This window comes from Scyliorhinus torazame, chromosome 8 (genome assembly GCF_047496885.1).
Source record: "Scyliorhinus torazame isolate Kashiwa2021f chromosome 8, sScyTor2.1, whole genome shotgun sequence".
Classification (NCBI taxonomy): domain Eukaryota; kingdom Metazoa; phylum Chordata; class Chondrichthyes; order Carcharhiniformes; family Scyliorhinidae; genus Scyliorhinus; species Scyliorhinus torazame.
Window position 1 is genome coordinate 266,253,597 of NC_092714.1, and position 70,158 is coordinate 266,323,754.

General features: G+C 52.9%; 1 protein-coding gene across 1 annotated transcript; it reads right to left on the bottom strand.

The window, feature by feature from the left end:
* Nucleotides 1-2,645: 2,645 nt before the first annotated feature.
* On the bottom strand, nt 2,646-50,050 carry LOC140428617 (growth/differentiation factor 5-like). Its single transcript, XM_072515280.1, has 2 exons — nt 49,041-50,050; nt 2,646-6,464 (listed from the first exon to the last, which is right to left on the bottom strand). The coding sequence occupies exons 1-2, from the start codon at nt 49,465-49,467 to the stop codon at nt 5,593-5,595; spliced, it is 1,299 nt and encodes a 432-aa protein (XP_072371381.1). The 5' UTR covers nt 49,468-50,050; the 3' UTR covers nt 2,646-5,592.
* Between the last annotated feature and the right edge of the window lie 20,108 nt (nt 50,051-70,158).

Here is a 70,158-nt window from a genome sequence, read left to right on the forward strand (position 1 = left end):
TGAGGTCCCAGGTTCGATCCCGGCCCTGGGTCACTGTCGGTGTGGAGTTTGCACATTCTCCCCGTGTTTGCGTGGGTTTCGCCCCCACAAACCCAAAGATGTGCAGGGTAGGTGGATTGGTCACGATAAATTGCCGCTTAATTGGAAAAAATGAATTGGGTACTCTAAATTTATTTTTAAAAAAGGAATGATCCATGTAGACTCACAGCAGAAGCAATGATGGTGCATTCACATAGCGCCCTTAAGGTAGTTGACCCCAAACTGCGTAGGTGCAGATATTAGAACAGCTGCCCTATGGCATGATCAAGAAGTAGATTTTAAAGAGCGAATTAAATGAGAAGGGAGAAACGGAGAGATTTAGGGGGAATACCAGCACTCACGGTTGAAGCAGCTGAAGGCATTGACACCACTGGGGAATGATTAAAACTTCAGTTTCTCTTTTCTCTCTCCAAAGTTGAGGAAATGTGCTTTGCAAATCCAATTCCACTTGTGGTCATAAATATAAGCTAGCCACTAAAATCCTATAGGGTATTCAGGAGAATCCTCTTTACCCAGAGGTTAATATGTGGAACTCACAAACATATGGAGGAATAATATTATGTATTTAAGTGAAACTAGCTAGGTATATGGCGGTGAAAGCAATTGAAAGGCAGGGTGAGGTGCAGATGGGTGGAAGGAGGTTCATGTGAAGCATAAACTGAGACAGGCCAGTTGATCTGGATGACCTGTTGCTGGTCAGTAAACTTGATGTAATTCTGCACATTTCCGATATTTTCTGTTTTTATTTCAGAATTTCAGCCTTCAAGATTCTTTTTATCTCAAGCACATCTCATTTGTTCATTTTTTTTTCTATGGTACATGCGTTCAGGAAAATTGCAACAACGGCTAATTTACAGTAATGTTTATACACTGATAACAAGTTCCTCTTCATACACATTAAAGAGTTCACATATCTGACTTCATTCCGACATGCGGGTGATTACATCCATGGCTGTTGCTGAAAGTTATAGTGAATGCCCCCTCCCTCCCCAAGAAAATTCTGTATTAGACTCTGCCTTACAGGGCAGACTGGCATATTGAGCACATACCCATTGATGCCAATGCGATGAATGCCACCACTAAGTGTGAAGCGTACCATCGTGCATACACAAGACACAGGCTTGAGTCGTGATGTCTTCCCTGGTCCGCTCTCACCCCCACTCTCCCTCCCCATGCTGATAGCTTGGCACCAGCAGAGAGTTGGGAAGCGTACCAAGGCAGTGGCAACACATAACGGGAAGATGCTGCCCTCTGGTTGGCACGGGGAAGGAAATGATGGCCGAACACTTTTAATGCGAGGCAACCAAATGGTTTCCTATCAACCTACTGGGTTGGGAGGCACAAGATTTTCCATTGGTACCTCTGCGTTTTCTTTGCCTGCTTCAGCCTTCCTGAGCTTTTGGCGGATGAAACATCTGGACAGCTGCCACTGAGAGCTAAATGTCTGGGATCGCTCACGTGGGATCGCTCGGCACATGGGCATCAGTTACCAATGTCGTGCCCCAAATACTGATGTGTAATGCTACAGTCGGACACAATGGAATATGGATGCAAAGGAGTGGGAAGAATATTCAGCTCCTCAGGCCTGTTTCATCATTGGAAGCTTCGATTCCATTTAATCCACATTTGCTCCAAGCTCCTCGGCACACAACCTGACCAAAACTCTATTGATAACAGTCAAGAAATTATTAATTCAGCCTCAGTATCCACAGCCATTTGAGGGAGAGCGTTTATGATTTCTGTGTAAGAAACATTCAGATCCCGCTCCTAACGTAGCGCCAAGGTGAACATTCTGCTCTCGTGTTCTGGACTGTCCCAGGAAATAGACTCTTTGTATCTGCCCTATCAAACCCCTTAATCATTTTAAGTAACTCAATTAGACCGCCCGTCAGCCCTCCAAATGCAAGACAATACCAACAATAATGATACATGTCCTCTTAATTTGACCGTTTAATCCCCGATACCACTCTGGTGAATCTGCGCTGCATGCGCTCCAAGGACATTTTAACATTCCTGAGGTGTACAAAACCGAACACAGTGCTTCATCAGCTGGGGTGTGCCCAAGTCCCTGTACAACTGAAGTATCACTTCCTCGCTTTTGTGCTCTAATCCCCTCGGAAAAAAGGTCAACCTTTCGTCAGATTTGTTAAATTATTTTTTGTACTCATGTGCTGGCTTTCAGTGAGTTTTGTACATTGATATCCAAATCCCTTTGTTCATCCACAATCCCTAGTTTCTCACCATTAAGGAAGTCATAGATTATCATAGAATTTACAGTGCAAAAGGAGGCCATTCGGCCCATTGAGTCTGCACCGGCTCTTGGAAAGAGCACCCTACCCAAGGTCAACACCGCCACCCCATCCCCATAACCCAGTAACCCCACACAACACTAAGGACAATTTTGGACACTAAGGGCAATTTATCATGGCCAATCCACCTAACCTGCACAACTTTGGACTGTGGGAGGAAACCGGAGCACCCGGAGGAAACCCACGCAGACACGGGGAGGACGTGCAGACTCCGCACAGACAGTGACCCAAGCCGGGATCGAACCTGGGACCCTGGAGCTGTGAAGCAATTGTGCTATCCACAATGCTACCGTGCTGCCCAAAGTGTGCCTCAATCCTCAGCGTTCTGCCTCTTGATTCGCATACTGATCAGTACTTGGATTATTGCATTAGGGGAAGGGGAGACGAGGGACATACTTCACATTCTGACAGTCGCCTCATTGCGAATGTTTAAAATCATGCTCCTTAACCCTGTGAGAACTGGGAACATCTGAACACCATGTGCAAAAACAGAAGGAAATTACATCTTTATCTCTTGTTACCCAGAATATTATTGCCACACACTAGTGTGTGCCTTTGCACAGTCCTCAGACTTTACATAGTTTCTCATTATCACAAAAGTAATTTTGCAGATGATTTGCAAATAGGGTTTTGAAAGCCAATGACGTTTTTCAGTACTCATAAGAGGAGTGATTAAAGTTCATGAATTGACAGTTACTAGAGGGGAGATAGTTTGATTGTAGAGTCCAGTTGGTGCAGCTAATCTGTTGCCAGTTAAATCACAGCATATTGCAAAATGTTTGAAAAGGGCTTGAAGGTAAAATCGCCATCGTCCCAGGTGACCATAGGCTGCTTTCTGGCTGGTGATGATTTAACCTGAGGATCACCTCACCTCAGGTGAGGGGGCAGGATTGAAAAGGTGAGGCCTTCATGAATAACCTCAGCCGGTACAGGAATTGAACCCACGCTGCTGGCCTCGCTCCGCATCACGAATCAGCTGTCTAGCTAACCGAGCTAAACCGACCCCATTGAAGCAGAGGATGGACTGGATAATTGCATCAATCACTGTGCAATGAGCGTAGTGAAAGTTTTTGAAATAGTTGAGCCTAACATTCACTTTGGGATTGCCTGCCTGATGGTGTCACTAGGTGCAGGGATACAATACAAGGCATGGCTCTGGTAGAGCCATGCAATGGACAGATAGGTAGCAATGGCCAAGGCCAAAGCCACACCCAACAGAAAATGTACTGGAGCGTGTTTCGTATTTGTTTTGAGAGGAGAGTTCAGGCACAACAGGTGGACTAGGAACCTCCAGCTATCTACAAGGAGAATGTTTGATTGCCTCCACAGAAACTAGTGTCTAGTTGGCTATCAGAAAACTGACCAATGTGATTTGAACCCATTAGATACTGGGAGCCCTAATTGAGCGGCAAAGCAAGCAACATAAATGGCAATAAGATGTGCGGGTGCACAGCTGTGCTTCTGTGGGCCAAGGTATGGATGCATTCCAGTGAATGGTGAATCACGCCCCCATCCCACTCCACCCCCATTCAGAGATTTGGCACTGCTGGCCTGTAAGCATATTCTAATTAATATTAAATGGATATATACCTCAAATCAATTGTATTGCTCTTTCCCACTGAACCTCAACTGAAGACAGCCCGATTGAGGAGTCAAAGTGACAGACTTTTCAAGATTTTTGGGGGGCTTTTATATTTTCTCCCTTTTTATGTTTTGAATCACAATGTACATAGAGCATTGCCAAACTCAGAACTGGCTGATTTTCAGGTCTCTGCTTTTGTCACTTATCGGGTCTGATATTTACAGTGTAAATGAATGTTTTCTGAGTGAGTTTGATGATATAGTGCTCTGCAGGATTAGGAAAGTGGATGTGTGGTCTGCCTGCCTCTGTCTCGGAGTGTTTATCCCTCCCCCTTTTTCATCTTAGGAGAACATTTTAAAAAATATTTCTAACAGGACAAAGATTAGAAATCCATTTATTTGGAGTTCAAGTCTCTGGACCATGTTGGTTTAAATAAGATCGCTCGTTTCCTGACAAAAGTTTGAAAGCTACATGATTTATAATTTGACTTTAACAGGGAAGCAGCTGTTTAATGCATTGCTATTGACAAGAATTTGGCGACGGTTCTGATAGAACGAGATATTGAGCAGATCTCGGCTGCTACCTGCTGAACTTGCTCCCTCACATAACAAAAGGAAGGTGAGAATATCAGACAGCAACACTGGGATCACAGATTGGAGAGTGCAAGTACTATGTGAATGGGTTAAGGGTCAGTTTTTTCTGACAAGCCTTGTGCCCATCAACTGCATGGATTTGTGGCACAGTCGCCTTTGGGTTAGCGCTGATGGCCCTGACAATCTGGAGAAGGTTCCCTGCAACATCACATGTTGTCCCACGCCCTGATGGGTCATGAGTGAATGGTGCCATCAGATTGACCGCCAGTACAGTGGAAGATGTTAACATTGGCCTCAATTTCTCTCTACGCATTTTCTCGATGGTACAGGAGACACCAGGATGATATTCTGGATAATGCCTGTATGTAAAAAAGCAAATTACTGCAGGTGCTGGAATCTGAAACCAAAGAGAAAATGCTGGAAAATCTCAGCAGGTCTGGCAACATCTGTAGGGAGAGAAAAAAGCTAACGTGCCTGTATGTGTTGATCAAGAGATGATATTTCATGGGACTGCTCTGAAATTAATGAATCGGCTGCAACATCAGCCGTTGAATGTAGAGCAAGGATTACAGTTTGCCCCAAGTTCGCGAAGAGAATCTTTCTGAAGCCATGTCTCGGCTTAATTACCCTCCCTGACCCCCTTCAACCCACGCCCTTCCTGCCAGGATTACTCATCCCCTCGCACCGTCTCTGTTTCAGTTAAGCCTGGCAGTGATGGGTGAGTGGGTTATGGTGGAAGCGTGAGCTACCCGCAGCATGGACTGTTTGAGTCATCAGTTGGATTCTTGGCGCCAAGTCACTGCCGTGAAAGGGCATGTCATCCAGAGGAAAACACTTTGGAACCAGTTTGGTTGCTTGAGTTAATGTGGAGCCAATGCTGACTCTTACTTGGGCTTCAACAGTAATTTAGTTCCTGCACCATTGAATATTCATGTTTATTTATTACCAAAGTTCTGTGGTGCATTTTCAGCCATTGGCACCACCAGAAAGCCAACTGTACCTGCAACACTGAATATGGCACAAGTCCCATTTGTACCTATCACTGATTGCCCAGTAATTCGGTCCAATGCTACCTGCAACCACAGGACTCTACTACCATATCTTCATACTGTTTATACACCACATTATTAGCAGAGTCTATGTACAAAATACTAATGGGGCTTAGTTTTGTGGGTACACAACAACTAGGCGGAGTTGACTCTGGGTCCATGGAGTTCATCAATGTCTGGATAATGGCATGGTTTGTGGGTTCTAAGTGAGACCGAAGGGGAAAGTCACAAACCCCCTCACAGTGATAAGCCTCATAGTCCAATGGAGCAATAATCCAGTCATCCCAGCCCATCTCCTTGAAGTTCACATGGAGAGGTCTTCTAGTGCACCTTGGCTTGGCCTTCTTGCCTTTCGCTTGGCGGGATGAGTGAGGGGCTCTTCTCTTCCTCCTCTGGTTGAACAGGAATTCATAAACAGTCTTGTCATCCTGCCCAGATCTGGCTTTGACTTCGTTGAAGAACAGGTCCCGTTTTTTGGTCCTACCAGACACCAGCAGAAGAGCTTTCTCTTTGGTTTGGCGACCTGCTCTGCCGAAACCCAAGCTTCTTAAATCCACTGTCCTTCCCCTGTCCAAGGCCTCCAGTTCAAAGCAAAGTTGAGTCAACTGCTGCTCCTTTCTGGACATTTTGAAGAGCTTCCAAATGTTGAAGACTTCCCATTTGGGCGCATCCAAAACGTCAACAGAGCGAGAGTCAAGTATGATTGGTTTCTGTCTGTCGGCGGGGCACTTGGATATTCTGAGATTGTACACACTTCCTGGAAGCCTTGCCCTCCTCGGATCAACTGGCCGGGTCCGCAGGATCCGTAGTTCTGCTCCCAATAACCCTTCCTTCTCCATAGCACTGATGTTGAAAATATACTTCTGCTTCCTCACATACGTGTGGCGATCATCTGAGAAAAGAGGAAATGAATAAGATATTCGAAAGGAATTAATAACCAAGAAAAAATATCATAAAGAATAAGACATACTAAAGTAAGTAGTTATATAGGTTAGGCTAATGGGCTGGTAAACTAAAGATAAGAAAAGTGAGCTCAATTTCCACCAAGACATTTTGAGGAGTTGAATGCTTCAGTTTAAGAACACCTAGAAATTAAAAAAAACTATTAACCATCATTAAAGAAATTGGATAAATAATTGCAAAGGAAACTGGTTTGCTGGACTTTGGGGAAAGGGCCTTGTAGTGGGGCTAATGGAATAGTTTTGTCATAGAGCTGGCATTGGCTCGAGGGGCTGAATGGCATTCTTGTGTGTGCTGTATGATCCATCCGAACACCACCCATTTGTGAAGCCAAAGGAATGCATTTTAATTGTGTTCGTACCAAAATCCATGATGTAAAGGAGAGCAGATATAGAGGGCTGGATTCTCCGCTCCCCTAGCCGCGTGCTTCTTGGTGGCACGCCGTTTGCTGGTGGCGGCATTCTCTCCTCCCGTCGCTTGTCAATGGGATTTCCCATTGAAACCACCCCAGCACTGCCAGGAAACCCATGGGCGGGGGTGTCGGCTTTGGTTTTCTGTGGAAGGACCTGTCACCTCAAATGTTTGAAGGCTCATGACCTACTCCAGAAATTTGATACCTGCACTGACACTTCCATGCAGCACTTGATGGAGTGCGGCAGAATCAGAGGCACGTGCCTGAATTCTCTGGCTGTTGCGATTCAATTTTCCCGCTGGCAGGGCACTACTGCCAGCAGGATTCCCGGCCGAGTGGGGTAGTAGCTTCAATGCGAAATCCCATTGGGAAGGGTCGGGAGTGTGGAATGCTGCTGGAAGTGAACACCGCACCTCCAAGAAACACACGGCTGGGGTAGCGGAGAATCCCACCCACTCCCTTTGGAATGGGTGTGAAAGTTCCCATGCCACAATTGGGAGAGCAGGAATTTCTCTTTTGCTGCGCCAGCAGATAGTCTGTCATTATCTGATTGAGATCTTGGCGTATGCAAATTGGTTGCCGCATCTTCCTCAATGACAACAGAGGCTACATTTCAGAAGTACTTAGTTGCCGGGAAAGTGGTTTGCGACGTGTTGAGCATGTATAAGCTGCCATGGGAATGTGAGTCTTTCATTTCGAGACCTTTTAACGCTTAAGAAATAAACATCTAAAAGGCAAAAAATGACATCTATAATTCACATGAAAGCTTTTTTGGGTCTGTTCCTATCTCTGACCACCAACACTGAGGCTGCCTTATCAAGCGGCTCATGAATAAAATATGTAGGAGAGCAAAGCAAAGACAAACAGCACTGAGGAGAAACAGAGAAGGAGAAAAAAGGCAGTGAAAAGTCTCGAATAATGATTCAAGCCACTAACCCACAGAGGTCCGAACACCATATGTAGCTCCCCCAAATCAACATCTGCAAAAGGTTTTGATGCAAAGAAATGATTACACAGCCGTGTGTTTATGAGTAAACTTGACTTAAAACACAAGGGCATGGTGAATATAGATGGTTTGCACAAACACGTGGACACATGAGCACAAGAATTAGGACCAAAAGCAGATCATTCGGCCCCTCAAACCTGCTCCGCCATTCAATAAGATCATGGCTGATCTGATTGCGACCATAGCTCCACATCCCTGTCAACTCTTGACTCCCTTGTACATCAAAATCTGCCTAACTCATCCTTGAACATTTTCTATGGCTGGGCCCGCCACCTCTATGCAGGGAAGCCAATTCCACAGAGTAACCACCCGCCAGGAGAGCTACCAGGGTGCCAGCAGCACTGCCAGGCTACCAGGGACACTGCCAGGGTGCCAGGTTAGCAGTGCCAAGGTGCCCAAGTACCAGTTGCCCACACCAGGGATCGGGCCCAGAGGTGCCCCGTCCTTATGAGGTGTGTTAAGGGGAGGCTCGAGGGACCCCTTATCAGGTAAGTTGGGGTGTTGGGAGGGTCCGGAGGCTGTGGTGGGGTATCTTCACCAGACATTGTGTTGAACAAATATTGCCAAATAGCAGCCAAATGTCTTCCCTTGATGCCCATCCCCGCAGCCCATTCAAAGCTGCCACAGCCAAGCTCTCATTAGAAGCTCTGACAATGACAATATTCAAGTTGAACTGACTGTGGTGAATGTATTTCACCTAATGCATGAGCTGTCTGTACTGTCTGTATAATGATGTGACCTGGAAGTGATGATACGGACTACTTCCAGGTACTGCACTGGAACCCCGGTGGGCTCTGCCTCTGGCTCCGCCCTCACCGGGGCCATATATAGTCCGGCCACCTGTGGGTGGCACTCATTTTGTACAGCCGACTCTGGCAGGCGAGTTCATGGATATTAAAGCCTAATGTTCGCTCGTTCTCATGGTCTCACAGTGAATTGACGGTATAACACTAACCCTAAAGTATAGTCAGCAGTAGCACAGTCAGACGTCTTTGTAATAATCCTGATAACAATCCCATCACACAGGATCTAGTGTGTCCATCCAGACAGACCATCAGTGCAATTAACACACGCGACTGTGTACTCTGCCAGTAGATGTCGCTAGCAGCATAGAAATGAAATGGCACAGAAGGGGGCTGTTCGGCCCACCTTGTCCATGCCGACCCAAAAACATCCAGGTGTCCTTTCTAATCCCATCTTCCAGCTGCCGATCCCGGCACGAACTGTGCGCCGCAGGATGCACACATGGACAGTTACGCCGGTGCCAACGCGCGCATGCGCAGTGGCCTCCTTCAACGCGCTGGCTCCAACGCAACATGGCGCAGGACTACAGGGGCCGGCGCGGAGGTAAGGAGGCCCCCCCAGCCACAGAGGCCGGCCCGCCCCGATCACGGGCCTGGCCACATCGGAGGCCCCCCCCCATGCGCCACCCGACCCTTCCACGCCGAGGTCCCGCCGGCCCAGAGCAGGTTAGAACGGCGCCGGCGGGACTCGGCTCTTTTCTTACGGCTGCTCGGCCCATCCGGGCCGGAGAATCGGCGGGTCGGCCGCATAAAGCGGCCCGCGACCGGCGCCGCGCCAACCACGCCGGCACCAACGGCGCCGATTCTCCGCTCTGCAGAGAACTAGGTGCCGGCGATGCGGCGGGGTGGCCCGTTCACGGGGTTGCTCCGGCCTGGCACAGGGCTGGGAGAATCCCGCCCCAGGTTCCTCCTGTCTACTCCACCTCTACCCCTCACATTGTGTGAACCTCAATCACGTCACCCGTCAGCCTTCTCTCTTCCAAGGAAAACAACCCCAACCTCTCCTCGGAGCTACAATTCTCCAGCCCTGGCAGCATTCTTGTAAACCTCCTCTGCACTCTCTCCAGAGCAATAACGTCCTTCCTGTAATGTGGTGACCAGAACTACACACAATACTCCAGTCATGGTCCCATCAGTGTCTTATATAGTTCCATCATTATATCCCAACTTTTGTACTCTATACATTTGCCAATGAAAGAGTGCATTCCATGTGCCTTTGCTACGACCTTATCTACCTGTATTGCCGCCTTTAGGGGCCTGTGCACTTGCACGACAAGTGGCGGGATTCTCCACCCGCTGCGCCACATTTCTGCCTCACCCCGGCGGCGGGATGCTCCGTTACGCCGGCCGGTCAATGAAATGAAAAAATGAAAATCGCTTATTGTCACGAGTAGGCTTCAAATGAAGTTACTGTGAAAAGCCCCCTAGTCGCCACATTCCGGCGCCTGTTCGGGGAGGCTGTTACGGGAATCGAACCGTGCTGCTGGCCTGCCTTGGTCTGCTTTCAAAGCCAGCGATTTAGCCCTGTGCTAAACAGCCCCTATGGGGGGGGGGGGGGGGTTCCCGTTGTGGGCAGCCCCACGCCGTCAAAACGGAGAATCCCGCTGGCGGAGAATCCCGCCGAAGATCTCTCATTTCATCTCCCCCTTTCAGCATATTCCCATTTATTGTATATTCTCTTTTACTGCTTGACCTCCCTAAATGTATCATCTCACACTTATCAGAGTTCAGCTCCATCTGCCACTTTCCAGCAACCCATCTATATCATTTTGGAGCGTACAGCTATCCTCCACACCATCCACTACACGGCCAGTTTCGTCTGAAACTTCCCCAATCGTGGCCCCCACATTCAAGTCCAATTCGTTGACATATATAACAAACTGCAGGGGTCCCACCACTTGCGGAAAACCACTTTAAACAGCTTTCCATTCACAAGGCAGCCATCAACCATTCCCTTTGTTTCCTGTTACGAAGCCAACTTTCAGTAACCAGTAAAATTGAGGTATTTAAAATAATTAAAGAGAGGACCTATTTCTTCTGTTGGGGGATTCCAGAACAAGATGGGATATATGGGGCGAAATTCTCCGGAAATGGCGGGATGTCCGCCGACTGGCGCCCAAAACGGCGCAAATCAGTCGGGCATCGCGCCGCCCCAAAGGTGCGGAATGCTCCGCATCTTTGGGGGCCGAGCCCCAACCTTGAGGGGCTAGGCCGGCGTCGGACGAATTTCCGCCCCGCCAGCTGGCGGAAAAGGCTTTTGGTGCCCCGCCAGCTGGCGCGGAAATGACATCTCCGGGCGGCGCATGCGCGGGAGCGTCAGCGGCCACTGACGGCATTCCAGCGCATGCGCAGTGGAGGGAGTCTCTTCCGCCTCCGTCATGGTGGAGACCGTGGCGAAGGCGGAAGGGAAAGAGTGCCCCCACGGCACAGGCCCGCCCGCGGATCGGTGGGACCCGATCGCGGGCCAGGCCACCGTGGGGGCACCCCCCGGGGCCAGATCGCCCCGCGCACCCCCCCCGGAGCCCGCCCGCGCCGCCTTGTCCCGCCGGTAAGGTAGGTGGTTTAATCCACGCCGGCGGGTCAGGCATTTTAGCGGCGGGACTTCGGCCCATCCGGGCCGGAGAATCGCGGGGGTGGGGGGGGGCTGCCAACCGGCGCGGCGCGATTCCCGCCCCTGCCGAATATCCGGTGGTGGAGAATTCGGCAACCAGCGGGGGCGGGATTCACACCAGCTCCCGACGATTCTCCGACCCAGCGGGGGGTCGGAGAATCTCGCCCATGATCTTAAAATTAAGGATTGACCATTAAGTGCGTCAGTTAGCACTTCCTTCACACAAATGCAATTTGAGTGAGATATAGTTCTTGCAGCTAAAAGGATAAGGGATGTGGGGGGGAAGGTGGGATCAGGGTATTGAACTTGATGATCAGCCATGAGCATAATGAATGGTAGAGCAGGGTCAAAGGGCTGGATAGCCTCCTCCTGCTTCTATTTTCTATGTAAGTTTCTATGTAAGTTTAGTGGAAATCTGTAATTTCTTCTCCAAAGTGCTGTTGAAGATATTTTTAATGCAATCTTGGGGTGTGGGCACTTCTGGCTCGGCCAACATTTATTTCCCATCCCTAATTACCCTTGAGAAGGTGGTACTGAGCCGCCTTCAGGAACAACTGCAGTCGCACGGTGGCACAGTGGTTAGCACTGCTGCCTCACGGAGCCGAGGACCCGGGTTCGATTTCCGTCCCGGGTCACTGTCCGTGTGGAGTCTGTACATTCTTCCCGTGTCTGCGTGGGTTTCACCCCCACAACCCAAATATGTGCAGGGTAGGTAGATTGGCCGCGCTAAATTGTCCCTTAATTGGAAAAAAAAAGAATTGGGTATTCTAAATTTATTTTTATAAATGAACCACTGCAGTCCATGTGGCGAGGTACATCCACTGTGCTGCTAGGGAGGGAATTGCAGGATTTTGACCCAGCGGCATTGAAGGAATGGCGATATATTCCCAAGTCAGGAAGGTGAATGGCTCCGAGGGGAATTTCCAGGTGGTACAGTTCCCAGGTGTCTACTACCCTTGCCCTTCTAGATGGTAGTGGTCGTGGGTTTGGAAGAGTGCTGTCTATGGAGCGTTGGTGGGCTCCTGCAGTGCACCTTGTAGATGGTACACACGGCTGTGTCAATGTTGGAGGGAGTGAATGTTTGTGAATGGGGTGCCAATCAAGCGAGCTGACTTGCCCTGGGTGCTGTTGAGCTTCGTGAGTGTGTTGGCACTGTACCCATCCAGGCAAGTGGAGAGTATTCCATCTCACTCCTGACTTGTGACTTGTAGATGGACAGGCTTGGAGGAGAATTCACAGCCTCTGACCTGATCTTGCAGCCACAGAGTTTTTATGGCTGGTCATGATCAGTAGCTGGTCAATGGTAACCCCCTGACCTTATGATGGTGGGAAGGTCATTACTGAAGCAGCTGAAGGTGGCCAGTCTGAGGATACTAGCTTGAGGAACTCTTGTTGCAATGCCCTGGGACTGAGATGATTGACCTCCAACAACCACAACCCCCTTCCTTTGTGCCAGGCATGATTCAAACCAGTGGGGAGTTTTCCCATTGACTCCAGTTTTGTTAGGGATCCTTGATTCTATGCTCGGTGAAATGTGGTCTTGATGTCAACGGCAGGTCTCTCTCACCTCCTGAGTTCAGCTCTTTTGCCCATATTTGAACCAAGGCTGTAATGAGGCCAGGAACTGAGTGGTCCAGGAGGAACCCAAACTGAGCGTCCGTGAGCAGGTTATTGCTGAGTAAGGGCTGTCTGATAGCACTGTTGATGACTCCTTCCATCACTTTGCTGATGATTGAGAGTAGACTGATAGGGCGGTAATTGGCTGGGTTGGATTTGTCCTGCTTCTTTTGAGCAGGACACACCTGTTCAAGATTCCACATTTCTGGGTATATGCCAGTTTTGTATTTGTTCTGGAACAGATTGGCTAGCGGCGCAACTAGTTCTGGAACACAAGTCTTGTGGACTATTTTCGGAATAATGTCAGTGTCCATAGCCTTTGCAGTATTCAATGCCTTCTTATTATTACTGTGGAGTGAATGGAATTGTTTGAAGACTGACATCTGTGGTGCTGGGGACCACAATGTTTAGAAACATTCTTGTTACGATTGACAACTGCAGGGGCAGCACAGTGGCGCAGTGGTTAGCACTGCTGCCTCACGGCGCCGAGGTCCCAGGTTCGATCCCGGCTCTGGGTCTCTGTCCATGTGGAGTTTGCCCATTCTCCCCGTGTTTGTGTGGGTTTCACCCCCACAACCCAAAGATGTGCAGGGTAGGCGGATTGGCCACGCTAAATTGCCCCTTAACTGGAAAAAATGAATTGGGTACTCTAAATTTATTTTAAAAACAAGTAAAAATGATTGACAACTGCTGTCCACTTCACAATGCTAAGTGGTGTCACTTCCTCTTCTCTGGGGGTCTCTACTGGGGGACTCTGATGGGGTCTGGTGGGGGTCCGGTGGAGGGGGGGGATCTGGTGGGGGTGGGGTGGACAGAATTTGCACTGCTGGGGAGGGCAACCCTCCAATGGACTTTGGCAGCTCCTACCTTAAAGACTTACCCCTTTAGCCCACAGCGAGGTCCACCGCTCCAGGGCTATGCTGACAAATACCTGCCCCAATCCACGCCCACGTAAATCCAAGCCCAGAGGGCCGGAGAATCACAGAGACGTGAGGATTTAGGTGTTCAGCCTGTTAGTAGGATGCAAATGGGTCCATTTAGCCTATTTGCATCCTCCCACTGGCACGAGCCTCTACGCCGCTGCCAGCGGGGGACTGGAGCATCGGAGAGGATCAGCGCCTGGCACCCATCCCGTTTTTTTGGACGAGGCTGGATTCGCTCTCCGATCGTGGATCTCTCTGCCAGCCTCGGGCTGCAGAGAATCCAGTCCACAATCTGGAACTCTCTCTTCCGGAAGGCTGCTGAGGCTGGTGAACAACTGAAAATCTTGGCAAGAGTAATAAAGGATGAGGTGTCAAGGCAGGTGGATGGAGCTCAGCCTCAGGTTGGCCACAATCTAATAGAATGCTGGAGCAGCTTTGGTGGGCTCAATAGTTCGAGGGCTCACACATGGGTTGATCCAAGTAATGGCTTTGGAATTTTGTGGGTCCTGTCTAGAAAAGGCCTTAGGGTTTAAAATCCCAGGAGTGCCTGCCAAATTCTTTTTCAAAACATTACTTCCATTTTCTGGTCTTTTATGGCTTCACTGCCTCTCAGCTTCTCCAGCCTGGGGGTGTCCAGGTACAAGATCTGATGCCTCCAGCTTCTCTGTGATCTTTACCAGGGAGAGATAAGCAGGAAATATGCAGGAACGTGAGACCAAAGCCCCATTTATCCCCTCTCACATACATGGCTGCCTCTACTTGGTGTATAACTGCTCAGGGAATTGCTCCCTGGGTGTATATCATAGAATCACATAAGCATGGAAGGAGGCCAGGGAAAGAGCTGCTCTTTTCCTTAAAGATTCTATGATTCTGGGAGGGCCTACACCCTCACTCACTTAATCGGCTAGCACTCCTGCCAAAAAACATGTCTCCTGGAGTATAGTCACAAAGTATTTGCCCGAAGAGTTCAGTATCGGCTTTGATAAACGCTCCTTCCTCAGCATCGGCTTCAACAAGTTCTTTAAGCAGCATTCCCTGAACAACAATGGTTGGGAACATAAATGTGGGCGGCACGGTGGCACAGGGGTTAGCACTGCTGCCTCACAGAGACCCGGGTTCAATTCTGGCCTTGGGAGATTGTGTGGAGTTTGCACCTTCTCCCCGTGTTTCCTCCCACAGTCCAAAGATGTGCAGGTTAGGCGGATTGGCCGCGCTGAAGTGTACCTTAGTGTCCAAGGAGATGTAGGTTTGGTGGGGTTATGGGGATAGGATGTGGGGGTGGGCCTGGTTAGGGTGCTCTTTAAGGGGGGCGGTGCTGACTCGATGGGCCAAATGGTCTCCCTCTGCACTGTAGGAATTCTAAGGTCATAAGCTGTAATCGTAAGTGTGAAGTTGTCACTTGATCTTGTTGTCCTCCCTTGAATTAATCAGTGCTGAGTTATTAGGGAATCTGAGGAGAGTTATGATTTAAAACCATCATTAAAGTGGTCAACGAAACCTTACAAACACTTCTGTATTGCGCATCTAGGTGAAATGATGCTCAGTGGTTTGATTTTTACAGGAAGCTAGCACTCCCTGTGGTGATGTGTTATATTTTACCTTCTAATTGAGGAGACTCTGTTCACTAGTAAAACAAGCTGATGTTCGTTTGACAAAAAGCTGCAGTCAGCCCTTGGTAACAAGGCTGCAATTCTCAGGGGCGACATCAGAGAGTCTTGGCTGGAGACCACTGGCGTGTTTGTTTGTTGCGTATCGTCAGACGCGCATTTCTTCCCTTTGGGGAATAGTGGGGAAGGGTTGGAGGGGTTAGCAGGCTGATTACCAATCTGTTGAACAAGGTCATGAACACTGCTTTTGCGGCCAACTCGTCCTGGAGTGGGTCTTAATGCCGGAGCTCCCGAGCTCACAGGCAGGCCCGCAACCTGCGACCTCTACCCCACTGGCTGTGGAAGTAGCACTGATGCAATCTGCACACATTCCATCATTCTGGAGTAATAGATAAGTGCGAGAGAATCAGACAGACCATACCACAGTCTGAAGATGTCACCAACCACAGGAACAAACCATGGGAACATTATAGACCACGTCGCACTGTGTGGCCCATTAACTGAGTGTTGACACCAGGCCAGTTTTTGTTTTCTGCTCTTTGGATTTTCCTTCTCCCCCCAAAATGTCCCCATTAAGACATTTACCACATGTGGTAAACCACAACTCATACATCTGTTACCATGGGAATACCAGGCATTTATTGTGGTTGTACCATTACTTTTCTTTCCTTCACTGGCAGTGTTCGTGGTGGGGCACGGATTCTGAAACCATTCAGACGTCCATCTCCAATATCGGGTTCTCTTGTTCAATTCAGCAACTCAACCTCGTCCACTCGCTTCCTCAGCTCTCGTCCTCACTGTCTTACGGTTGAATGAGTCACTGAAACCTAACATTCTTTCCCAGAACCTCAACATTGTGGATTTCTGTCCTTCCTTTAACTCCTGTCTCTCCTGAGCTACAGCTTTGGCAGCAACTTAATCAATGCTTTTTAATTTCCTCAGCTTCTCCCTGACTGTTTTCAGTCTTCATGTTGTCTTGTGCTGTGTCTTGACCCTTCACCCCAGTTTTTCAATGCAATAATATGTTCCTTTGCAATCTGACGCAGTTTGGCGGGAGTGCAGGAAAGGTCATTCAGTCCCATCAGCCATTTCTGCTTTTCAGTCAGACCATGGCTGATTTGTATTTTGACTCTCTCCCCCCACTTTGGTTGCATTGCCCTTAATACACTTACCCAACAAAAAATCTATCAATCTCGGTTCTGTCATTTCCAATTGTCTCCCAGCAATCAACATCCCGGGGGTTGGGGCAACACGGTGGCACAGTGGTTAGCACTGCTGCCTCACGGCACTGAGGTCCCAGGTTCGATCCTGGCTCTGGGTCACTGTCCATGTGGAGTTTGCACATTCTCCCCGTGTTTGCGTGGGTTTCGCCCCCACAATCCAAAGATGTGCGAGGGTAGGTGGATTGGCCACGCTAAATTGCCCCTTAAACGGAAAAAATGAATTGGGTACTCTAAATTTTATTTTTTTTAATTTTAAAACATCCTGGGGGTTCCCATTGACCAGACCCTGAGCTGGACCAGCTATATTAATACTGTGGCTACAAGAGCAGGTCAGAGGCTAGGAATCCTGGGGTGAGTAACTCACCTTCTGACTCCCCAAAGCCTGTTCACCATCTACAAGGCACAAGTCAAGGGTGTGATGGAATACTCCATACTTGCCTGGATGAGTGCAGCCCCAACAACACACAAGAAGGTCAGCACCATCCAGGACAAAGCAACCCTGCTTGATTGCTCCCCCTTCAGCAAACATTCACTCCCTCCAACATTGACGCGGTCGTGTGTACCATCTACAAGATGCACCGCAAGAACTTGCCAATGCTCCCTGGACAGCACTTTTCCAAATTCAAGACTACCGCCATCTAGAAGGGCAAGGCCAGCAGACACATGGAAACATGACCACTTGGAAATTTCCCTCTGAGCCATTCACTATCCGGACTTGGACTGCCGCTGGGTGAAAATCGTGGAATTGCCTCCATAACAGCAGAGAAGGTGTACCTACACCACATGGACTGCAGTGGTTTAAGAAGGCAGCTCACTACCACTTCTCCAGAACAACTAGGAATGGGCAATAAATGCTGGCAGAGAGAAAAGTGTCAAATGCATTAAAAAAGCTTCAACAGCTGTTTGGAGGAGGAACATAGAACATAGAACATTACAGCACAGTACAGGCCCTTCGGCCCTCGATGTTGCGCCGACCTGTGAAACCACTCTAAAGCCCATCTACACTATTCCCTTATCGTCCATATGTCTATCCAATGACCATTTGAATGTCCTTATAGAACATAGAAGTACAGGTTTCCACTGAGCTTTGTGCGAAGGAAATGCTAACTGATGCCTTTGATGGTCAGACATTACTTTTAAGGTTCTACACCCCATCTTGTTCTGGAATACCCCACCAGAACAAATAGGTCCTCTGTTTAATTATTTTAAATACCCCAATTTTACTGGTTGTGCTGGTGACATCTGCAGGCAGGGTACACAGTTGTGTGTGTTAATTGTATTGATGGTCTGCCTGGTTGGACACACTAGATTGGATTTTCCTGTGTGATGGGATTGTTATCAGAATTGTTGCAATGACATCTGGCTGTGCTTCTGCTGACTGTACCATAGGGTCAGTTCAATTTGAATATTGCCATTGTCAGTGCTTCGAATGGGCTGCAGGGATGGGCAACAAGAGAAGACATTTGGCTGCTATTTGGAAATATTTGTTCGACACAATTTCCGGCGGAGACGCCCTCTTTAATTGACAAAAGTTCCATGATGGATGAATGAAAGTTGAGCAGCAGTTCACCCCCCCCCATGCCAATTCAGTGCAGGGCCAGCCTCAGAATGTTTAAAGGCCCTACCAGGTCAGGCACGGTAAGAGAAAAAAACCATGGCCGGGATTTTTCGAGCCTCCCCGCCGAAATCGCACTCGGCACGGGGGCGGAGAGTGGGGCATCAGACCCGCAATCTCCGCGGACCAGACAATGACCGCCAGTCGCGCGAGCACGGTCAATGCGGCGCTGGTCGTGGGCCATTGAAAGAGGCACCCGCGGCGATTCTCCGCTGGCAGCTGGCCGAGTTCCCGCCGGCGTGGTTCTAACATGGTTCCACCCGGCGGGAGCTCGGAGTGGCGCCTGCTGCGGCCGCCCTCGTGGGGGTGGGGGGATATCCGTCACCTGGAGGGGTTCGCCAAGGCGGCAAGGGTTCCGATCCGGGGCCACCGATTGGCGGGTGCGGGCGATTTGTGGGGGGGGGGGTCTATTTTGTGGGGGCCAGCTTGTTGTGTGGACCGGCGGCCGGAAGTGCAGGGCCCCATATCGGCAGTCGGAGCTGCGCGGAGCACTCAGGCGCCCTGCTGGCCCCTTCAGGTAAGTGAACCGCTGGACCAAGGGACCCGTTAACGCCGGCGTGAAACGCTCCGGAGTTTACGCCGGCGTCGACAGTTAGCCGCCGTTTCGGAGATTCCCGGCCTCTCAATAATGCACTCAATGTGCCAAACATATCTGCCACTTGCAACCAACTCCACCCTCACTACGTTAAAGCGTCAACTTGAATTCTTCCCTCTGAGCTGTAGAAGTGTGGATTCAATCTTGATCAAGGTTTTAAGCATGTGATGTGGAGTCACAATGCATTGCAGTTAAAGGGAGTGCTGCTTTCTGAGATCCTGCTGGAATTCTCCGACTGTTGGGATTCTCTTTTCCCGCCGGATTCACACCCCCTACCCACAGGCATCCCGGCGGTGCGGGGTGACGTCAATGGGAATTCCCAAGACAACGGCGGGGGGACAGAATCCTACCACCGAGAAACACATTGCTGGGGGTCAGGAGAATCCCGCCCCCAATCTGCCTATTCCCATCCTGATCCAATGGCAGCCTTCAGAGAAGAGCAGGATAGCTTTCCTCATGTCCTGCCCAATGTTCATCCTCAACCAATGACCATCATAAAAAGGTTAACTGATTCGTTACCCCATTGCTTTGTGCAGATTGGTGCCATGTTTTCCTACGTAGCAACATTGACTACACTTCCGTTGGAATCTATTGCTGTAAAGTACTTGATGCCCCGAGGAGTGAATGGTGGACGGTGCTACATAAATGCACATTCTCTCATTCATGCAAATGGTTCCTTTGCTTACGATCAATATCCATAAAGAAGCATGATATCCTTTGTAGCCCCAAACTTCCATTCACATCTTTATTACATTGACTCCACACATCAACTCTCATGTAATGTAATGATTTGTTTCATGAGCCTTTTTAAAAATAAATTTAGAGTACCCAATTCATTTTTTCCAATTAAGGGGCAATTTAGCGTGGCCAATCCACCTGCCCCGCACATCATTTGGGTTGTGGGGAGAATGTGCAAACTCCACACGGACAGTGACCCAGAGCCGGGATCGAACCTGAGACCTCGGCGCCGTGAGACTGTAGTGCTACCACTGCGTCACCGTGCTGCCCTGTTTCATGAACCTTTTGACGTACTATCTAAGTCCTAGACCCTGGTACCATTTAAGGCCCACAAATTGATACATGGGTTTGACTGCAACTGGTCGTAACCAATAGCTACCTCCACTCCTTTGCATTCTGTTTAGAGGGGACGTGACCACAATTGCAATGAGAGGTGTTGGCCCCAATATTTCCCCCTCACCCCCTACAGCAGGAGGCATTGCAGCAGTTCAAGAAGGCGATGCACCATCACCTTCTTGGGGGCAATTAGGATTGGGTGATAAATGTTGGCCTAGCCGGCGATGTCCACATACTGTGAAGGAATAACGTTTAAAAAATTATCCTGGGGGTGTGGGGGGAGCAAGGCTATGGATAGAGAAGTAAAGGTTGGAGGGAGAGTGAATCACAATGTTACTGATCTCATAATAGATGTAACATCACTGCTTTGCTGTAACACACTCCAACCTAGCACCTTTTCTTCTCTAGATGGACACAGGGAGAAGCAGAGTAGAAAATTATTCTTTAATCCAGCGCCTTAGCTATACTTCCTCATTCACAATCTCCTTTCCAATCAACAGCCCTCAGATATTCCACCAGGGGACGGAAGAGTGAGATGACAGGGAGTGCATTGGGTAAAATATACAGAGGACAAGACATTGCAACAGGCAGTTCAGTCAACACACGCAATGGAGATCGTTGAGGATTTTTGATGCGAAAAGAGGTAAAAATCCAGGAACCCCCTCCTACCAGCACAGTGGGCGTGCCTACCCCGCACCACGGCATATTTTCCAGCCTCCATGGCAGCTCGCCATTGTTATGGGCCAGGGATTAGAGAACCCCAAAGTGTGTCATGGAGTTCACCTGACCCACAACTTTCAATAGATTGTGGTATGGGGAGCACACGGCCCACTCTACAGGTGTGGTAGAGCAGAAGTGGAAAAGTATTTTTTAAAACAAAACAATGTTTAGTCTATGAACTCAAGTTAACCTTTTTAAAACATACCGTGAACGTCTTAGCAACCATTAATTCAAATACAACCCCCAAAGACTACAACACTGAGTAAACCTTTAAGCTTTCCTTTTTAACATCCATACGACTTAAAAACAAAACCTTTATCAGAATCACATCAGGTTAAAGTCACTACTGAAAACATTTATTATTCTGAATTTACCAAATGGTCAAGAGATAGTCTTTTGATGGCAGAGAGAACAACAGTACACCTGCTTGGTCTGGCTTCAGCTCCAACACTGAAAACTAAACTAAAACACACCCTGCAGCCTGCTCAAAAACGAAAGTAAAAAGCTGACAGACAGCCCAGCTCCATCCACTCTCTGACATCACTGCAGTAGTAAACATCCATTTCTTAAAGGTACTCTCACTACAGATATTTATATACATACCCATTTATAAACACCCATTTCTTAAAGGTACTCTCACTACAGATATTTATATACATACCCATTTATAAACACCCATTTCTTAAAGGTACTCTCACCTGACCCCATTGGTTGGCGGCAGGATTTTCCGGGCCCATCCATGTCTATGCCATTTTGCATGGCTCACGTCTCCCACAGTGGGGGAGCCCGCCCCGGGGCAGGGCTGGAAGATCCCGCTGACAGGAAGGGCTAGAAAATCTCACCCACAGACTGCAGGGGTTGCGGAAGGCAATTCATCAGCACTTTCTCAAAGGCAATTAGGGATTGAAATGAACACTTTGCAAACACGCTAAAGAATATCACTGAACAAAAATGTAACCTCTTTCCATATCATATGGGTTTTTTTCTTTGCTGCCTGGTTGTTAGGTTCATTCTCCAGCTTACAAACATGAAACTTCCTGCAGCATTCACTGGCATTCTGAGTAATGCAGAGAGTTGGAGGGCATCAGACTGACCACTTGCAAGTAGCTTTAGGAGAGACGCTGGTTCGCTTGAGGAACAGGTCTGCTGTTTGACTGCAGTGTTAGTGGTACACTGCTGGACCAGAGAGGAAATAAATAACTCCAACATCTTGTAGTTATATGGTGCCTTCCAGGAACTATCATAGAAAAGTTGACACTAATCCACATAAAGAATGATTAGGACAGATGATTAAAAAGCTTGTTCACAGAGGTGGGTTTTACTAGAAAGTGACCTTGCCTGGTGGAGAGGTTTATTGGGGAAATCCCCGAGCTCAGGGGCTTGGCAACTGAAAGCATTGCCACTCCTGATAGACTGATTAAAATCGAGGATGCTGAAGGGGCCAGCGTCAGGAACATGGAAGGTTGTGAAGAGGTTACACAGATCGAGAGGAGTGAGGCCAGGGTGGGACCGCAAAACATGGTGGAGTATTTTAAAATGGAGGCATTGCCAAACCATAATAATCTTTATTGTCACAAGTAGGCTTACATTAACACTGCAATGAAGTTACTGTCAAAATCCCCTAGTCACCACCTTCTGGCGCCTGTTTGGGTACACAGAGGGAAAATTCAGAGTTTCCAATTCACCTAACAAGCACGTCTTTCAGAACTTGTGGAGGTGGGCAGCACGGTAGCGTTGTGGGTAGCACAATTGCTTCACAGCTCCAGGGTCCCAGGTTCGATTCCGGCTTGGGTCACTGTCTGTGCGGAGTCTGCACATCCTCCCCGTGTGTGCGTGGGTTTCCTCCGGGTGCTCCGGTTTCCTCCCACAGTCCAAAGATGTGCGGGTTAGGTGGATTGGCCATGATAAATTGCCTTTAGTGTCCAAAATTGCCCTTAGTGTTGGGTGGGGTTACTGGGTTATGGGGATAGGGCGGAGGTGATGACCTTGGGTAGGGTGCTCTTTCCAAGAGCCGGTGCAGACTCGATGGGCCGAATGGCCTCCTTCTGCACTGTAAATTCTATGATAATCTATGAAACCGGAGCACCCGGAGGAAACCCACGCAGACACGGGAAGAACATGCAGACTCCACACAGACAGTGGCCCAAGCTTGGAGTCGAACCTGGGACCCTGGCGCTGTGAAGCAACAGTGCTAACCACTGTGCTACCGTGCTGCCCAGGAGTCAGAATTTGTGTGATGGACACCAAACTTGTCCACTCATGGTCTGGACCATTAGCGTGACCAGCGATAATTGTAACTGTCCTGGGGATGATACCACAACTGAGCCCAATGTCTCCTCCATGGTATTTTCAATGGGATTCACTGCAGTTGTGGACAATCGGTTCTGCTCTGGTTCCTTTTTGTTCCCAAATTCAGGGACATGAGGGTCGATTCTATTCCTCATCCCCTTACTCCAACTCATGTAAGTTAACCCACTGCAGATGAATGGCGAAGTCTGTAACACTAGTGGTCTGAACGCATCAGTCCCAGGAACATCCAAACTTTTGATTGACACTTTGCTGTGGGTAACAACAGAAATGTGGATTCTTGCGAGCAACGTTAGTGTCTAAACATATCAGGATCACATTCCCCTCTCTCTGCTATTTCAACACTTATCCATTTATAAGGAACAGTTTAATACCTCCATAAAAATAGCACGGGGAAATGATAACATTGCTCAGTGTAATTTCCAGACTGTTGTTAGCAAATTTACTGCTGTCTTTCCCATGGGAAAATTCCCTATTAACACTCACCGCCTTGGATCACACATGAAGAATGAGTACGAGGACCAGCTTGATAAATATATAAATGTCTCGCTGTAACTTTGACAGACAAATTACAGTGGGAAATCGGGCAAACATCCTCAGAAATTCTGCCTCAGTGCTTTGATTTTCTTTTTAAAAGATGGGATTGGAAACCAGAGAAGGAAAATGGAATGTGAGGCTTCTCAGACTGCGGAGTTATTAAGAACATGGGGGTGCCATTCACTTGGTCAGAGTTATCAGTAAATCATGTACCATTGGTGTTCAGGAGCATTTACAGGGGGGAATAGTCCCTATTGACATCACCGTCTATTTTTAGATTAACCCATTTTTGATTTCATTAATAATGAAATAAAGCTTTCCCCATTTTGTGTGTTTGTGTCAGAATGTAGGTGTCATTGGCAAGGTCGCTTATATTGTCGACTGTTGGTTGATTTTAGAAGGTAGTGGTGATTCTTTTTTATCGCTGGGCCAGCATTTATTGCCCATCCTTAATATTCCTTGAGGGGGCAGTTAAGAGCCAACCACCAGGGCAGCACGGTGACACAGTGGTTAGCATTGCTGCCTTCGGCACTGAGGACCCGGCCCCGCGTCACTATCTGTGTGGAGTTTGCACATTCTCCCCATGTCTGCATGGGTTTCACCCCCACAACTCAAAGATGTGCTGGGTAGGTGGATTGGCCACGCTAAATTGCCCCTTAATTGGAAAAAATAATTGGGTACTGTAAAATTTTTTTTTTTAAAAGAGCCAACCACATTGCTGTGGGTTTGGAGTCACATGTAGGCCAGACCAGGTAAGGAAGGCAGATTTCCTTCCCTAAAGGATACTAGTGCAGCAGATGGGTTTTTACAACAATCGACAATGGTTTCATGGTCATCATTAGACTTTTAATTCCAGATTTTTATTGAATTCAAATGTCACCATCTGCACTGGCGGGATTCAACCCCGTGTCCCCAGAGCCTTACCCTGGGTTTCTGGTTTACTAGTCCAGGGACAATGCCACAATGGACCGTCTCCCCCGCCTCGACTTGAACCGATACTGTCAGTGTGGTGATGGTGTTCGTTGGGGCATAGCTGGGTTTCAAATCAGTGATTGTGAAGAAACGGAAGGATAGGTCCATAACAGGACCTGGAGGGTAAGTTGGGAAGTGACCATCAACAGATTCAAAGCCAGCAGTTTACAATTCAGAGGCATGTTACATCTGTGCATGGGAGCCTGTGATTGTGGGCAATATTTGGTTGTGATGGATATAATGACTCCTCATTGTTCTCGCTGTTAAGAAGCTCTTTGATTTTAAAATATTTGTTTTTGTTTTCAAATCCCTCCATGGCCTTGACCCTCCCTATCTCTGTAAACTGTTCCAAACCCACAACCCTTTGAGATCCCTACACATTTCTGATTCTGGCTTCTTGAGTATTCCGTACGTAAATCTGTTAGTGCCACTGCCAAAGTGCCACAAGGCCACTGTTAGTGGCCATGCCTTTAGCTGGCTGGGTCCCAAAATTAAGAATTCCCTCGCTCAACCTCTCTAACTTTCTCTCTCTCCCCTTCTTTAAAATTCTACTTCAGACCTATCTCTTTGACAGGGACACTGCAGATATTCGGCAAGGATGCTGTAATTTGATTGCATTTTGTTCAATGCAATTACAATCACTGACATTCAGATAGCACTTCTAATGTAATAAAATGTTCCAACGTGCATTTTAAAACAGAATTTGACACCGAACCACGTAAGAGATGGTCGGTGACCAAAAGGTGACCTCATGCCTTACAATCATTGGCTGGAGTTCTGCCCGTGCAGGGTGAAGGCATGTTTGCCAGGGCCAGTGGCTCAACACAGACGTGGAGCCACAAAATTCATGACCGTGCAGTCATTGGAAATCGTGATGACGTAATTCCATCTGGAATATGACTGTTGGGTACACCACCTCACAGTCGCTCAATGCAAACTCTGCACGCTGACTCGTATGGCCAAGTTGAAAGCTTAACTTGTGTGTTCGTACACAAGTCCCCACGGCAGCAGCGCTGCCGGTGACTGATGCCTTGCTTTGCCTCGGAGGTGAGGTCCTTGGAAACTGAGATGCTACCCTTGATTACACTGCCCCTCGGGGCCGGATGGTCAGGTGAAGGGGCCAACAGTGCTGCGGCCATTAACCGGTGGTGTCGCACTAAAGGATTAATGATTGCAACATAATTGTTCCAAGTTTATCGGATGATAAATTTGTGGTTGATTGCCAGGAAATAACAGTCAGCACGTAATATAAATAAATATTATACACAAGGTACTAAAATTTCCTGAAATTCGCTCTTGAAAAAATAAACCAGCCATGCAGCAATCCAACGAGACCTGAGGTCAGGAAGCCCCCTCCTACATCACTGCCACTATCTACACCTGTGAATGCCAGGCGGTACACTGCAACACGCTGTTAGGCAAAGAACACGAAAGGCGTGAGCAAGGGCCCCCTCTCATTCAGTCCAAGGCGGTAAATAACTCTGTGTTCCTCCAATCCTGGCTTCTGCAACATATCAATTTGTGTTGCTCCAACATTGGCAACCACACCTACCACTCCCGAGATGCCAAGATCTGGAATTCCGACCATAAACTCTGGAATTCCCTCCTTAAGTTCTATAATTCCCTCCCTGAGATCTGGAATTCCCTCCCTAAGCTCGTCTAGATTTCCCTTCCTAAGCTCTGGAATTCGCTCCCTGAACCTCTGTGCTCCTTGCTCTTCCTTTGACACCCCTTGAACCTCAACGCATTGACGAAGCTTTTGGTCACCTGACCTAAAGTTCCCTTATATGGCCCGGTATCAATTAGTTTTTGGTAGGATAATGGTCCTCCAAAGTGCCTAGGTATATTTCACTACATCAGAGATACTGTATGATGCAAATTGTCATTGTCGTTGCATTCAATCCCCTCTTAGCCACCTCAATATAATCTGTTAGATCATGAGAGGATTGAGGTTAGCAGGAGTGGCATTTGCCTGACAAGAACCTGAGAGCAAAGGTTCAGTTTGGGGCAACCACATTTTATTAGACGATGATACTGGCTAACACCAACTTAATGTGGAGTCAAATCCACGCACGCACAATTGTAAACAAGGTATTTTTGTGACAGGTAATATAAAAATATTTGGTCAAATGACCAGGGGATCACCGTTGCGTGGGACCTTTCAATCTGCCTTCTTTGCGGTGTTCCAACTGACCCCTGGCTGCGTTCGATTTCGGGGGGTTGCACAGTCCTGCCAGTGCCCGCTAGGCAGGGGCAAGACTTGGGGGAGGTGGGGTTGAGTTTCAGATTTAGCTGTGTTTCTGCCCCCTTCCAGACTGAATACAAATGTTTTTGTTAAAAGTGCCGTGAATGCTACCACTCTGGAAATCAATCCTGACTATTATTTAAACAGGGAAAATGTCTTGTTCCTGTCAATCAGTTCATCCTTCCTTCCCCATTAGCTTTACTCATGATGTAAGTGCTCTTAGAGATGATGACATTATTTGCTCCTGTTTATGATAACCCTGTAAAGGTTTGTTGAACAGCCCTCATCGCTGCTGCTGCCTTTCAACGTCTTCCTTATTTCAATTATTTTCTTGGGATGTGGGTCAGCATTTATTTGGATCGGATTGGATTTATTGTCACGTGTATTGAGGTACAGTGAAAAGTATATTGTTCTGTGTCCAGCCTTGAGAAGGTGATGGTGAGTTGCCTTCTTCAACTGCTGCCGTCCATGTGGTGTAGGTACACCCACAGTGCTGTTAGGGTGGGATTTTGACCCAGCGACAGTGAAGGAACGGTGATATATTTCCAAGTCGGGATGGTGAGTGACGTGGAGGGGAACTCCAAGTGGTGGAGTTCCCAGGTATCTGCTGCTCTTGTCCTTCTGGATGATAGAGGTCACAGGTTTGGAAGGTTATGGGCGGGATTTTCCGTCCTGGGACACCCGGATCGCAATCCCTGATGGGACGGAGAATCGGACATCAAGGCAAAATCCGGATCGACGTCCGGTGCCAACTCAGATGAACGAGGTCCACGCTGCACGCCAGCGGGAGCATGTTAATAAATGCAAATGTGTCTAAATGACCCGGTGCCCTATGCTCCAGCCTTCCATGATTCTCTGGTCCCCACACGTGGGAATCACGTGAATGGGGATCATTTGTGGCCTCTACCAGCGTGGCCCTGGTGTGGTGGACCTTGTGGTGGGCCAAGGGGGTAGTTATTTAAGGTAGGTGCCCCAAAGTCCATTGGAGGGACCGCTCCTCCCCAATGCTAATCCTCCCCATCCCCCAATCAGACTCCCCCCCCATCAGATCCCCCATGAGACCCCCTATCAGAGACCCCACCAAGCCCCCATCAGAGAATCCCACCAGATCCACAATTAGATACCCCCATCAGACACCCCATAACAGAGAACCCGCCCCCTCCCCCACGCTTAATAGAAACCACCCTCACCAACATCAGTCATCCTTGCCTGGAAGCTAAAGTGCAGTCCAGGCAGAAACAGTGAAAAAAATCCTTGCTTTTTCACCTACCTGTCCCTTACACCTCCTGCCTCAGACATATGTCTAGAGAGTAGCAGCTGTAACTTCATAGAAAACCAAAATCATGTCACAAGGTTCTCTCATATGTGTGTGTGTGTGTGGGGGGGGTATTCTCTGTTATGGGGGTGATGCCTGATATGAGAGGTTATCTGATATAGAGGGGGGTTCTCTCTTATGCGGGTTCTCTGTTACGGGGGGTCACTGAAATGGGGGGGTTCTCTGTTATGGGGGTCTCTGATATGGGGTTTCTCTGATATAGGAGCCTCTGGTAGATGCCTCTGGCGGGGGTCTCTAGTGTGGATCGGTGGTGGGGGTCTCTGGTTGGGGAGGTCTGGTGGCGTTCTCTGGTGGGGGTCTGTGGTGATGTCTCTGGTGGGGGGTTGGGTCACCCTCATGCTTGCGTGCTGTGGGGGGGGGGGGGGGGGGGTGTGTGACAGTGACCCAGCAATTCCTGTGGTCGGTGTGGGGGCAGGATTTTGCATTGGGTGGCGATGGGGGGGGTGCAGCCGCCGGTCCTCGCTATTGGGTCACCCACTCAAAATGGCGGCACGATAGCAGGATTCAGAATGGAATCCCCTCCGTCCCCGCCATGCTCTAGGTTCACATGGCTGGGAGAGTGAGTCGCTTTTGGAAGCCGCTCCCAGCGATAGTGGGAACCAAAAGTGATTCAGCTCTGGCGGGAGTACATAGACTCAAGCGGCAGAATAGGATTGATTGGCTAATTGGCCTCGCCCTCTGTTCCTCAATATGTTTCAAAGTTCTTTAAAACCAGTGAAGCATATAAGTGGAGTCATTATTAGAATTTAGGGAAAACAGCAACCAATTTGTGCACAGCAAGCTCCCACAAAACATCAATGTGATTATGAGCAGATTGCCTGCTTTCTATAGTGATGCTGATTATGGGTTAAATATTCCCCGGACACCAGAGATAATTCCCCTGCTCCTCTCCCACATAGTTTGATGTGGAGATGCCGGCGTTGGACTGGGGTGAGCACAGTACGAAGTCTTACAACACCAGGTTAAAGTCCAACAGGTTTGTTTCGATGTCACTAGCTTTCGGAGCGCTGCTCCTTCCTCAGGTGAATGAAGAGGTCTGTTCCAGAAACACATATATAGACAAATTCAAAGATGCCAAACAATGCTTGGAATGTGAGCATTAGCAGGTGATTAAATCTTTACAGATCCAGAGATGGGGTAACCCCAGGTTAAAGAGGTGTGAATTGTACCAAGCGGGTCTTCAGGACGGCCTTAAGGCGGCCTTCAGGACGCGCGACAACGCAGAATCGCCGAGCAGAAATTTATAGCCAAGTTCCGCACACATGAGTGCGGCCTCAACCGGGACCTGGGATTCATGTCGCATTACATTCATCCCCCACCATCTGGCCTGCGAAATCCTACCAACTGTCCTGGCTTGGTACAATTCACACCTCTTTAACCTGAGGAAGGAGCAGCGCTCCGAAAGCTAGTGACATCGAAACAAACCTGTTGGACTTTAACCTGGTGTTGTAAGACTTCGTACATAGTTTGATGGAATTCTTAACATTCAGCCATGCGGGCAGGGCCTCATGTTAACATTGCATCTGAGCATCCAGTGTTTGCGTCAGATTCTCTCAGAAGGAAAATAGATCATTTACATGTTGGTACAGTCGAGAAGTTAGATAACAGAGGAGCAGGAGGCAGAATCTGTGTAAACCACAGAAGCACAGAGTTAGGTGATGTGCCAGCAAGTTCCTACTTCCCATCAGTGGGAGCTGGATTCGGGTGGGGAATGATGTGAGGAGTGGGTTTAGAGAGATAGGTTAAATACTTGACAGCAGGTTTGAGGGATTAGCTGACCCTGTTCTGTTCTGTTTTTCTAAGCATGCTTGTAACTATGGATGAGATGCAAAGAAAATAATTAAAGGACCCACGCTGAATAAGTAGAAAAAGGTGATTTTCTGGTGGAGGTTGAGGGTATTGCTGAATGAATGCTTTACATCTGTCTTCACTAGGGAAGAGGATCAGACCAATCTAGCAGTAAAAGGATGAGGCGGTCGGGATATTAGAAAGGATAAAAATAGGAAGATTTACTGAAAGTGTTGGCAGGTGTTGAAGTGGAAACATTACCCGGTCCACTTGGGATCCATCCTAAATCACTGAGGGAAGTCTGGGCAGAAATTGCTCAGCTGCAGTCGCAATATTCCAAGCCTCCTTGGATATGGGGATGATGCCAGAGGTCTAGAGGATTGTAAACTAACCACTCTGCTTAAACGACAGGGGAGAGGGATAAATCTGGCAACTACAGGCTTCAGCATAAACCCAGTGGTCGGGAAACTTTTGGAGGCAATAATCAGAAACAAAATTAATTGATCTTTGGTAAAGTGAGGGTTAACAAATGAAAGTCAGAATGGATTTGGTAATGGCAAATAATGACTAACCTGTTTGAGTTCCTCGATAGAGTAATGGAGATGGTGAAGAGGGTGGTGCAGTTGATGGAAAGCATTTGACAAAGTGCCACATAATAGACTTGTTCACAAAGTTAAAGACCACGGGAATAAAGAGACACGGGCAGCTTGGATACAAAATTGGTCAAGAGACTGGAAGCAGAATGGTTGTTTTTGAGATCAGAAAGAGGTTAACGCTGGTGTTCCTGGGAGTTGGTATTAGCATCACTGCTTCTTTCGATAGATTATGGGCGGGATTCTCCAAAAACGGCGCAAATCAGTCCGGCATCGCGCCGCGGCAAAGGTGCGGAAGTCTCCGCATCTTGAGCGGCCGAGCCCTCACCTTGAGGGGCTAGGTCGGCGCCGGACTGATTTCCGCCCCGTCAGCTGGCGGGAAAGGCCTTTAGTGCCCCGGCAGCTGGCGCGAAACTGACTTTGCCGGGCGGGGCATGCGCGGGAGCATCAGCGGCCGCTCACGGCATCCCCGTGCATGCGCAGTGGAGGGGGTCTCTTCCGCCTCCGCCATAGTGGAGACCGTGGCGAAGGCGGAAGGAAAAGAGTGCCCCCACGGCCCAGGCCCGCCCGCGGGCCGGTGGGCCCCGATCGCGGGCCAGGCCACCGTGGGGGCACCCCCCGGGGCCAGATCGCCCCGCGCTCCCCCCCAGGATCCCGGGGCCCGCCCGCGCCGCCTTGTCCCGTCGGTAAGAGAGGTGGTTTGATTCTCGCCGGCGGGACAGGCATTCCAGCAGCGGGACTTCGGCCCATCGCGGGCCGGAGAATCGCCGGGGGGGGGGCGCCAACCGGCGCGGCGCGATTCCCGCCCCCGCCGAATCTCCGGTGCCGGAGAATTCGGCAACCGGCGGGGGCAGGATTCACGCCAGCCCCCGGCAATTCTCCGACCCGGCGGGGTTCGGAGAATCTCGCCCATGATCTGGACAGAGAGGGGCATAATTTCAAAGTTTGCAGATCAGACAAAGATCTGAAATGTATTAAACAGTGAAGAACACATTCCAGACTTCAGGACAACACAGGCTCGTGAAACGGCCCAACATACGGCAGATGAAATTTAAGGCAGGAAAGTGTGAAGTGATACCAGTTGGTTGGAAGAATTAGGAGAGGCACTATGAACTAAATGGTGTAATTTTAAAGGGGGTTCAGGAACAGAAACATGACAAGATATGTACACATGTCTTTGAAGGTGGCAGTTCACCATCCCCAGGAATCTCCCAGGAACTGCCTGCTCAAATTGGCAAGGCAGCGGCAGTCCCCAACATGGTTGCTGCCTTTCTCCTCCACTGATACCACACAGGCAGCTCCTGCCTCCTGAGTGCAGAACTAGACTCCTGGCCAATAAGGAACGTCATGTCACGAGACTGGTGCAGCCAGGGCACTGGGTTGGAACCGAAAATTCATCCAGGCATGAGTTCCTGACCCAGCTTTTGAAAATCCGGCCCCCTGGATTTGTCCCGTCCTCAGGAAAATCCAACATTTGCTTAGGGCAGGTACACAAAAACCTCCCAGGACCTCCCATCCCCACCACGACCAAACGGCTTGAGAAAGCCAGAAAGAGGGAATATCAACCAGGGACACAGGAGAGATTAGTTGTGAAGAGTTCCAGAATTGAACGGCCGACTGTCTAATGTCACAGGAAAGAAATAATCCCTTGGTCGAAGTAATGAAGTAGTGAATCTGTGCTGGCCGGAGAAGGCAGGGGTGGTTGGAAGAAGTTCTTCTGACACATTTCATTGTAATGATCTGTGTGGCACTACCACCGTGCTAAATGGGGTAGACTTCGAACAGATCCAGCAACCCAAGACTCGGCTGCCATCAGCAGCAGCAGAATTGTATCAATCACAATCTGTAACCTCATGGCCTGGCACATCCCCCACTCCACCATTACCACCCAACCAGGGGTTCAACCCCGGTTCAATGAAGAGTGCAGGAGAGCGTGTCAGGAGCAACATCAGGCTTACCGAAAAACGAGGTGTCAACCTGGAGAAGCTACAACACAGGACGACTTGTGTCCCAAACAGCATAAGCAGCAAGTGATAGACAGAGGTCAGCAATTCCACAACAAACACGTCAGATCCGAGCTCTGTAGTCCTGCCACACCCAGTTGTAAATGGTGGTGGACAATTAAACAACTCACTGGAGGAGGAGGCTCCACAAATATCCCCATCCTCAATGATGGAGGAGCCCAGCACATCTGTGCAAAAGATAAGGTTGAATGATTGGCAACAATCATCGGTCAGAAGTGCCTAGTGAATGATCCATCTCGGTCTCCTCAGGAGGTCCCCAGCATCACAGATGTCAGTCATCAGCCAACACGATTCACTCCACATGATAGCAAGAAACGGCTGGAGGCACTGGATACTGCAAAGGCTCTGGGCCCTGACAATATCCCGATAATAGTACTGAAGACTTGTGCTCCAGAACTTGCACCGCCCTTAGCCAAACTTTTCCAGTACAGCCACAACACTGGCATCTATCCAACAATGAGAAAGGTTGTCCAGCCAGGTCCTGTACACAAAAAAACAGGAAAAACGAAACTTGGCCAATTGTCGTCCCATCGGTGAACTCTCGATCATCAATCAGGCGATGGAAGGAGTCATCAACGATGCTAACTAGCAACACTTGGTCAGGCAGCACAGTGGCGCAGAGGGTAGCATTGCTGCCTCACGATGACGAGGTCCCAGATTCGATCCCAGCTCTGGGTCACTGTCCGTGTGGAGTTCTCCCCGTGTCTGCGTGGGTTTCGCCCCCACAACCCAAAGATGTGCAGGGTCAATGGATTGGCCGCGCTAAATTGCCCCTTAATTGGAAAAAAAATAATTGGGTACTCTAAATTTATTTTAAAAAGAATAGAATCACTTGGTCACTGATGCTCAGTTTGGGTTCCTCAGGGGCCACTCAGCTCCTGGCCTCACTACAGCCTTGGTTCAAACATGGACAAAAGAGCTGCAACTCCAGAGGTGAGGTGAGACTGACTGCCTGTGACATCAAAGCATTTGACTGAGAGTGGTATCAAGGAGCATGAGCAAAACTGGAGGAAATGAGAAACAGCTGGTTGGAATCATACCTGGAACAAAGGAGGATGGTTGTGGTTGATGGAGGCCAATCATCTCAGCTCCAGGACACCACTGCAGGAGTTCCTCAGGGTAGTGTCCGAGGCCCAACTATCTTCAGCTGCTTCATCGATGACCTCCCTTCCATCATAAGGTCAGAAGTGGGGATATTCGCTGATGACTGCACCATGTTCAGCACCATTCACGACTCCTCAGATAATGAAGCAGTCCGTGCCCAAATGCAGCAAGACCTGGACAATAACCAGGCTTGGACTGATAAGTGGCAAGTTACATTTGTGCCACACAAATGCCAGGCAATGACTTTCTCCACTAAAAGAGAATCTAACCCCCACCCTTTGACTTTCAATGGTATTACCATCGCTGTAACCCCACATTCAACATCCTGGGGATTACCATGGATCAGAAACTGAACTGGATTTGCCATATTAATACTGTGGCGACTAGAGCAGGTCAGAGGCTTGAATCCTGTGGCAAATAACTCACCTCCTGGCCCTCCAAAGCCTGTCCACCATCTACAAGGCACAAGTCAGATGAGTAATGGAATACTCTCCACTTTCGTGGATGAGAGCAGCTCCAGCAACACTCAAGAAGCTCAACACCATCCAGGAAAAATCACCACCTTGATTGGCATCCCATCTACAAACATTCACTCCCTCCCCCATCGACGCACAGTAACAACTGTGTGTACCATTTACAAGATGCACTTCAGGGACTCACCAAGCCTTCTTAGGCAGAACCCTCCAAACCCACGCCCACTATCTCCTAGAAGGACAAAAACAGCAGACTCATGGGAACCTCACCACCTGGAAGTTCCCCTCCAAGTCACACACCATCCTGACTTGGAGAGATATCACCTTTCCTTCACCAGCACTGGGTAAAACCCCTGGCACTCCCTCCCCAACAGCACTGTGGATGTACCTTCCCACAATGGACTGCAAGGGTTCAAGAGGGCAATTCACCACCACCTTCTCAAGGGCAATTCGGGATGGGCAATGAATGCTGGACTAGCCAGCGACGCCCACATCCCATGGATGAATTAAAAAATAGTAATTCCGTGCATTAAAGTAAATGGGTAGGGTTCAGAGCAATATCTGACAGTGAGGAAGCCTTTCCTGAACTGGGCGCATGGGGTTTTACAGATCCATCCCTATTTCACCAGGTCGATCATCGATCGACAAGGATTTTATTTTTTATTTTTTAAGGAACATTACACAAAAGAAAAGATGAATGCATTTCCTGAAGAAGCAAATGAGTCCCAGCTTTGTGCCAAAATATAAATATACAAAGCATTCTGGATGGGGGAGAGTGAGTAATGGAGCTGTCAATTTATCCTTGGGTTCAAATGATTCATAAACCATGAGGAGGAACCTTCGAGAAGCTGTCTGAACCATGGTAACCTCATTATTCAATCTAGCCATTCATTATTATTCCAATCTACATCCATGGCTTTGTAAAATAAATCATTGTTCGCAGCATTTAAAATACAGTCAGTGCCAAGCAAAGAGGCTGTCAAACACAATCAGGTAAATCCCCTGATGCACCATCCCAATAATCAAGCTCTGACTGAGGTCAGAGGAACCAACGTCATTCTAATGTTCCCCATCACACCTTTCTTTGGACAGATCAACATTGGGAGCTCAGGTTCCCATGGCAGAAGGGTCATAGCTAGCGAACCCCTGGCAAAGGACCCAGAGGTGGTCCAAGGAAAACGACTTCTCTGGAATGACTGTTCAGTCATTTGGAAATGGAAAGCCTGCTCGGGTGACAGATGCCGATCCAATCGTAGCTTTCGAAAGAGAATGAATTGCTGAATACTTGAAAGAGAAAAATATTGCCCAAGGTCGCTGGGAAAGAGCAAGGGAGCCGCACTAACTATGTGGCCCGTCAAAGGAACCAGCACAGGGTTGATGGGTTGAGTGGCCTTCTTCTATCGCAGGATCATTCACCAGCTTTTCGGAGCTATCCGCCCACAGCTGAGCACTGGGGAAAGCAAAAGGAAACCCCAAAAATGTACCAGCGTCCTGAAAAGATGATCAAACAGAGAACCTGCAAGCTGTTCATAGTGCCATTAATGGTGCTGATGGTGTTGGAGGTGCAGCTCTTCCTGTCTGGCGTCACGTTCAGCTGTGCAATGTTAAGATAGGGTGTAGTAGTTAGAGCTAACCCAGTTACTAACCACAGCCCCAGTTTGTTACTTGCTTACTTACTAGAGTTAATGGCAACCACAAATGACCTCTGTTTCTGACCCCTTGATTACTTAAACTGGGAAGTGTATATGTATGAAAACCCATCAGACAGACACATTCAGCAATGTGAACTCGGTAACTCTCACCCTCTCACTGTACACATGAAGCATTGACAGCTCTGAGGGAGCACCCTATGGACAAAGAGTGGAGATGAATTGGAATGATAGTGTTATGGAGACAGAGCAAGATATTGGAGGGCCACTGGAACAGGGTATTCAGCGTGGTTGGGGAGGGTCTAAACTAATGTGGCAGGGGGATGGGAACCGATGCAGGGAGTTGGAGGGAAGTAAAACCGGGACAGAAACAAAAGGCGGTCAGGGGGAAAGTGTAAGGCAGAGAAGGCATACTCAAAAATCAAAAAGGGCCACAGTACAGGGTACAGTGACTGAGGAGAGCTCAGTGAATAGGCCCAGTAATACTAAAAGGAATAAAACGGGAAGTGAAAGTGAAGCAGCAGGTTATTAGATTAAGATATGGGTTCAACCATAAAGAAAATTAGAAGAAAAGTTGAAAGGAAAAATAACTTAGGAGAGGTTACTGGTCGAGGTGTTAAGATTCAAAACGGAGGTATAAAAGCCGACATAAGGGTACTTTATCTGAATGCTCGTATTATTCGGAATAAGGTAAATGAGTTGATGGCACAAATCATTGTGAATGACTATGATTTTGTGGCCACTACTGAAACATGGTTAAAGGATGGTCATGACTGGGAGTTAAATATCCAAGTGTATCAAACTATTCGGAAGGATAGAGTGGATGGTAAGGGAGGTGGTGTAGCTCTGTTATTTAAGGATGACATCCAGGCAGTAGTGAGGGTTGACATCGGTGCTATGGAGGATAAGGTTGAATCCATTTGGGTGGAAATCAGGAATAGTAAGGCGAAAAAGTCACTGATAGGAGTAGTCTATAGGCCACCAAATAGTAACATTATGGTGGGGCAGGTAATAAACAAAGAAATAACTGATGCATATAGAAATGGTACAGCAGTTATCATGGGGGATTGTAATCTATATGTCGATTGGTTTAACCAGGTCAGTGAAGGCAACCTTGAGAAGGTGTTTATAGACTGTATCCGTGATAGTTTCCTAGAACAGTATGTAATGGAACCTACGAGGGAACAAGCAGTCCTAGATCTGGTCCTGTGTAATGAGACAGGATTGATTAACGATCTCACAGTTAGGGATCCTCTCAGAAGGAGTGATCACAATGGTGGAATTTAAAATACAGATGGAGGGTGAGAAGGTAAAATCAAACACTAGTGTTTTGCGCTTAAACAAAGGAGATTAGAATGGGATGAGAAAAGAGCTGCCTAAGATAGACTGGGAGCAAAGACTTTATGGTGAAACAGTTGAGGAACAGTGGAGAACCTTCCAAGTGATTTTTCACAGTGCTCAGCAAAGGTTTATACCAACAAAAAGGAAGGACGGTAGAAAGAGGGAAAATCAACCTTGGATATCTAAGGAAATAAGGAAGGGTATCAAATTGAAGGAAAAAGCATATGAAGTGGCAAAGGTTAGTGGGAGACTAGAGGATTGCAAATTAGAAAACGTGACACCACTGTTTAAAAAAGGAGGTAGGCAGAAAGCGGGTAATTATAGGCCAGTTAGCTTAACTTCAGTAGTAGGGAAGATGCTGGAATCTATCATCAAGGAAGAAATAGCGAGGCATCTGGATCGAAATTGTCCCATTGGACAGACGCAGCATGGGTTCATAAAGGGCAGGTCGTGCCTAACTAATTTAGTGCAATCTTATGAGGACATTACCAGTGCGGTAGATAACAGGGAGCCATTGGATATAGTATATCTGGATTTCCAGAAAGCTTTTGACAAGGTGCCACACAAAAGGTTGCTGCATAAGATAAATATCGCTGGCGTTAAGGGTAAAGTAGTAGCATGGATAGAGGATTGGTTAATTAATAGAAAGCAAAGAGTGGCGATGAATGGGTATTTCTCTGGCTGGCAATCAGTAGCTAGTGGTGTCCCTCAGGGATCAGTGTTGGGCCCACAATTGTTCACAATTTACATAGATTATTTGGAGTTGGGGACCAAGTGCAATGTGTCCACGTTTGCAGACGACACAAAGATGACTGGTAAAGCAAGAAGTGTAGAGAATACTGGAAGTCTGCAGAGGCATTTGGATAGGCTAAGTGAATGGGCTAGGGTCTGGCAGATGGAATACAATGTTGACAAATGTGAGGTTATTCATTTTGGTAGGAATAACAGCAAAAGGGATTATTATTTAAATGATCAAATATGAAAACATGCTGCTGTGCAGAGGGACCTGGGCATCCTAGTGCATGAGCCGCAAAAAGTTGTTTTGCAGATGATTAAGAAGGCAAATGGAGTTTTGTCCTTTATTGATAGAGGGATGGAGCTTAAAACTAGGGAGGTTATGCTACAATTGTATAAGGTGTTAGTGAGGCCACACCTGGAGTATTGTGTTCAGTTTTGGTCTCCTTACTTGAGAAAGGACGCACTGGTGCTGGAGGGTGTGCAGAGGAGATTCACTAGGTTAATCCCAGAGCTGAAGGGGTTGGATTACGAGGAGAGGTTGAGTAGACTGGGACTGTACTCGTTGGAATTTAGAAGGATGCGGGGAGGATCTTATAGAAACATATAAAATTATGAAGGGAATAGCTAGGATAGATGCGGGCAGGTTGTTTCCACTGGCGGGTGAAAGCAGAACTAGGGGGCATAGCCTCAAAATGGGGAAGTAGATTTAGGACTGAGTTTAGGAGGAACATCTTCACCCAAAGGGTTGTGAATCTATGGAATTCCTTGCCCAGTGAAGCAGTAGCGGCTCCTTCATTAAATGTTTTTAAGATAAAGATAGATAGTTTTTTGAAGAATAAAGGGATTAAGGGTTATGGTGTTCGGGCCGGAAAGTGGAGCTGAGTCCACGAAAGATCAGCCATGATCTCATTGAATGGTGGAGCAGGCTCGAGGGGCCAGATGGCCTACTCCTGCTCCTAGTTCTTATGTTCTTATGTGGTGGTGATGTCTACCCATCACTCCATGTTGCTGTGGCAACATACACTTTTACACACATGTTGTATTCAGGAGTTATGGATAGTGAGGATGGAGGCTTCAAAATTCTTTCCATCGCGTGGCTGACCAGGAATCTCTCCCACTCTTACCGCCTGCCATTAGTGGGTGCTGGGAGGATATTGCAGGTTGATGCCCATCCTGTTTGTCCGTGTTATGAACACACCTTCCTGAGCCATTAAGCCCTGGGGTGGGACTCAAACCCGGAGCTGCTGACTCAGAGGCAGAGACACTATCCACCGCACCACAGCACCTCTGTAAAATTCAACGCATCACAACATTATTCTGAAAAACAGTCAAAGGGAGTTGAGAGTTTAATGTACATTAGTATACATTAATACATTAACAAGGGGATCAGGGGCAGCACGGTGGCGCTAGTGGTTAGCACTGTAGCCTCACGGCGCCGAGGTCCCAGTTCGATCCCGACTCTGGGTCACTGGCTGTGTGGAGTTTGCACTTTCTCCCCGTGTCTGCGTGGGTTTCGCCCCCACAACCCAAAAATAAAATGTGCAGGAGTAGGTGGATTGGCCACGCTAAATTGCCCCTTAATTTTGAAAAAATGAATTGGGTACTCTAAAATTTAAACAAAAACAAAAAAACAAGGGGATCAGGGGTTATGGGGAGAAGGCAGGAGAATGGGGATGAGAAACAAATAAGCCATGATTGAATGGTGGAGCAGACTCGATGGGCCCAATTCTGCTCCTATCTCTGATGGTCTTATTGTGCATAGAATAATGAAGAGCTCTGGGCTAAGATAAGCAAATGATGAAGCAATGCTGGTTCACGTCCGTCTTGGGACCAGGGCGATGTGGGGCGGGACTTTCCAATGCCCCCCCATGTGTTTCTCGATGGTGCGCAGTTCACTGGTGGCGGGATTCTATATTCCCGTCGCACGTCAATGGGATTTCCCATTAAAACCACCGAAAGCCCTTGGGAAACCCGGGGGGGGGGTGATAAATCCGGCCAGAATCTATCCATCCAAAGCAAATAGCCAGGTCTGCATAATATCAGTTGGGGTTTAGATAGACATTTAGTTGTTTTGTTTGACTGTCGCTGGGCTCAGGGAGAAATTTTGCAGGATTTCCCCCGGGAAATCGAATGAATGACGGAACAAATTTCCTCTGAATTGTGGCTGGGTTTATCAGTCGTTCCTCATTCTCTACTTCTTTATTCCTTCATTTGCAGACGGATACCGATGCGCCAGTACTGCTTTGCGGTGATGTCTCAGCTGTGAGAGGTGGGGCCACCGCCCTGGGGCGCCTGCCGGTCTTCCACATTCAGAACACTTTCTAAACTGAGCTCCTGGAGGACGGCTTGAGTCGGGCGAAACTTGCTCAGTTTCCAGAAGGCCAGGCTTGGAAAATCTTCTTCCTGGGTCGCCGGTACGGAGCGGAGAGCGTCCAGTGCTAAATGGCTAATCCATGATGGATGCACCCTATGAACTGCATCATCGCATCCTTCTGTGTCTATGAAGCAGGTGAAGGATCGTGAGCTCCTTCTAGTGGCCGTGATGGAGCACAACAGCGACAGACGTCTAAGGGCAGGTTTGCAGCGAATGCACAGTGCCAACCAGACAGAGAGGGGAAACAATGCGTAAGAACAGACGGAATAGGAACTGAAGTAGGTCGTGCAGCCGCTCGAACCAGCTCTGCCGTTCAATACCACCATGGCTGACCTTTGACTTCAACTCCACGCTCCACCCTCCCCCCATGTAAGAGATCAAAAATCTGTCTCTCCTAAATGATGGGAGCACCCATAACTCCCTGGGGTAGAGAATTCCAACGATTCATAACTCTTTCAGTGAAGAGCTTTCTTCTCATCCCAGTCCTAAATAGTCAGCCTCTTATCCTGAGATTATGCACCCATGTTCTCGATTCCCCGGCTATGGGAAACAAGCCCCTTCAAAATCTTTTATGTTTGAATGAGATTGCCTCTCATTCCTCTGAACGTCAGCGATTATAGGCATAATGGACTCCGCCTCTCATCATAGGACAACCCCCTCACCCCAGGAACCAATCTAGTGAACCTTCGCTGTATCACCTCTGATGCGAGTATATCCTCCCTTGAATATGGAGCCGAAACTGGCAGAGCACTCCAGTGTGGTCTCACCAAACGTGTACAATGGTAGCAACACTATATCATTCTTGTACTCCAAAGCAATAAAGGCCAGCACACCACTTACTTTCCTAATCGCTTGTGCCTGCATGTTAACTTTCTGTGCTTCTTGTACAAGTACACTCGATCCCCTCTGAAAACGAACCTGTACAAGTTTATTTTTTTTTAATGATTCTGCTTTTCTGGTTATAGTACCTCACACTTCCCCACATTATACTCCATCTGCCACCTTGCTGCCGACTCACCTGTCTACACCGCATTGCAGCCTCTATGTGTCACAACTTACATTCTCACCGCCCTCCCGGCGCCGAGGACACGGGTTCGATCCCGGTCCCAGGTCACTGTCCGTGTGGAGTTTACACATTCTCCCCGTGTCTGCGTGGGTCTCACCCCCGCAACCCAAAGATGTGCAGGGTAGGTGGATTGGCCCTTAATTGGGAAAAAAAAGAATTGGGCACTTTTTTTTTTTAAAAAGGAAAAGAAAAACTTACATTCTCACCTAACTTTGTATCATCAGCAAACTTGGATATATTATCTTCAGTCCCTTCATCTAAGTCATTAATATGGACTGTAAATAACTGAGGCCTCAGCCTTGATGCTTGCCGCACTCCCCTAGTTACAACCTGCCAACTGGAAAATGCCCTATTCTTCGCTCCCTGTCCATTAACCAATCCTCTACTCGTGCTAATATGTTACCACAACTCGATGAGCCCTTATATTCCATATTAAACATTAGTGTGGCATCTTATTAAATAAGTATAGTACATCTACAGGTTTCCCTTCTATCTACTCTACTGGTTACATCCTCATAATAAACGCCAATAAATATGTCAAACACCATTTCCCTTTCATAAAACGTTGTCCGCACTATGCCTTTCTAAGTGCATTGTTAAGAATTGCTGAAGAATAGGTTGCAGCATTTTCTCGAAGGCTGATGTCGGGCTAACTGGCCTATCGTTCCTTCTTTTCTCCCCCTCCTTTCCTGAATGGCAGGTTAACATCTGCAAACTTCCAATCTGCTGGGACCTTTCGAGAATCTAGGGAATTTTGGAAAATCATAGCCGGCACATCTGTTATCTCCGCAGCTGCCTCTTTTAGGACGGGTGATGCAGACGACAAGGCATTTTACCAGCAATTGAAACGTTACCCTCCTGACGCATTTCCTTTTGATAAGGAAAGAGCTACAATTTGGTAATAATGAAAGAAAGGCCAGTGATATCACTAGCATTGAAACAGATCCTGATGGACTAAAAGGTGGGTGAACTGCACACCCTTGACTTCATTATGCCTTGATATTTACAATTGTAAATAGAATACACAGCAAATCAGTTAGTGTCCATACAGAGGTTACGACAGGTTTTTTCTGAGGTTTCCTGTGTTATTATTTGCATTTGGTTATATACAACCGCCAAGGTTAATTGGGATATTTTATCTAAACAGTTGAGAATAAGTAAGGTGCAGGGGGGTGACCAAAGTACTGTATGGTTTTAGAATTTTTCACATACACACATGTGAACTCACATGCACAGACACTCTCACATGCAGACAGACTTGCAGACATTCACACACAAACACACACTCCCTCTCACACGCGCTCCCTCTCATACCCACACACACTCCCTCTCTCACATACACACACTCCCTCACATGCACACAGACTTGCACACTCACACATGCATACACACAGATACACACATACAAACTCACACACATAGATACACCCCCTCACATGCACAGACACGCTTGTACACTCACTCATACACACTCACAAATACACACACACAAATACACACACAGAGTATGTGTATATATGAGTGTGCGACACATGGACGCACATGCACATATACATACACACAGACGGTTGCAGACACTCAGGGAGCTGTGCTCCAAGGTAAGTAGGTATGTTCAGGAAAGAAGAGGAGAATGTTGGACAGGAAAAGCACTGAAGAAAAATGTTAAATGCATTGAGTACATGAGGAATTCACAGCACTCCAGTCGTTAGAAAGGTGGCCTCAATGGTGAATAATATGTTGAAGATTAAATGAGAATGTGCAGATTTATCATAATGCACAAAAGCTCAGCTTTGAAGGAGAGAAAGCCCAGACACCCCACAATAGTTCACTTGAAGGTACATTTGGTTGAAAAGTGTGGCTCAGGGTAATATTTTTAGTCGCTTCTTTTCTTAATATTCATTTTAGTTCCAGTTTGCAAATGTTTTTGACGTCCCCTCTGCTCCCTCGGAGGAAGCCGGCCTGTGCTGGGGTGGGGTTTCCGACACATCAGCAGCTCTCCGCCCTGCACCCCAAATGGCCATTCCTCAGCGTGTGGGCCGAACAGAAAGGGCCAAAGAGCAAGCATGTGGAGTGTGCCCTCACTCGCCACCTTTGCTATCTGGCGGTGCGATCACTCTCCACTGCCCCCTGCTGTGCCCAGGCCGAGTGAGATAGCCCCCCCCCCCCCCCACCGCCCACCGCCGTGTCTGCGTGGTTGTGGGGGTGTAGGTGTAGGTGGATTGGCCACGCTAAATTGCCCCTTAATTGGAAAAAATAATTGGGCACTCTAAATTTACACTTAAAAAAAAGAAATAGCCCAAGGAAAATACCCAAACCTCGCTGGCTCTTTTCTTTGACCTCTAATCTGACCCTACAAGCTTTAAATCCCTAACACAAGATTCCGGATTCCTGCTGGTGTTTTGGAGGTGACATTCCTGATGTGGCCTAGTTTTACACCAAAACCCAGTGGCCTTGCCTATGATTGGACCGGCAATACCAAAAACGGAGACCATTTATTCACAGGGCCAAAGTATTCACAGGGCCAACCAAATTCCTATGACATGGATTTCTGACCCTAGTGTGGGATGATATTCAACAACAGAAAAGAACTGGCATTTATGCACATCTTTAATATAATTATATGCCCCAAAGCTCTTAACAGGAGCATTGCTAGACAAAATTAACACTGAGCCACATCCGGAGATAAGGTGGCCAAAAGCTTGATCAAAGAGGTAGGTTTTAGGAGCATCTTATAGCAGGAGAGAGAGATACAGCGTGTTTCCCGGTCAGTGACCTGAGATGTCCAATATTGGGTTTGATCCAGCCCACATCTCCATTCAAACCATGTGGTGCCTGGTGACCTGATCAGGCACCGGTACTAATGCCTAAACAAGCCAAAGGGTTATCATGGAAATAGGACCCTTCACGCTCCATCCATCTCCTTGTCCATTCCCCTACCTTTTGTTATCAGAAGACAGTGAGGGTTAGGAAAGGATGCAAACAAGTGGACAAATGGAAGGAGAGTGAGAAAGAGAGTGAGAAAGAGAGAGTGAGAAAGAGAGAGTGAGAAAGCGAGTTCCTTAGTTTGCCAAAGGAAGCTTTACATTTTCAGCTCATTCTGCCATTTCCCCAGCCCTACCCCCAACCTCACTCTCACCCATGCCAGGCCCACCCCCATCCACAATCCTACCCCCCCCCGCCTTACCACAGCATCACCCTCACTCACACTCCCCATCCTCACATCACCTCCAGCCCCACCCACATCTCCACCCACTCATGGCATTCCCCATTCTCACCCACCCCCTTTTCACCCACACCATTATGCTCAAAAACATCTTCACCTTGCCCCCTGCCCCCACACTAACCCCCACCCTGACCACCCCCACCCAGACCCTTACCCCCAGCCTGATGGCCACCCTGACCCTCACCCTACCCTAACCTCCCCCCCCCACCATGGCCCTGACCCCACCCTGATGCCCACCCACACCCTGACCCCCAACCCCTACCCTGTCCCCCAACTTCACCCCCACCCTAACCCTGATCCGCAGCCCAACCCTGACACCAACCATGACCCTCACCCCCACCTTGACCAACCCCCCCACCCTCACCCAGACCCTTACCCCCACCCTGATGCCCACCCTGAGCCTCACCCCACCCTGACCACCCCCCACCCAGACCCTTACCCCATCCTGATGCCCACCCTCACCCTGACCCTCACCCCTACCCAGACCCTCACCCTTATCCTGATCCGCACCCCTACCCTGACCCCATCCCCACCCTCAATTTAACCCCACCCTGATTCTCACCCCTAACATGTCCCCCGATGCCCACCTTAACTGTACCCTGACCCTCAGTCCGTGCTGGCTCCCACACTCACCCTGGTCCCTATCCCCACCCCTACCTCACTCTGATGCCTACTTCCATTCTGGCCCTCACACCCACCCCTAGCCTGACCCTCACCTGATCCTCACGCCGACCCGGAACCCATCTGCACCCTGACCTCTACCCTGACCTTCACCCCCCACTCTCACAGGGATTCTCACCCTCCCTACCACCCCACCCCCCCACTCTCTCCCATTCCCTTTCTCTTCAGCACCTCACTCCCTTCCTTGCTCCACCCTCATCCCACTACCATGCTGACCCTCACCCCACCTCTTCCTTAATTCTCTCCCACCTACATCCCTGCTTCTCACCCACAGGGTAAGGCACCCTGACAGAGAATCCCTGTCCCTCACATCCCCCCCCCCCCCCCCCCCCCAGTGAGGTCCACCTCCCTGCTTCCCCGACCCTCAAAAATAACCACTGAAAGTCAAAGCAAAAACCACATAGCAGAGCAGATATATGTACATATAGCTTGCAGGCTGGCTTTCAAATATAATTTAACATATATATTTTTTTAAATATACTACTATTTTTGGAAATTTGGTTAGGGAGATCCAACTGAGGCATTTAAGATGGAATTAAATTGTCATCAGAAACGGAATCTGTGCAGGGTGATGGGTGGGGGGGAAGGTGAGGGAAGAGCACTGGTTGAGTTGCTCACTCGGGGAGCTAGCACAGTCAGGATGGGCCAAGTGGTGGGCTTGAAGAATCCCCTGATGCTATTCCCGAGCGTTTTCAGCTCTCCCTTGGTCGTGGCATAGAGAGACACAGTTTATTGCACAGTCACACCTCACCCTGGGGGGATTTTTAAGTCGATAGAGAACATGTGGAAATGGCAGGATAGGTCAGTCTGGGTGGATTTTGACTAATGCCCGCGAGAAAGCAACTCCAGCCTGATTAAGAACATTTCCCGCGAGGAAAGCCTCTCTCTAACCTCTGGGGTTCCTTTCAGTTTTCACAGACGCAGCTGAGACAGCAGGGGCTCTTCCCCCTTGACTGCGAAGCCAATAACCTGCATTCCCCAAATGATCAGTTCAAGAATTTGCAGAGGGGAGAGAGCAGAGTGTGAATCTGTCCAGTGGCCTTGGGCCCTGGGACTGACTGACTGACCCAATGGCCCTGGCAACTGGGTGGCTTTGTTATTGGGAAGGGGGAGCTATTACACCCAGTAAGACACTAGGCAGACTGGGGTGAATGTAACCACGCCCCCCCCCCCCCCCCCAGGGACCCCTCAGAAACTCGGCCACATCGTTTCAGGCACCGACCAACCTGCATTTATACAGCGCCGCTAACACGTCCCCGGTCCCCTTTCCAAGAAGGTTTGACATGCAAACCACACCAAATTCGGTCTTTTCGGCCACAGCTGGTGAACAGGTTGGTCAGGGAGGTTTTAGGAAACAGGGACATGGAATTTGTTGCTGCAACATGACCCATTCGGGGTTCCTTCCACCAGGAGGCAGTGCTAATGGGGTTGGAAGAGTCACCACAAGCCTTCAATCTCTGTCACTGGGTCGAGACTCGAGGCAGGCGTGGAGTTGGATACCAGGGTTAATAAATCACCTCCAACCTGGAATTAGTGCGACAGACATCACCCCACCCCCCCAAAATCCCTCCCTATCCCCATCCACACACCCTCAATCCCCATCCACACACCCCCAATCCCCATCCCCCATCCCCTCTCCCCAATCCCCATCCTTACCCCCCCAATCCCCTCCTCCCCCCTCCAATCCCCATCCACACTCCTCAATCCCCATTCCCATCCCCTCCCCAATCCCCCCACCACCTCCCTCCAATCCCCATCCACACACCCCAATCCCCCTCCCCTCCCCACCCCCACTCCCCCTCCCTCCAATCCCCATCCACACACTCCCAATCGCCCCAATCCCCATCCCCTCTGCCCCCTCCCCCCAATCCCCACCCCCTCCTCCCCATCCCTCTCCCCCTCCCCTCCCCCTCTCCCCCTCCCTCCATTCCCCATCCACACACCCCCAATCCCCCCTCCCCCAATCCCCATCCCCTCCCCCCAATCTCCTCCTCCCTATCCTCTCCCCCAATCCCCCTCCCTCCAATCCCCATCCACACACCCCCAATCCCCATCCCCTCCCCCCCCAATCCCCTGCTCCCCATCCCCCCTCTCCCTCCAATCCCCATCCACACACCCCAATCCCCATCCCTTCCCCTCCCGCTGTCCCCCTCCCTCCAATCCCCATCCACACACCCCCAATCCCCCCTCCCCCAATCCCCATCCCCTCCCCCCAATCCCCACCCCTCCTCCCATCCCCCTCCGCCCCCTCCTCCCCCAATCCCCCCCAGTCCCCACACCCTCCCCCCCCCCAAACCCCTCCCCCTCTCCCTCCAATCCCCATCCACACACCCCCAGTACCCTCCCCCACCCCCTCCCCGCCACCCGCTCCTCCCCATCCCCCACCCCCTCCCCCCTATCCCCTCCCCCACTCCTCACGCCCCACCCCCACCCCAATCCCCTCCACGGGTTAGGTTGCAAATCAGCAGAATGTATCACTGATGGTCTAAGAGAGAAGTTGCTGGGAACCGTGGGCGGGTCAGGCTCGGTCTGTGGAGGGAGAACCCAGGTTCAATGCCCATGACCCGGTGGAGCTGCAACTTTCCCTCTTTCTCTCTGCTCACATCCCGCGGTGTAGCTGCCCCAAGACTCCCGGCTGTCACATTTCCCGCACCCTCAGTATTCTCACAAATTGGGATTGTTGGAAGGATATTGTTCCTATCAATGCCTTTCCCACACAACCCGATCAGAACTGGAACCCAGAGATCAATAATCAACAGCCTGAACTGCCCAGAGGCAGCCCTGAATGACCAATCACCTCATTGCTTTAGACAGTCCCCAATTTACACTTTACCCACAGAGGCTTCACTGACAGCGACTGGGGTCTAACTGGGACCGAGCTAACAGCATCCGTGTTTCTATATATGTGTGTGTCTGTGTGCGTGTCCCTGTCTGTTTGTTTCTCTCTGTGCCTGTGTGTCTGTGTTTGTTTCTGTGCCTGTTTGTGTGTCCCTGTGTCTGTTAGTCTCTGTGTGTTTGTTTGTCTGCGTGTGTGTGTATTTGTCTATGTCCCTGTGTGTGTCTGTATTTGTATGTGGCTGTGTGTGTGTGTGTTTGTGTTTGGCTGTGTGCGTCCTTGTGCCAGTGTACGTGTCTCTGAGTGTTTGTCTGTGTGTGTGACTGTGTCCCTGAGTGTTTGTCTGTCTCTGTGTGTCTCTGAGTGTGTGTCTGTGTCTGTGTCTCTGAGTGTTTGTCTGTCTCTGTGTGTCTCTGAGTGTGTGTCTGTGTCTGTGTCTCTGAGTGTTTGTCTGTCTCTGTGTGTCTCTGAGTGTGTGTCTGTGTCTGTGTCTCTGAGTGTTTGTCTGTCTCTGTGTGTCTCTGAGTGTGTGTCTGTGTCTGTGTCTCTGAGTGTTTGTCTGTCTCTGCGTGCCTGTCTGTGTGTGTCTGTGTCTCTAAGTGTTTGTCTGTCTGTGTGCCTGTCTGTGTGTGTCTGTGTCTCTGAGTGTTTGTCTGTCTCTGTGTGCCTGTCTGTGTGTGTCTGTGTCTCTGAGTGTTTGTCTGTGTGTGTCTGTGTCTCTGAGTGTTTGTCTGTCTCTGTGTGCCTGTCTGTGTTAATCGCAAATCCCTCCATTCCCTCCTAAGGAAACTTTCACTCAGTCCCAATGTGAAATTGAGGAGCTCGGGGATTAAAAGGGAAATTTGGGGAAATTACTGGACAAATCTTCCGGGATGGGTTTGAATTTGAAAGTGTGTGCCAATAGCTAAAGAGCCTGTGGATTAGCCCCGATTAGCGGGTCCCTGGGTGTCCTGTTCCCCCCCCCCCCCCCTCCCTCCCCACCCCCAGCGTACACAGTCCAGTTTAACCCTCTCACCTTCTCCCCTGTCCACGAAGCTGGTGATGGTATTCGCCCGTCCCGCCGCCGGCTGCAGGCTGCTGTTGGAGCCACTGCGCTCTGCCACTGACAGGCTCCTGTACAGGAACAGCATGTAGTCGTGAGGGGTCACCTGGGGGCTGGCCGGCTTCTTGGACCTTCTGGGAGTGCCGGCCGCTCCCCCCTGCACCTTCGCCTTCTCGGCCTTGACCGTCCCTTCGCCAGTCCTCCTATTCCCTTTCCTGAGGCCGGACACAGCTCTGCCAGTCCCGGGCACCCCCCATCTGCCCGGGCCGGGCAGCCCCTGGCGGAGGGGGGCATCACTCTTCCCGGAGGGGCTGAGGACGGCCGCCGAGTGGGGACGGGGCAGGAGGCAGATCCAGCTGAGGCAGCAGAAGAGGAGGGGGAGATTTCTCAGTAATTCCATGCTCCGAGCTCACTGGGGGCGAATTCCTGCAGGGTGGCACCAAGCTGAGAATGTACCGACTCCCAAAACTTCCAGACAAATTTCTCCAACACTTTCCTCCGCACTTTAGGAATCTGTCCCATAGTGGACTCGGCTGACTGCAAATTAATCCCGGACCCTTTCAGCCAGTGAAGGAGAAACCAGGGAATGAGAGACAGAAGGTGAGAGAGGGAGAAAAAAAATCCACTTCTCTTCTGGTGGAGTCCCTTGTCCTTCTTTTCCCAGGCAGAGCAAATGTTTCGAGTCTTGTCTCAATCCCTCTTTCCAGGAGCAAGGAATGCGTAATCCTGCCCAGCGCCCTCTCTCTTAAAAACTTTCAAATTTTGAATCATTTCCAATAAAAATATTTCACACTCAAAAATATTGCAACCAGGGACAGGTGCCCGCAGTCGCTGCTCCCAGCAATCGGCGAGAGAGTTCCGACAACACTCTGTGTGAGAGAGAGAGAAAGAGAAGTCTCTTTAATTACTTGCTGATGTTGAGCACTCGGCCTGTCCAAGGCGGTTTGGGTGCAATATATTTCTGTGAAATAATATATCTGGGTTCAACCTCTCCACTCCGATCTGACAGCAGTGTGGTGCTGGGGGGAGAGAGAGAGAGAGACTGTCACTTACTCCAGCCACTGAGAAACTCGGTGTGACTGGAAATCACATTCCTGGGTTTATCAGCAAGAAATTGACATCGTAACCAGACGTAATTTCCTTTCACATTTTTGGTTAACAAAAGCAATAATAAGGAGCCCTCCCGCCCCAGTTGCAAGGGAATCTTTACACTGGAACAGCCCAGGAAGGTTCCTGGGGAAGAGGGCAGCTTTGGGCAGCTTCATACAATTCCCAGCAAACCAGCAGCTATTCCACTGCTATTCCACTGGGTACCTGCCCTGTCCCCTGGGACCCGGTTAGAGCCTCTGGTCCTACCCGGTGTCCCAGTGCAGTCACAGTTAAAGATACTGTTGATGACTTTCACCCAGGTGGGCTTGGTGCTGTGACTGGGCGGACACCGGGGAGAGGGACAGGGTTGTGGCGGCACGGTAGCAGCATGGTTAGCACTGTTGCTTCGCAGCGCCAGGCTCCTGGGTTCGATTCCGGCTTGGGTCACTGTCTGTGCGGAGTCTGCACGTTCTCCCCGTGTCTGCGTGGGTTTCCTCCGGGTGCTCCGGTTTCCTCCCACAGTCCAAAGATGTGCAGGTTAAGGTGGATTGGATTTGCTAAATTACTCCTTAGTGTCCAAAAAGGTTAGGTGGGGTCACTGTGCTACAGGGATAGGGTGCAGGTCTGGGCTGAAGTACAGAGAACATAGAACATATGGTGCAGAAGGAAACCATTCGGCCCATCGAGTATGCACCGACCCACTTAAGCCCTCACTTCCACCCTAGTAGGGTACTCTTTTTTCAGGCAGCACGGTGGCGCAGTGGGTTAGCACTGCTGCCTCACGGCGCCGAGGTCCCAGGTTCGATCCCGGCCCCGGGTCACTGTCCGTGTGGAGTTTGCACATTCTCCCCGTGTCTGTGTGGGTTTCGCCCCCACAACCCAAAGATGTGCAGGGTAGGTGGATTGGCCACGCTAAATTGCCCCTTAATTGGAAAAAAATGAATTGGGCACTCTAAATCGTTTTTAAAAATAGAATGCTCTTTCCAAGGGCCGGTGCAGACTCGATGGGCCAAATGGCCTCCTTCTGCACTGTAAATTCTACAAAATCTATGAGGTGTAATTGGGTAAGGCAGCCGAGGGCGGCTTTGTGGCAGAATGAGTGGTGTCTCTGGCTTCAAGGCGCACTGCAGGGTTTGATGGCAGGTGCGTAAATAACGGGGCCAAACAGGTTGAGTATCAGCCTGTAAATTCTTCCAAATACAGCTGATGGCAAGTGGGAAACTCGGTGTGACTGGAAATCACATTCCTGGGTTTATCAGCAAGAAATTGACATCGTAACCAGATGTAATTTCCAGGGAGGGTTTCCTGGTCAGCCATATTGCAGAAGGCAATGGTAAACACAGCAGTACCTTACCAAGTGTAACCATGGACCAACCCAATGGAAGTCCATGATCACCAATGCAACTGAGGGCAGGGTACCCGATGGAGGCGGGACACAGACAAACCACTGGGCTCTTATCACAGGAGGATGCCAGCCAGCCTGCCATGCCCGCGGTGGCTCTCTGCAAGAGCAACTTGCCTGGTGCCAGTCCCCACCTTTTCCCCATAGCCCCTGTAAATCTTCCTCCCAGACAATGATCCAATTCCTTTTTGAAAGCCACGATTGAATTTGCCTGCCCCACACTCTCCGGCAGTGCATTCCAGATCCTAATCTAATGAGATGTTAACATTGAGACCCCCATCTGTCTTCTCAAATGAATGTGAAAGATCCCAGGGTCAAAATGTATGACTCAAAGGGCGGCACAGCGGCGCAGTGGTTAGCACTGCTGCTTCACGGCGCTGAGGACCCGGGTTCGAATCCCGGCCCTGGGTCAGTGTCCGTGTGGAGTTTGCACATTCTCCCCGTGTCTGCATGGATCTCATCCCCACAACCCAAAGATGTGCAGTGTAGGTGGATTGGCCACACTAAATTGCTCATTAATAAGAAAATAAATAATTGGGTACTCTTGATTTATTTTTTTAAATGTATGATTCAGCCAAAAGAGATGATGTAGCCATTATTGCATCGCTGTTTGTGGGAGCTTGCTGTGTACACATTGGCTGTTGCATTTCCTACATTGCATCAGTGACTAGAACTCAAAAGTGATTCATTGGATGTGAACTGCTTTGGGATATTCTAAGGTAGAGATGCGATATAAATGAAAATTCCTTCTTCGAGAAGGTTTTCAGAGAAAGCTTGAGAGGAAGGGAGGACTTTATCGAGAGAGTAATGTTGCAGATGGCCGCCAGAATGTCTTTGTTAATCGGTCATTAACAATGTTAGTAAGCCCGAGTGTGAGGGGAGGCAGTGCCAGGGGAGGCAGTGTGAGGGAGGCAGTGTGAGGGGAGGCAGTATGAGGGGAGGCAGTGTGAGGGAGGCAGTGTGAGGGGAGGCAAAGCGAGGGAGGCAGTGTGAAGGGAGGCACTGTGAGGGAGGCAGTGTGAGGGGAGGCAGTGCCAGGGGAGGCAGTGTGAGGGAGGCAGTGTGAGAGGAGGCAGTGCCAGGGGAGGCAGTGTGAGGGGGCAGTGTGAGGGAGGCAGTGTGAGGGGAGGCAGTGCCAGGGGACGCAGTGTGAGGGAGGCAGTGTGAGGGGAGGCAAAGCGAGGGAGGCAGTGTGAGAGGAGGCAGTGTGAGGGGAGGCAGTGTGAGTGAAGGCAGTGTGAGGGAGGCAGTGTGAGGGGAGGCAGTGTGAGAGGAGGCAGTGCCAGGGGAGGCAGTGTGAGGGGGCAGTGTGAGGGAGGCAGTGTGAGGGGAGGCAGTGCCAGGGGACGCAGTGTGAGGGAGGCAGTGTGAGGGGAGGCAAAGCGAGGGAGGCAGTGTGAGAGGAGGCAGTGTGAGGGGAGGCAGTGTGAGTGAAGGCAGTGTGAGGGAGGCAGTGTGAGGGGAGGCAGTGTGAGGGAAGGCAGTGCCAGGGGAGGCAGTGTGAGGGAGGCAGTGTGAGGGGAGGCATTGTGAGGGGAGGCAGTGTGAGGGAGGCAGTGTGAGGGGAGGCAAAGCGAGGGAGGCAGTGTGAGAGGAGGTAGTGTGAGGGGAGGCAGTGTGAGTGAAGGCAGTGTGAGGGAGGCAGTGTGAGGGGAGGCAGAGTGAGTGAAGGCAGTGCCAGGGGAGGCAGTGTGAGGGAGGCAGTGTGAGGGGAGGCAGTGTGGAGGGGAGGCAGTGTGAGGGATGCAGTGCGAGGGGAGGCAAAGCGAGGGAGGCAGTGTGAGGGGAGGCAGTGTGAGGGATGCAGTGTGAGGGGAGGCAAAGCGAGTGAGGCAGTGTGAGGGGAGGCAGTGTGAGGGGAGGCAGTGTGAGTGAAGGCAGTGTGAGGGAGGCAGTGCGAGGGGAGGCAAAGCGAGGGAGGCAGTGTGAGGGGAGGCAGTGTGAGGTGAGGGAGTGTGAGGGAGGCAGTGCGAGGGGAGGCAAAGCGAGGGTGGCAGTGTGAGGGGAGGCAACGTGAGGGAGGCAGGGCGAGGGAAGGCAGTGTGAGGGAAGGCAAAGTGAGGGAGGCAGTGTGCGGGAAGGCAGAGCGGGGGAGGCAGTGTGAGGGGAGGCAGTGCGAGGGGAGTCAGTGTGAAGGGAGCCAGTGTGAGGTGAGGCCGTGTGAGGGTAGGCAGTGTGAGGGACGCAGTGTGAGGCAAGGCCGTGTGAGGGGAGGCAGTGTGAGGGGAGTCAGTGTGAGGGGAGGCAGTGTGAGGGGAGGCAGTGTGAGGGGAGGCAGTGTGAAGGGAGACAGTGTGAATGGAGGCAGTGTGAGGGAGGCAGTGTGAGGGAGGCAGTGCGAGGGGAGGCAGTGTGAGGGGATGCAGTGTGAGTGAAGGCAGTGTGAGGGAGGCAGTGTGAGGGGAGGCAGTGTGAGTGAAGGCAGTGCCAGGGGAGGCAGTGTGAGGGAGGCAGTGTGAGGGAGGCAGTGTGAGGGGAGGCAGTGTGAGGGATGCAGTGCGAGGGGAGGCAAAGCAAGGGAGGCAGTGTGAGGGGAGGCAGTGTGAGGGATGCAGTGCGAGGGGAGGCAAAGCGAGGGAGGCAGTGTGAGGGGAGGCAGTGTGAGGGGAGGCAGTGTGAGTGAAGGCAGTGTGCGGGAGGCAGTGCGAGGGGAGTCAAAGCGAGGGTGGCAGTGTGAGGGAAGGCAAAGTGAGGGAGACAGTGTGCGGTAAGGCAGAGCGGGGGAGGCAGTGTGAGGGGAGGCAGTGTGAGGGGAGGCAGTGTGAGGGGAGGCAGTGCGAGGGGAGTCAGTGTGAAGGGAGCCAGTGTGAGGCGAGGCCGTGTGAGGGGAGGCAGTGTGAGGGGAGTCAGTGTGAGGGGAGGCAGTGTGAGGGGAGGCAGTGTGAGGGGAGGCAGTGTGAAGGGAGCCAGTGTGAATGGAGGCAGTGTGAGGGAAGGCGGTGTGAGGGTAGGTAGTGTCAGGGTAGGCAGTGTGAGGGAGGCAGTGTGAGGGAGGCAGTGCGAGGGGAGGCAGTGTGACGGAGACAGTGTGAGGGGAGGCAGTGTGAGGGGATGCAGTATGAATGGAGGCAGTGTGAAGGGAGGCAGTGTGAGGGGAGGCAGTGTGAGAGGAAGGCAGTGCAAGGGTAGGCAGTGTGAGGGTAGGCAATGTGAGGGAGGCAGTGTGAGGGAGGCAGTGCGAGGCGAGGCAATGTGAGGGAGGCAGTGTGAGGGACGCAGTGTGAGGCGAGGCCGTGTGAGGGGAGGCAGTGTGAGGGGTGTCAGTGTGAGGGGAGGCAGTGTGAGGGGAGGCAGTGTGAGGGGAGGCAGTGTGAAGGGAGCCAGTGTGAATGGAGGCAGTGTGAGGGAAGGCGGTGTGAGGGTAGGTAGTGTGAGGGTAGGCAGTGTGAGGGAGGCAGTGTGAGGGAGGCAGTGCGAGGGGAGGCAGTGTGACGGAGACAGTGTGAGGGGAGGCAGTGTAAGGGGATGCAGTATGAATGGAGGCAGTGTGAAGGGAGGCAGTGTGAGAGGAGGCAGTGCGAGGGGAGGCAGTGCGAGGGGAGGCAGTGTGAGGGGAAGGCAGTGCGAGGGTAGGCAGTGTGAGGGTAGGCAATGTGAGGGAGGCAGTGTGAGAGAGGCAGTGCGAGGCGAGGCAATGCGAGGGAGGCAGTGCGAGGGTAGGGAGTGTGAGGGTAGGCAGTGTGAGGGAGGCAGTGTGAGGGAGGCAGTGTGAGGCGAGGACGTGTGAGGGAGGCAGTGCGAGGGGAGGCAAAGCGAGGGAGGCCGTATGAGGGGAAGCAGTGTGAATGGAGGCAGTGTGAGTGGAGGCAGTGTGAGGGGAGGCAGTGTGAGGGGAGGCAGTGTGAGTGGAGGCAGTGTGAGGGGAGGCAGTGTGAGGGGAGGCAGTGTGAGGGGAGGCAGTGTGAGGGGAAGGCAGTGTGAGGGGAAGGCAGTGTGAATGGACGCAGTGTGAGGGGAGGCAGCGTGAGGGGAGGCAGTGTGAGGGGAGGCAGTGTGAATGGAGGCAGTGTGAGGCGAGGCAGGCGGTGTGAGGGGAGGCAGTGCCAGGGGAGGCAGTATGAGGGGAGGCAGTGTGAATGGAGGCAGTGTGAATGGAGGCTGTGTGAGGGGAGGCAGTGTGAGGGGAAGTCAATGTGAGGGGAGGCAGTGTGAGGGGAGGCAGCGTGAGGGGCAGCAATGTGAGCAGAGGTAGTGTGAGGGGAGGCAGTGTAAGGGGAAGTAGTCTGAGGGAAGGCAGTGTGAGGGGAGGCAGTGTGTGGGGAGGCAGTGTGAGGAGGGGAGGCAGTGTAAGGGGAAGTAGTCTGAGGGAAGGCAGTGTGAGGGGAGGCAGTGTGATGGGAGGCAGTGTGAGGGGAGGCAGTGTGAGGGGAGGCAGTGTGAGGGGAGGCAGTGTGTGGGAAGGCAGTGTGAGGGGAGGCAGTGTGAGGGGAGGCAGTGTGAGGGGAGGCAGTGGGAGGGGAGGCAGTGTGAGGGAAGGCAGTGTGAGGGGAGGCAGTGTGAGGGGAGGCATTGTGTGGGGAGGCAGTGTGAGGGGAGGCAGTGTGAAGGGAGGCAGTAAGAGGGAAGGCAGTGTGAGGGGAGACAGTGTGAGGGGAGGCAGTGTGAATGGAGGCAGTGTGAGGAGAGGCAGTGTGAGGGGAGGCAGTGTGAGGGGAAGGCAGTGTGAGGGGAGGCAGTGTGAGGGGAGGCAGTGTGAGGGGAGGCAGTGTGAGCTGAGGTAGTGTGAGGGGAGGCAGTGTGAGGGGAGGCAGTGTGAGGGAAGGCAGTGTGAGGGGAGGCAGTGTGAGGGGAGGCAGTGTGAGGGAAGGCAGTGTGAGGGGAGGCAGTGTGAGGGGAGGCAGTGTGAAGGGAGGCAGTGTGAGGGGAGGCAGTGTTGAGGGGAGGCAGTGGGAGGGGAGGCAGTGGGAGGGGAGGCAGTGCGAGGGGAGACAGTGCGAGGGAAGGCAGTGTGAGGGGAGGCAGTGTGATGGGAGGCAGTGTGAGGGGAGGCAGTGTGAGGGGAGGCAGTGTGAGGGGAGGCAGTGTGAGGGGAGGCAGTGTGAGGGGAGGCAGTGTGAGGGGAGGCAGTGTGATGGGATGGGTTGTGAGGGGAGACAGTGGGAGGGGAGGCAGTGTGAGGGGAGGAAGTGTGAGGGGAGGCAGTGTGAGGGGAAGCAGTGTGAGCTGAGGTAGTGTGAGGGGAGGCAGTCTGAGGGGAGGCAGTGTGAGGGGAGGCAGTGTGAGCTGAGGTAGTGTGAGGGGAGGCAGTGCGAGGGGAGGCAGTGTGAGGGGAGGCAGTGCGAGGGGATGCAGTGTTGAGGGGAGGCAGTGGGAGGGGAGGCAGTGGGAGGGGAGGCAGTGCGAGGGGAGACAGTGCGAGGGAAGGCAGTGTGAGGGGAGGCAGTGCGAGGGGATGCAGTGTGAGGGGAGGCAGTGTGATGGGAGGCAGAGTGAGGGAAGGCAGTGTGAGGGGAGGCAGTGTGAGGAGAGGCAGTGTGAGGGAAGGCAGTGTGAGGGGAGGCAGTGTGAGGGGAGGCAGTGCGAGGGGAGGCAGTGTGAGGGGAGGCAGTGTGAGGGAAGGCAGTGTGAGGGGAGGCAGTGTGAGGGGAGGCAGTGTGAGGGAAGGCAGTGTGAGGGGAGGCAGTGTGAGGGGAGGCAGTGCGAGGGGAGGCAGTGTGAGGGGAGGCAGTGCGAGGGGATGCAGTGTTGAGGGGAGGCAGTGGGAGGGGAGGCAGTGGGAGGGGAGGCAGTGCGAGGGGAGACAGTGCGAGGGAAGGCAGTGTGAGGGGAGGCAGTGCGAGGGGATGCAGTGTGAGGGGAGGCAGTGTGATGGGAGGCAGTGTGAGGGGAGGCAGTGTGATGGGAGGCAGTGTGAGGGGAGGCAGTGTGAGGGGAGGCAGTGTGAGGGGAGGCAGTGTGAGGGGAGGCAGTGTGAGGGGAGGCAGTGTGAGGGGATGGGTTGTGAATGGAGACAGTGTGAGGGGAGGCCGTGTGAGGGGAGGAAGTGTGAGGGGAGGCAGTGTGAGGGGAAGCAGTGTGAGCTGAGGTAGTGTGAGGGGAGGCAGTCTGAGGGGAGGCAGTGTGAGGTGGGCAGTGTAAGGGGAGGGGGTGTGAAGGGAAGGCAGTGTGTGGGGAGGCAGTGCGAGTGGAGGCAGTAAGAGGGAAGTCAGTGTGAGGGGAGGCAGTGTGAGGGGAGGCAGAGTGAGGGGAGGGGGTGTGAGGGGAGGCAGTGTGCGGGGAGGCAGTGTGAATGGAGGCAGTGTGAGGGGAGGCAGTGTGAGGGGAGGCAGTGCGAGGGGAGGCAGTTTGAGGGAAGGGGGTGTGAGGGGAAGGCTGTGTGAGGGGAGGCAGCGTGAATGGAGGCAGTGTGAGGGGAGGCAGGGTGAGGGGAGGCAGTGTGAGGCGAGGCAGTGTGAGGCGAGGCGGTGTGAGGGAAGGGGGTGTGAGGGGAAGGCAGTGTGAGGGGAGGCAGTGTGAATGGAGGCAGTGTGAGGGGAGGCAGTGTGAGGGGAGGCAGTGTGAGGGGAGGCAGTGTTAGGGGAAGCAATGTGAGCTGAGGTAGTGTGAGGGCAGGCACTGTGAGGGGAAGTAGTCTGAGGGAAGGCAGTGTGAGGGGAGGCAGTGTGTGGGGAGGCAGTGTGAGGAGGGGAGGCAGTGTGAGGGGCGGCAGTAAGAGGGAAGGCAGTGTGAGGGGAGGCAGTGTGAGGGGAGGCAGTGGGAGCGGAGGCAGTGTGAGGGAAGGCAGTGTGAGGGGAGGCAGTGTGAGGGGAGGCATTGTGTGGCGAGGCAGTGTGAGGGGAGGCAGTGTGAGGAGGGGAGGCAGTGTGAGGGGCGGCAGTAAGAGGGAACGCAGTGTGAGGGGAGGCAGTGTGAGGGGAGGCAGTGGGAGGGGAGGCAGTGTGAGGGAAGGCAGTGTGAGGGGAGGCAGTGTGAGGGGAGGCATTGTGTGGGGAGGCAGTGTGAGGGGAGGCAGTGTGAAGGGAGGCAGTAAGAGGGAAGGCAGTGTGAGGGGAGGCAGTGTGAGGGGAGGCAGTGGGAGGGGAGGCAGTGTGAGGGGAGGTAGTGGGAGGGGAGGCAGTGGGAGGGGAAGCAGTGTGAAGGGAGACAGTGTGAGGGGCGGCAGTGGGAGGGGAGGCATGGTGAGGGGAAGCAGTGTGAATGGTCGCAGTGTGAGGTGAGGCAGTGTGAGCGGAGGCAGTGTGAGGGAAGGGGGTGTCAGGGGAAGGCAGTGTGAGGGGAGGCAGTGTGAATGGAGGCAGTGTGAGGGGAGGCAGTGTGAGGGGAGGCAGTGTGAGGGGAAGGCAGTGTGAGGGGAAGGCAGTATGAGGGGAGGCAGTGTGAGGGGAGGCAGTGTGAGGGGAGGCAGTGTGAGCTGAGGTAGTGTGAGGGGAAGGCAGTGTGAGGGGAAGGCAGTATGAGGGGAGGCAGTGTGAGGGGAAGGCAGTATGAGGGGAGGCAGTGTGAGGGAAGGCAGTGTGAGGGGAGGCAGTGTGAGGGGAGGCAGTGCGAGGGAAGGCAGTGTGAGGGTAAGCAGTGTGAGGGAAGGCAGTGTGAGGGGAGGCAGTGTGAGGGGAGGCAGTGTGAGGGAAGGCAGTGTGAGGGGAGGCAGTGTGAGGGGAGGCAGTGTGAAGGGAGGCAGTGTGAGGGGAGGCAGTGTTGAGGGGAGGCAGTGGGAGGGGAGGCAGTGGGAGGGGAGGCAGTGCGAGGGGAGACAGTGCGAGGGAAGGCAGTGTGAGGGGAGGCAGTGTGATGGGAGGCAGTGTGAGGGGAGGCAGTGTGAGGGGAGGCAGTGTGAGGGGAGGCAGTGTGAGGGGAGGCAGTGTGAGGGGAGGCAGTGTGAGGGGATGGGTTGTGAGGGGAGACAGTGGGAGGGGAGGCAGTGTGAGGGGAGGCCGTGTGAATGGAGGCAGTGTGAGTGGAGGCAGTGTGAGGGGAGGAAGTGTGAGGGGAGGCAGTGTGAGGGGAAGCAGTGTGAGCTGAGGTAGTGTGAGGGGAGGCAGTCTGAGGGGAGGCAGTGTGAGGGGAGGCAGTGTGAGCTGAGGTAGTGTGAGGGGAGGCAGTGTGAGGGAAGGCAGTGTGAGGGGAGGCAGTGTGAGGGGAGGCAGTGTGAGGGAAGGCAGTGTGAGGGGAGGCAGTGTGAGGGGAGGCAGTGTGAAGGGAGGCAGTGTGAGGGGAGGCAGTGTTGAGGGGAGGCAGTGGGAGGGGAGGCAGTGGGAGGGGAGGCAGTGCGAGGGGAGACAGTGCGAGGGAAGGCAGTGTGAGGGGAGGCAGTCTGATGGGAGGCAGTGTGAGGGGAGGCAGTGTGAGGGGAGGCAGTGTGAGGGGAGGCAGTGTGAGGGGAGGCAGTGTGAGGGGAGGCAGTGTGAGTGGAGGCAGTGTGAGGGGAGGCAGTGTGAGGGGAGGCAGTGTGAGCTGAGGTAGTGTGAGGGGAGGCAGTCTGAGGGGAGGCAGTGTGAGGTGGGCAGTGTGAGGGGAGGCAGTCTGAGGGGAGGGGGTGTGAGGGGAGGCAGTAAGAGGGAAGTCAGTGTGAGGGGAGGCAGTGTGAGGGGAGGCAGTCTGAGGGGAGGGGGTGTGAGGGGAGGCAGTAAGAGGGAAGTCAGTGCGAGTGGAGGCAGTGTGAGGGAAGGGGGTGTGAGGGGAAGGCAGTGTGAGGGGAAGTAGTGTGAATGGAGGCAGTGTGAGGGGAGGCAGTGTGAGGGGAGGCAGTGTGAGGGGAGGCAGTGTGAGGGGAGGCAGTGTGAATGGAGGCAGTGCGAGTGGGAGGCAGTTTGAGGGAAGGGGGTGTGAGGGGAGGCAGTGTGAGTGGAGGCGGTGTAAGTGGAGGCAGTGCGAGGGGAGGCAGTTTGAGGGAAGGGGGTGTGAGGGGAGGCAGTGTGAGGGGAGGCAGTGCGAGGGGAGGCAGTTTGAGGGAAGGGGGTGTGAGGGGAGGCAGTGTGAGGGGAGGCAGTGTGAGGGGAGGCAGTGTGAATGGAGGCAGTGTGAGGGGAGGCAGGGTGAGGGGAGGCAGTATGAGGGGAAGCAGTGTGAATGGAGGCAGTGTGAGGCGAGGCAGTGTGAGGCGAGGCGGTGTGAGGGAAGGGGGTGTGAGGGGAAGGCAGTGTGAGGGGAGGCAGTGTGAATGGAGGCAGTGTGAGGGGAGGCAGTGTGAGGGGAGGCAGTGTGAGGGGAGGCAGTGTTAGGGGAAGCAATGTGAGCTGAGGTAGTGTGAGGGCAGGTACTGTGAGGGGAAGTAGTCTGAGGGAAGGCAGTGTGAGGGGAGGCAGTGTGTGGGGAGGCAGTGTGAGGAGGGGAGGCAGTGTGAGGGGCGGCAGTAAGAGGGAAGGCAGTGTGAGGGGAGGCAGTGTGAGGGGAGGCAGTGGGAGGGGAGGCAGTGTGAGGGAAGGCAGTGTGAGGGGAGGCAGTGTGAGGGGAGGCATTGTGTGGCGAGGCAGTGTGAGGGGAGGCAGTGTGAGGAGGGGAGGCAGTGTGAGGGGCGGCAGTAAGAGGGAACGCAGTGTGAGGGGAGGCAGTGTGAGGGGAGGCAGTGGGAGGGGAGGCAGTGTGAGGGAAGGCAGTGTGAGGGGAGGCAGTGTGAGGGGAGGCATTGTGTGGGGAGGCAGTGTGAGGGGAGGCAGTGTGAAGGGAGGCAGTAAGAGGGAAGGCAGTGTGAGGGGAGGCAGTGTGAGGGGAGGCAGTGGGAGGGGAGGCAGTGTGAGTGGAGGTAGTGGGAGGGGAGGCAGTGGGAGGGGAAGCAGTGTGAAGGGAGACAGTGTGAGGGGCGGCAGTGGGAGGGGAGGCATGGTGAGGGGAAGCAGTGTGAATGGTCGCAGTGTGAGGTGAGGCAGTGTGAGGGGAGGCAGTGTGAGGGAAGGGGGTGTCAGGGGAAGGCAGTGTGAGGGGAGGCAGTGTGAATGGAGGCAGTGTGAGGGGAGGCAGTGTGAGGGGAGGCAGTGTGAGGGGAAGGCAGTGTGAGGGGAAGGCAGTATGAGGGGAGGCAGTGTGAGGGGAGGCAGTGTGAGGGGAGGCAGTGTGAGCTGAGGTAGTGTGAGGGGAGGCAGTGTGAGGGGAGGCAGTGTGAGGGAAGGCAGTGTGAGGGGAGGCAGTGTGAGGGGAGGCAGTGCGAGGGAAGGCAGTGTGAGGGTAGGCAGTGTGAGGGGAGGGAGTGTGAGGGGAGGCAGTGTGAGGGGAGGCAGTGGGAGGGGAGGCAGTGGGAGGGGAGGCAGTGTGAGGGGAGGCAGTGCGAGGGAAGGCAGTGTGAGGGGAGGCAGTGTGAGGGGAGGCAGTGGGAGGGGAGGCAGTGTGAGGGGAGGTAGTGGGAGGGGAGGCAGTGGGAGGGGAAGCAGTGTGAAGGGAGACAGTGTGAGGGGCGGCAGTGGGAGGGGAGGCATGGTGAGGGGAAGCAGTGTGAATGGTCGCAGTGTGAGGTGAGGCAGTGTGAGCGGAGGCAGTGTGAGGGAAGGGGGTGTCAGGGGAAGGCAGTGTGAGGGGAGGCAGTGTGAATGGAGGCAGTGTGAGGGGAGGCAGTGTGAGGGGAGGCAGTGTGAGGGGAAGGCAGTGTGAGGGGAAGGCAGTATGAGGGGAGGCAGTGTGAGGGGAGGCAGTGTGAGGGGAGGCAGTGTGAGCTGAGGTAGTGTGAGGGGAAGGCAGTGTGAGGGGAAGGCAGTATGAGGGGAGGCAGTGTGAGGGGAAGGCAGTATGAGGGGAGGCAGTGTGAGGGAAGGCAGTGTGAGGGGAGGCAGTGTGAGGGGAGGCAGTGCGAGGGAAGGCAGTGTGAGGGTAAGCAGTGTGAGGGAAGGCAGTGTGAGGGGAGGCAGTGTGAGGGGAGGCAGTGTGAGGGAAGGCAGTGTGAGGGGAGGCAGTGTGAGGGGAGGCAGTGTGAAGGGAGGCAGTGTGAGGGGAGGCAGTGTTGAGGGGAGGCAGTGGGAGGGGAGGCAGTGGGAGGGGAGGCAGTGCGAGGGGAGACAGTGCGAGGGAAGGCAGTGTGAGGGGAGGCAGTGTGATGGGAGGCAGTGTGAGGGGAGGCAGTGTGAGGGGAGGCAGTGTGAGGGGAGGCAGTGTGAGGGGAGGCAGTGTGAGGGGAGGCAGTGTGAGGGGATGGGTTGTGAGGGGAGACAGTGGGAGGGGAGGCAGTGTGAGGGGAGGCCGTGTGAATGGAGGCAGTGTGAGTGGAGGCAGTGTGAGGGAAGGAAGTGTGAGGGGAGGCAGTGTGAGGGGAAGCAGTGTGAGCTGAGGTAGTGTGAGGGGAGGCAGTCTGAGGGGAGGCAGTGTGAGGGGAGGCAGTGTGAGCTGAGGTAGTGTGAGGGGAGGCAGTGTGAGGGAAGGCAGTGTGAGGGGAGGCAGTGTGAGGGGAGGCAGTGTGAGGGAAGGCAGTGTGAGGGGAGGCAGTGTGAGGGGAGGCAGTGTGAAGGGAGGCAGTGTGAGGGGAGGCAGTGTTGAGGGGAGGCAGTGGGAGGGGAGGCAGTGGGAGGGGAGGCAGTGCGAGGGGAGACAGTGCGAGGGAAGGCAGTGTGAGGGGAGGCAGTCTGATGGGAGGCAGTGTGAGGGGAGGCAGTGTGAGGGGAGGCAGTGTGAGGGGAGGCAGTGTGAGGGGAGGCAGTGTGAGGGGAGGCAGTGTGAGTGGAGGCAGTGTGAGGGGAGGCAGTGTGAGGGGAGGCAGTGTGAGCTGAGGTAGTGTGAGGGGAGGCAGTCTGAGGGGAGGCAGTGTGAGGTGGGCAGTGTGAGGGGAGGCAGTCTGAGGGGAGGGGGTGTGAGGGGAGGCAGTAAGAGGGAAGTCAGTGTGAGGGGAGGCAGTGTGAGGGGAGGCAGTCTGAGGGGAGGGGGTGTGAGGGGAGGCAGTAAGAGGGAAGTCAGTGCGAGTGGAGGCAGTGTGAGGGAAGGGGGTGTGAGGGGAAGGCAGTGTGAGGGGAAGTAGTGTGAATGGAGGCAGTGTGAGGGGAGGCAGTGTGAGGGGAGGCAGTGTGAGGGGAGGCAGTGTGAGGGGAGGCAGTGTGAATGGAGGCAGTGCGAGTGGGAGGCAGTTTGAGGGAAGGGGGTGTGAGGGGAGGCAGTGTGAGTGGAGGCGGTGTGAGTGGAGGCAGTGCGAGGGGAGGCAGTTTGAGGGAAGGGGGTGTGAGGGGAGGCAGTGTGAGGGGAGGCAGTGCGAGGGGAGGCAGTTTGAGGGAAGGGGGTGTGAGGGGAGGCAGTGTGAGGGGAGGCAGTGTGAGGGGAGGCAGTGTGAATGGAGGCAGTGTGAGGGGAGGCAGGGTGAGGGGAGGCAGTATGAGGGGAAGCAGTGTGAATGGAGGCAGTGTGAGGCGAGGCAGTGTGAGGCGAGGCGGTGTGAGGGAAGGGGGTGTGAGGGGAAGGCAGTGTGAGGGGAGGCAGTGTGAATGGAGGCAGTGTGAGGGGAGGCAGTGTGAGGGGAGGCAGTGTGAGGGGAGGCAGTGTTAGGGGAAGCAATGTGAGCTGAGGTAGTGTGAGGGCAGGCACTGTGAGGGGAAGTAGTCTGAGGGAAGGCAGTGTGAGGGGAGGCAGTGTGTGGGGAGGCAGTGTGAGGAGGGGAGGCAGTGTGAGGGGCGGCAGTAAGAGGGAAGGCAGTGTGAGGGGAGGCAGTGTGAGGGGAGGCAGTGGGAGGGGAGGCAGTGTGAGGGAAGGCAGTGTGAGGGGAGGCAGTGTGAGGGGAGGCATTGTGTGGCGAGGCAGTGTGAGGGGAGGCAGTGTGAGGAGGGGAGGCAGTGTGAGGGGCGGCAGTAAGAGGGAACGCAGTGTGAGGGGAGGCAGTGTGAGGGGAGGCAGTGGGAGGGGAGGCAGTGTGAGGGAAGGCAGTGTGAGGGGAGGCAGTGTGAGGGGAGGCATTGTGTGGGGAGGCAGTGTGAGGGGAGGCAGTGTGAAGGGAGGCAGTAAGAGGGAAGGCAGTGTGAGGGGAGGCAGTGTGAGGGGAGGCAGTGGGAGGGGAGGCAGTGTGAGTGGAGGTAGTGGGAGGGGAGGCAGTGGGAGGGGAAGCAGTGTGAAGGGAGACAGTGTGAGGGGCGGCAGTGGGAGGGGAGGCATGGTGAGGGGAAGCAGTGTGAATGGTCGCAGTGTGAGGTGAGGCAGTGTGAGGGGAGGCAGTGTGAGGGAAGGGGGTGTCAGGGGAAGGCAGTGTGAGGGGAGGCAGTGTGAATGGAGGCAGTGTGAGGGGAGGCAGTGTGAGGGGAGGCAGTGTGAGGGGAAGGCAGTGTGAGGGGAAGGCAGTATGAGGGGAGGCAGTGTGAGGGGAGGCAGTGTGAGGGGAGGCAGTGTGAGCTGAGGTAGTGTGAGGGGAGGCAGTGTGAGGGGAGGCAGTGTGAGGGAAGGCAGTGTGAGGGGAGGCAGTGTGAGGGGAGGCAGTGCGAGGGAAGGCAGTGTGAGGGTAGGCAGTGTGAGGGGAGGGAGTGTGAGGGGAGGCAGTGTGAGGGGAGGCAGTGGGAGGGGAGGCAGTGGGAGGGGAGGCAGTGTGAGGGGAGGCAGTGCGAGGGAAGGCAGTGTGAGGGGAGTCAGTCTGAGGGGAGGCAGTGTGAGGGGAGGCAGTGTGAGGGGAGGCAGTGTGAGGGGAGGCAGTGTGAGGGGAGGCAGTGTGAGGGGAGGCAGTGTGAAGGGAGGCAGTGTGAGGGGAGGCAGTGTGAGGGGATGGCTTGTGAGGGGAGGCAGTGGGAGGGGAGGCAGTGTGAGGGGCGGCCGTGTGAATGGAGGCAGTGTGAGGGGAGGCAGTGTGAGGGGAAGCAGTGTGAGCTGAGGTAGTGTGTGGGGAGGCAGTCTGAGGTGAGGCAGTGTGAGGGGGGCAGTGTAAGGGGAGGGGGTGTGAAGGGAAGGCAGTGTGAGGGGAGGCAGTAAGAGGGAAGTCAGTGTGAGGGGAGGCAGTGTGAGCGCAGGCAGAGTGAGGGGAGGGGGTGTGAGGGGAGGCAGTGTGAGGGGAGGCAGTGTGAATGGAGGCAGTGTGAGGGGAGGCAGTGTGAGGGAAGGGGGTGTCAGGGGAAGGCAGTGTAAGGGGAGGCAGTGTGAATGGAGGCAGTGTGAGGGGAGGCAGTGTGAGGGGAGGCAGTGTGAGGGGAAGGCAGTGTGAGGGGAAGGCAGTATGAGGGGAGGCAGTGTGAGAGGAGGCAGTGTGAGGGGAGGCAGTGTGAGGGGAGGCAGTGTGAGGGAAGGCAGTGTGAGGGGAGGCAGTGTGAGGGGAGGCAGTGCGAGGGAAGGCAGTGTGAGGGGAGGCAGTGTGAGGGGAGGCAGTGTGAGGGTAGGCAGTTTGAGGGGAGGCAGTGTGAGGGGAGGCAGTGGGAGGGGAGGCAGTGGGAGGGGAGGCAGTGTGAGGGGAGGCAGTGTGAGGGGAGGCAGTGTGAGGGGAGGCAGTGTGAGGGGAGGCAGTGTGAGGGGAGGCAGTGTGAGGGGAGGCAGTGGGAGGGGAGGCAGTGTGAGGGGAGGCAGTGTGAGGGGATGGGTTGTGAGGGGAGGCAGGGGGAGGGGAGGCAGTGTGAGGGGAGGCCGTGTGAATGGAGGCAGTGTGAGTGGAGGCAGTGTGAGGGGAGGCAGTGTGAGGGGAGGCAGTGTGAGGTGAAGCAGTGTGAGCTGAGGTAGTGTGAGGGGAGGCAGTCTGAGGGGAGGCAGTGTGAGGGGGCAGTGTAAGGGGAGGGGTGTGAAGGGAAGGCAGTGTGAGGGGAGGCAGTAAGAGGGAAGTCAGTGTGAGGGGAGGCAGTGTGAGGGGAGGCAGAGTGAGGGGAGGGGGTGTGAGGGGAGGCAGTGTGAGGGGAGGCAGTGTGCGGGGAGGCAGTGTGAGGGGAGGCAGTGTGAGAGGAGGGGATGAGAGGGGAGGCAGTGTGAGGTGAGGCAGTGTGAATCGAGGCAGTGCGAGTGGAGGCAGTGTGAGGGATGGCAGTGTGAGGGAAGGGGGTGTGAGGGGAAGGCAGTGTGAGGGAAGGGGGTGTGAGGGGAAGGCAGTGTGAGGGGAAGTAGTGTGAATGGAGGCAGTGTGAGGGGAGGCAGTGTGAGGCGAGGCGGTGTGAGGGGAGGCAGTGTGAGGGGAGGCAGTGTGAGGGCAGGCAGTGTGAATGGAGGCAGTGCGAGTGGGAGGCAGTGTGAGTGGAGGCGGTGTGAGTGGAGGCAGTGTGAGTGTAGGCAGTGTGAGGGGAGGCAGTGTGAGGGGAGGCAGTGCGAGGGGAGGCAGTTTTAGGGAAGGGGGTGTGAGGGGAAGGCTGTGTGAGGGGAGGCAGCGTCAATGGAGGCAGTGTGAGGGGCGGCAGGGTGAGGGGAGGCAGTGTGTGGAGAGGCAGTGTGAGTGGAGGCAGTGTGAGGGGAGGCAGTGTGAGGGGAGGCAGTGTGAGCTGAGGTAGTGTGAGGGGAGGCAGTCTGAGGGGAGGCAGTGTGAGGTGGGCAGTGTGAGGGGAGGCAGTCTGAGGGGAGGGGGTGTGAGGGGAGGCAGTAAGAGGGAAGTCAGTGTGAGGGGAGGCAGTGTGAGGGGAGGCAGTCTGAGGGGAGGGGGTGTGAGGGGAGGCAGTAAGAGGGAAGTCAGTGCGAGTGGAGGCAGTGTGAGGGAAGGGGGTGTGAGGGGAAGGCAGTGTGAGGGGAAGTAGTGTGAATGGAGGCAGTGTGAGGGGAGGCAGTGTGAGGGGAGGCAGTGTGAGGGGAGGCAGTGTGAATGGAGGCAGTGCGAGTGGGAGGCAGTTTGAGGGAAGGGGGTGTGAGGGGAGGCAGTGTGAGTGGAGGCGGTGTGAGTGGAGGCAGTGCGAGGGGAGGCAGTTTGAGGGAAGGGGGTGTGAGGGGAGGCAGTGTGAGGGGAGGCAGTGCGAGGGGAGGCAGTTTGAGGGAAGGGGGTGTGAGGGGAGGCAGTGTGAGGGGAGGCAGTGTGAGGGGAGGCAGTGTGAATGGAGGCAGTGTGAGGGGAGGCAGGGTGAGGGGAGGCAGTATGAGGGGAAGCAGTGTGAATGGAGGCAGTGTGAGGCGAGGCAGTGTGAGGCGAGGCGGTGTGAGGGAAGGGGGTGTGAGGGGAAGGCAGTGTGAGGGGAGGCAGTGTGAATGGAGGCAGTGTGAGGGGAGGCAGTGTGAGGGGAGGCAGTGTGAGGGGAGGCAGTGTTAGGGGAAGCAATGTGAGCTGAGGTAGTGTGAGGGCAGGCACTGTGAGGGGAAGTAGTCTGAGGGAAGGCAGTGTGAGGGGAGGCAGTGTGTGGGGAGGCAGTGTGAGGAGGGGAGGCAGTGTGAGGGGCGGCAGTAAGAGGGAAGGCAGTGTGAGGGGAGGCAGTGTGAGGGGAGGCAGTGGGAGGGGAGGCAGTGTGAGGGAAGGCAGTGTGAGGGGAGGCAGTGTGAGGGGAGGCATTGTGTGGCGAGGCAGTGTGAGGGGAGGCAGTGTGAGGAGGGGAGGCAGTGTGAGGGGCGGCAGTAAGAGGGAACGCAGTGTGAGGGGAGGCAGTGTGAGGGGAGGCAGTGGGAGGGGAGGCAGTGTGAGGGAAGGCAGTGTGAGGGGAGGCAGTGTGAGGGGAGGCATTGTGTGGGGAGGCAGTGTGAGGGGAGGCAGTGTGAAGGGAGGCAGTAAGAGGGAAGGCAGTGTGAGGGGAGGCAGTGTGAGGGGAGGCAGTGGGAGGGGAGGCAGTGTGAGGGGAGGTAGTGGGAGGGGAGGCAGTGGGAGGGGAAGCAGTGTGAAGGGAGACAGTGTGAGGGGCGGCAGTGGGAGGGGAGGCATGGTGAGGGGAAGCAGTGTGAATGGTCGCAGTGTGAGGTGAGGCAGTGTGAGGGGAGGCAGTGTGAGGGAAGGGGGTGTCAGGGGAAGGCAGTGTGAGGGGAGGCAGTGTGAATGGAGGCAGTGTGAGGGGAGGCAGTGTGAGGGGAGGCAGTGTGAGGGGAAGGCAGTGTGAGGGGAAGGCAGTATGAGGGGAGGCAGTGTGAGGGGAGGCAGTGTGAGGGGAGGCAGTGTGAGCTGAGGTAGTGTGAGGGGAGGCAGTGTGAGGGGAGGCAGTGTGAGGGAAGGCAGTGTGAGGGGAGGCAGTGTGAGGGGAGGCAGTGCGAGGGAAGGCAGTGTGAGGGTAGGCAGTGTGAGGGGAGGGAGTGTGAGGGGAGGCAGTGTGAGGGGAGGCAGTGGGAGGGGAGGCAGTGGGAGGGGAGGCAGTGTGAGGGGAGGCAGTGCGAGGGAAGGCAGTGTGAGGGGAGTCAGTCTGAGGGGAGGCAGTGTGAGGGGAGGCAGTGTGAGGGGAGGCAGTGTGAGGGGAGGCAGTGTGAGGGGAGGCAGTGTGAGGGGAGGCAGTGTGAAGGGAGGCAGTGTGAGGGGAGGCAGTGTGAGGGGATGGCTTGTGAGGGGAGGCAGTGGGAGGGGAGGCAGTGTGAGGGGCGGCCGTGTGAATGGAGGCAGTGTGAGGGGAGGCAGTGTGAGGGGAAGCAGTGTTAGCTGAGGTAGTGTGAGGGGAGGCAGTCTGAGGTGAGGCAGTGTGAGGGGGGCAGTGTAAGGGGAGGGGGTGTGAAGGGAAGGCAGTGTGAGGGGAGGCAGTAAGAGGGAAGTCAGTGTGAGGGGAGGCAGTGTGAGCGCAGGCAGAGTGAGGGGAGGGGGTGTGAGGGGAGGCAGTGTGAGGGGAGGCAGTGTGAATGGAGGCAGTGTGAGGGGAGGCAGTGTGAGGGAAGGGGGTGTCAGGGGAAGGCAGTGTAAGGGGAGGCAGTGTGAATGGAGGCAGTGTGAGGGGAGGCAGTGTGAGGGGAGGCAGTGTGAGGGGAAGGCAGTGTGAGGGGAAGGCAGTATGAGGGGAGGCAGTGTGAGAGGAGGCAGTGTGAGGGGAGGCAGTGTGAGGGGAGGCAGTGTGAGGGAAGGCAGTGTGAGGGGAGGCAGTGTGAGGGGAGGCAGTGCGAGGGAAGGCAGTGTGAGGGGAGGCAGTGTGAGGGGAGGTAGTGTGAGGGGAGGCAGTTTGAGGGGAGGCAGTGTGAGGGGAGGCAGTGGGAGGGGAGGCAGTGGGAGGGGAGGCAGTGTGAGGGGTGGCAGTGTGAGGGGAGGCAGTGTGAGGGGAGGCAGTGTGAGGGGAGGCAGTGTGAGGGGAGGCAGTGTGAGGGGAGGCAGTGGGAGGGGAGGCAGTGTGAGGGGAGGCAGTGTGAGGGGATGGGTTGTGAGGGGAGGCAGGGGGAGGGGAGGCAGTGTGAGGGGAGGCCGTGTGAATGGAGGCAGTGTGAGTGGAGGCAGTGTGAGGGGAGGCAGTGTGAGGGGAGGCAGTGTGAGGTGAAGCAGTGTGAGCTGAGGTAGTGTGAGGGGAGGCAGTCTGAGGGGAGGCAGTGTTAGGGGGCAGTGTAAGGGGAGGGGTGTGAAGGGAAGGCAGTGTGAGGGGAGGCAGTAAGAGGGAAGTCAGTGTGAGGGGAGGCATTGTGAGGGGAGGCAGAGTGAGGGGAGGGGGTGTGAGGGGAGGCAGTGTGAGGGGAGGCAGTGTGCGGGGAGGCAGTGTGAGGGGAGGCAGTGTGAGAGGAGGGGGTGAGAGGGGAGGCAGTGTGAGGTGAGGCAGTGTGAATCGAGGCAGTGCGAGTGGAGGCAGTGTGAGGGATGGCAGTGTGAGGGAAGGGGGTGTGAGGGGAAGGCAGTGTGAGGGAAGGGGGTGTGAGGGGAAGGCAGTGTGAGGGGAAGTAGTGTGAATGGAGGCAGTGTGAGGGGAGGCAGTGTGAGGCGAGGCGGTGTGAGGGGAGGCAGTGTGAGGGGAG

Bases quoted from the DNA above. Each gene is read 5' to 3' on its own strand.
- LOC140428617 (XM_072515280.1), bottom strand. From the start codon at position 49,467: ATGGAATTACTGAGAAATCTCCCCCTCCTCTTCTGCTGCCTCAGCTGG. The intron at 6,465-49,040 runs GTGAGAGGGTTA...CTCTTTTCTCAG, and splicing joins CTTCGTGGACAGGGGAGAAG to ATGATCGCCACACGTATGTG.